General features: G+C 32.3%; 2 protein-coding genes, 1 long non-coding RNA gene and 1 pseudogene across 4 annotated transcripts; 3 read left to right on the top strand and 1 right to left on the bottom strand.

Moving 5' to 3' along the window:
* Nucleotides 1-8,887: 8,887 nt before the first annotated feature.
* Nucleotides 8,888-9,369, bottom strand: LOC114399865 (heavy metal-associated isoprenylated plant protein 21-like). Its single transcript, XM_028362080.1, has 2 exons — nt 9,253-9,369; nt 8,888-9,165 (listed from the first exon to the last, which is right to left on the bottom strand). The coding sequence occupies exons 1-2, from the start codon at nt 9,322-9,324 to the stop codon at nt 8,944-8,946; spliced, it is 294 nt and encodes a 97-aa protein (XP_028217881.1). The 5' UTR covers nt 9,325-9,369; the 3' UTR covers nt 8,888-8,943.
* Nucleotides 9,370-9,867: 498 nt separating this feature from the next.
* LOC114399864 lies at nt 9,868-14,415 on the top strand. Its single transcript, XR_003663850.1, has 9 exons — nt 9,868-9,987; nt 10,288-10,514; nt 10,607-10,797; nt 10,896-11,112; nt 11,555-11,890; nt 11,982-12,075; nt 12,760-12,902; nt 13,027-13,099; nt 14,109-14,415. It is a non-coding gene; the product is annotated as an uncharacterized LOC114399864 (long non-coding RNA).
* A 22,986-nt stretch (nt 14,416-37,401) lies between these two features.
* Nucleotides 37,402-52,970, top strand: LOC114398522 (annotated as a pseudogene).
* Nucleotides 52,971-65,050: 12,080 nt separating this feature from the next.
* LOC114398407 (probable isoprenylcysteine alpha-carbonyl methylesterase ICMEL2) lies at nt 65,051-71,790 on the top strand. Of its 2 annotated transcripts, XM_028360593.1 has the most exons (12): nt 65,051-65,281; nt 65,315-65,418; nt 67,267-67,343; nt 67,642-67,711; nt 67,800-67,880; nt 68,389-68,463; nt 68,866-68,967; nt 69,063-69,203; nt 70,180-70,245; nt 70,322-70,465; nt 70,968-71,058; nt 71,416-71,790. In XM_028360593.1, exons 1-12 carry the CDS (start codon nt 65,180-65,182, stop codon nt 71,575-71,577), a joined length of 1,215 nt encoding a protein of 404 aa, XP_028216394.1. In that variant the 5' UTR covers nt 65,051-65,179; the 3' UTR covers nt 71,578-71,790. The 2 variants fall into 2 exon arrangements, with proteins under 2 accessions (XP_028216394.1, XP_028216393.1); XM_028360592.1 differs by having other exon boundaries at nt 65,052-65,418.
* Nucleotides 71,791-72,089: the final 299 nt, after the last annotated feature.

Raw genomic sequence — 72,089 nt, 5'->3', positions numbered from 1 at the left:
TGCAAATCCACCTGCATTAAATCCTGGTCTATGCTGATTCCCCATATAATTCACTTCTTGTGTAGCTTCATCAAGAGGTATACAACAACCAGATTCATGAGCTCCTCCACATATGCTACAACCTCTAACCTACAAAACTGTTGAATGTGAAAGTTGAGTCACTTGTAATTGAGTTGACAACTTACTAAGTGTCTCAATCAATGTCTCAAGCTGCTTAGCTAGCAACTTGTTCTGTGCCAATAATGCATCTTGTGAGGAAAGCTCTAACATGCTTCTCTTTGTAGGAATATGAGTCCGACTACGCAAAATAGCATGATCACTAGCAGCCATATTTTCTATAAGCTCCATAGCTTCTTCAGGGGTCTTCAATTTGATTTTCTCTCCAACAGAAGCATCCAATAACTGCTTGGACTGTGGTCTCAAACCATCTATAAATAATGAATACTTTAGTATTATAATTTGGTATTAAATATTTAGCTTCCAATGTTTATAAGTAGTTCTTCTCATTTTTATTTATGGTTATTATTCATTTAATATTTAATTTGATTATGATTGTTAGAAAGTTATTTAATACATGGTAGGCTTAAATATGTTTTTAATTCCTAAATTTTTTATAAAAAAAACATATTTTAGTCCTCTGCCTATTTGGTTACATGCTTAACAGGTTTCAAGTAGCTTAAATGGTAATCTTTTTTTATTTTGCATTCTTATTTTCAAACACCCTACTACATGTTTGTTTTTCTTTTAAAATATTAAATCTCACAACATTAATTTGTGCAAAGGGCGTTTGGATGTAAATACTAAAACAATCATGAGGATTTTCAATTTACAATGACTAAAAAATCAATTTTAAATTTAGAGGAGCAAAGATAAAGAACAAGGGTGTGTGGAATTTTTTTTAATCTATATTTTCAATTTCGCTTTATCAAAGTGGGGTGAAAATTCATAAGGGTAAACTACTTTTTTTTTTCTTTTTTTTTTATTTGTGTGTTTTGTTTGGATTTGTCCTTAATTTATATTTTAGTCTCAAAAAATATTTATTACTACCTAGAAACTAAAATAGAGTATTGGATAGATTGAAATGCATATATAGTATATATATGAAGAATTTAAATATTTCTGTTTTTGCATATAGCAAATATTTCAGGGAGGATCTTCTTCATGTCTTTATAAATCCAAAGAGTCGAAGTATGCTTAGTCAACATAAGCTTTTTCTCTAGCTTGCCTTCTACTTATAATCAATTTTCCATCAATCTAGTTCATCTTGTGTTGTTACTTGCTCCTGAAGATCAAATTTGAGATGTAATTTATATATGTGTGATATATAACTTACTATAAACTAGTTGTAATTTATATATTGTGTATGTATTATAGTATACAGATAGAAACTTACTATATTGTGTAAGAAATTTGCCTGATGGCATTCCATTTATAAACAATTCTTATAGCTAGCTTAGTTGTTTCTTTGCGTAGCATATCATTTACTATATTTGTAGTAAATGTTCTTATTTGCTTCTTTCTGAGGGATAATTCAAATTAACATGTTAAGTTGTTGCCACCACAAAGAAAGAATAGATTTAACTGGGGTTATTTTTCATGTTACTCACAATTATAACCCCCGTTAAGTGAGTTTCCAGTCGTTGTGCTTTTGGTTGGCTAAGCGTCCATGGCAAGTGTACTCCTTACAGGTTTGACCAACCCTCGAAAGCACATGGCTTACCTGCGATTTGTAAACCTTCGTAATTTACCAACATTTTTAAACTTCTATTAATGTCATACTCAGTACTCAGCCATTTCAAATCCTTCATAATTTACCAGCATTCATAGTCAATCCTCACGGTTTAGAAACCTCCGTAATTTCAACTGAGTACAATTTTTCTAAAATAAAAGAGTCAACATCTCTAGGTGCCAAATATGGCTCTACTCTTTGTGTTAAGAATCGGTTGGAGAATGATTAGAGACATTATTGGTTGCGCACTTCCTTGGTCAAACACATTAAATATAATGTAAATCATAGTTAGAAACTCAAATTATATTTTAAAATATTTATAAAATTAACTCAAATTTAAAATATTACTGGTGAAGCTTGAAACATGGCCAAGTCAGGAAACCCTTCACCTTCATAATTCTGTGCAAAGAAACCCATCATTCTTTCAAATCTTTTATTTTGTTCCTCTATTTTCACAACATGCTTAACCATTTGTGATTTTAATTTAGTATCCTGTTTCAAAACACAAATTTAATTAAATCAATATATATATATAAACAAGGCAATTTAATAGTTTCCTTCCAAACAAAAATCCACAATAAGATCTTAATTATACAAATAGTTTGAAACAAGCAAAGAGTCACATAAAAGTCCAAGAGAATCCAAACAATCTAAAACAACCAGTAAAGAGTCTCATAATAATGATAATGGCTTAACAGGTATGAAAATGAAGTTTAAACTAATCGGAATAAGAGTTATAATGTTGAAACTAAATAAAACTACTATATATACATGTAGATAAAGCATTATTTTATCTCCCTATCTTTTTTGTCTTCACTACTAAAAAAAAGTTATTTTACGACGCGCGTTCCTCATCGTTTCCGCCAAAAACGTCGTAATAGGAGTAGCAGTTGTAACATCCCAATTTTTCGTAAATAAATTTAAAAAGCTTTTTAGTAAAATAAATAAATAAATAAATAAATATAGAGCAAATAATAGGCTGAGTACCCTAGGTATAAATAGTTATGTTAAGTCAGCTGCCTCCTTTTGGCCTCATTTTCGTTTTTCCCCTTCTCCTCTCAAAACCCTTTCTTTTTCCCGCAGCCCACCAAACCAGTCTCAGAAAAACGACGATCTCACCCCCTTCACCGTTGGATCGTCGTGAAATTTGAGTATCATGTTCGCAACAGAATTACAAGCATTCTCACCGTTGAGAATTTCGATATCATTTCTGAAATGAGAGAAACACCCTTCGCATTGTAGCCTTTTTCTTTCCCGCAGAAACCCAGAGCTGTCTTGGTAAAACTATGATCCCGGTTTCGTTAACCGTTGGATTATTGTGAAATTTGGATATGTTGTTCGAAATTCAATTCCGCACGCTTCCACCGTTGGGATTTGCGAGATAATATTCGTGGAGGGAGAAAAAGGAATCGCATGAAGACAGTATAAGTGGAGGTTTCAATCTCTTCTCCGTCTCTCTGACGTTTGGGAATTCTATCGGAGCAGTCGGAGGAATAACTAAAAGAATTTCAGGGAATCGCTAGAGATGTTACTATCCCTGGCTGAAGACACGTGAGTCCGCTCAGAGGTAAGGGATGAGTTATTCACAGTTGGGGATTAGTGAGAACATGTGTAGGGATCCTTAGAGGATTAAATTGGGGTTTTATTTTGAGATGTTTATTAAATTGCAATTTTTCCTTTATGATTATAAATAAAATATTGATGTCCTAATGAAAATTGCTTGATAAATTGTGCTCTTGATATTTGTATATTTCGACCTATGATTTTGATATAATTGTGTAATATTAGTTAAGGGGTTTTAATCCTAATGTTGTGATAGTGTTTTATATAAATTGTTATATTGAGGATATGAAATGATGATTCAAATTGTGAGTATGTGATGAATTGTAGAAGAATATGTTGCTTTGAGATTATAATATTGTTATTGAGATTGAGTATAAGTGTAAAGTTGAACATGTGTTAATTTGTGAGATACGTGTAAACATGTGATGGTGGATTGTCACACTATGAGAAATGAAATTGTGAATGAGTTCTAGTTGTGGATAAGTGTGTAGTTAACACTTGATGTGAAATTGCTTGTGTTGTAAGCTATGAATTGTACAATAACCCGACCAGTGTTATCTTGAGAAAAGCGTTGATGCGCAGTGTTAAAGAGAAAATGTAGGTTTCCTATTTAGGAGCCAGTGTTAAATCATAGTGCGATTGTGTTGAACGTGTTTAAAACACGAGTATAAGGTCGTGGGTATTGTATAATTCATGAGCAGTGTCTGCATGCAAAAATTATTTTAGGGGTTGGACCTGAATCAGGAGGGAGAGGCCCTGACGGACTCTTCGGAGTGTAAGCCTTGGGGGTCACCGGGTTTGAGTGCTCCTTTAAGCCTATGCTGATCTCATATGGTTGGAGCATTCTCGCAAAACATCGTGACCCTTACTGGTCTCCCTATGATCTTACTTAGTGAGAGTGACCTGACAAACCCATTGTGTGGTGTGTCTTGTTATGTACTCCTAAGCGCCCCAGGGTGGTTTTTCACTGACATGGTACCACATTGCATATAGGATTGAGTCTTAGCATAACTATTGCATATGCTTGCTAATTGATGTGTTATTATATCTTGATCGAAGTGTGGGATTCTTGTGTAATGTGATTGATAATTGAAAAGTGAATTTTGAATGATGAAGTGGTGAAGTTACGTGAGCTATGTTTAAGCAAGTGGTATCTCATTTATATAATATGTATATTTAATTGTCTTGTTTCTCTATTAGCTAGGAATGTGATAACTCACTCCCTGTGTGTTGTTGTGTTTGGATCCTGTGATGATCTTGAACTTGTGTTCGGGGGAGCAGATGAATAGGTGGATGACTATGAAGAACCTCATGCTAGAGGACACGGGAACACCACGCTCTGATAGGATGTGACATTAGGATATAGGTTCTATATTAATTGTATGAGACTTATATGATTTTCTTTGAGTCGAGATGACTTTATTATTTATTTGGACAAGTTTGAATATGATGTAGAAGAAAGTGAATGTGAGCCTTTTATCCATTTGAAAAGCTTGTTTTTAAAAATGTTTTAAAAATACTTTTAATTAATATTTGAATTTTTATTCCTTTATTAATATATATGTGAGGGGTAGAGGGTGTCACAGCTATGTGAGCATTTTATGTGCCACGTGCATGGCACGTGACACATTCAACGACGTTGGCCGTGGGTGCCCGTCTTAGTTGGTGGCGCGCAGGTAACTTAAGACGGTGCACTTGAAAACACCGTCGTTGAAATTTTGAATTTCGAAGACGTTGTTCTTAAGCCACCGTCGTTAAGGTTGATGTATATAATGTTGTAATTCACGCTATTTCGTGAACACTCGCGCTCGAGCTCCCGCTTCCCTGTGTGTCTGAAATTTCTGTGTACCGTGACCTCGCCGTGACCTGTGGCGTTTGCCCGCACCCCCGTCACCTCGTCCGGCGTCTCGTCTTGTGGTGGCACCGCCGAAGCCAGTGAGTACCCCTTTTTGGAGTTGTTGTAACACGACTGTGTTTTGAAGGTAAGGTTATGCGAAGATTTGATGCTCCATAGTTGTTACTTGCTCTGAGTTTTTCTTTTAGTGATGTATCTTTTACCCCTCTTTCAGTGCTTCTTCCCTCAGAATTTGATTGCCGGTATTAGAACCCCACTATTCATCAGGTCCAAACAAGCTTAAATCATGGTAAATGTACTTCTTGACAAATCCAACATTTGCAAGGTGGTTTGACATATGAGAAATAGCTTTAACCTAATGTTCTTAAATTTATTATGAAGCTCTCTAGTGATTACGAAAATCTCTCAATCTCTTCTCTCTCTGTCTCACATGTATCACTGTAAGATAGGTGTCAAAAAGAAAGGATTGAAGTTAAATTTAAACCTAATGTTCTGAAATGAAGGAAAAAGAAGAGATTAATGATGCTAGGGAACTTGAATGAAGAAAGAGAAAGGAACATAATTATTCCTTTGAACTGATTGGGGTGGGGAGTGTGGCACGGAACATAATTTCTAGTTCTATGGATTTATTCGTGACACTGTGGTAGGACCAAGCAAACTCTGCCCCCAGAGTGCACAGTGTCTTTCAGTCTGAGAGGTTCTTTTGTTGGGCTAATTTGAGGAATTCTTTACTGCAGGGTTGAGCACGGTGGCCGATGGCCAAGGAGAGAAAAGACAGTACTGTCAAAATGGTTAATGGTAAGATGAGTGAAGATGACATGTTTTTTTGTTGTCTCTTCGTGTGTTTCCTTTTGGTGGGAAAATGTGATGCATAGAGAGATCTTATGAAGTGGTTTTCTTTCTTCTGGATGGTGTTTCCTAAAGTACAACTAGTTGTGTCATGTTTTTAACTTGTTGTTGCTGCTGAGTCACTTTTGCTCTTTTTTAGTCTCTCAAGTGGATTGGTTAGTACTGGCATACTTCCCAAAGAGGATAAAAATTTAGAAACTTCAAACCCACGTTCAGGCCGCAAGTGGGTTTTTGTTGCTCACACAACTTTCTTTTTGAGAATTAGTGTGCTAAATTTAACAAAGGTGCTAATTAATTACTAGCTGTGCGAATTAGCTTAAGTAGTTTTGAATTTGAGACCTGTATGTCCAATTAGTTAAATTCTTAGATAGAGACTTTGTTGTTCATTATCCGGCTCAAGTATGATTAGCTGTAGTTTCTAACAAAAACAATTAATTACTTTGCATAAACATGTAATATATGTATGTATATAGTATACATTTGATCTGAAACTCAGAACAATCTCAGTTGACACAAACATACACCCGCTACTGTTTTTTTCTTCTGTAAATTGAGAATAAAACTACCAACATGGCATTATACTAATGTAATTATGGAATTTCTTATTGCTGTCGTATATCTTCGACTTCTCACTCGTATTCTTTAATAGGTAATTGTAAGTTTTTTATTAGTGTTCTTTTGGATTCTATACTAAACTAAGGCACCATTTCCTCTCCTTATCGTGTATAAAAAGTATATAAATCATAGACTCTGCCTATATGCTAAAAGGTAAAGAGAGTGTAACAACTAACTTCAAGGGATTACTCGCGAGTAAGGTAAGACAGGGTTTCACCTAACGTGAATCACGTTTAATAAGTCACAAGTGAGTCTACAATAAGATCCGAAAAGTGTATTGGTCAGCAAACATTTATAAAGCAAAAGAAAATGTGGTGATTTCAAGAATTATCAAGTCTATAGGAGCACAAGAAGTACAAATATGTCTTCAGTAAATTATTGTAATAAGTCATTTCCCTGTATCTAATGCAGGATTCAGGAATCAAATGATGAATGCTATTAAAGGCTTCTCAAGATCACCTCAAAATGGATTGTTCATAAATTCATGTTTTGCTCACTGCCAATCTGAGAGTCAGAATACATGGTTTGTTGACAATTCTCCTGTCATTGGGAACAAGGTGGGTGCCTTATCATGTCTCTGATGCAATTTTAGTTGAGAATATTGCATTTGGTATGCGGAGGAGTTTCAGTACTAGATTGAGCTTAATGATGATATGATTTTTTCCACAGAATATTCACCTTGAGAAAAATTCTAGGACATTTACGTAAATGTATGCTTTGTTTATTGGCCATATATGCTTACTTATGGAATGTGCTTTTTAATGGTGTTTGCTTGCCAGTATTTCATGAATACTAATATCTATCTTAATTGGTGTATATTAGCATTCAATAATTTATGCATTTTTCATCCAAGATATGTGTAGCATTTTTCATCTATATGAATGTGGTTGCTTAAATTTATGCAGTTTAAGTAGATATGAGGAGGTGGTGGGTGCTGTTGAATTGGGTTTGGGAAAGAGTGTGTGTTAGAGGATGTGGATAGAGTACGAAGGAAGTGGTCAATTAATAGGGGATTTAGAAAGAGGATGGGTAGTGACAGCTAAGAAAAGAGTACGAAGTTTCCACTTTGTGTGATTTGGTAACCATGGCGGGCACATTTTAGGACAGGATTATCTTGTTTAGCAACAGTAGTAACTTTTATTAGATTTTGAAATTTTCAAGTTTAAGTATACTCTTAAATCCTTTTTTTTTCTTTGTCCCATACCAATCCTTTTTGCTTTTCTACGTGTACTCTTAAACATTTAAACAGAATGCCTCTAGTACAGTCAAAGGCTGAAGATCAAAGTTCATTTGCCACACATGCCAATGATTGGGAATTTGCAATGTCCTTAGGCTGAACATCAAAGTCCATTTCATTCCCAATTAATTTAACCTTAATTAATTAATAAAACAAATTAAGGTGGGCAGGCGTAACTCAACACAAAGATAAACAATGATGTAAACTTGTTTGTGGATGAAATGGATGGCGTTGCATATACCAGCCTTGTTACTCTGCAGTCAAAGGCGTAATTCAGTTCTGTGAACTTGTTACTCTGCAGATTGACATAACAAACATAAAATTTAAGTGATTATAAATCCTTGGCTTAAATATGTTTTGTCCTTTAAATTAGGTCATTTTGTTTTTGGTCTCTCAAATTTAAATGATTTTTAGTCTTCAATTTTGAAAAATGCTTTTAGTCCTTTATGCAGTAAAGAACTCTAAATTCGGCTAGGTTAACCTGCTGCCAATTACCAACATTTTCAATTGATTTTTTCTTCAAAGTGGTCACCTATGCGTGATGAATTGATTTGCATCACTTTAATGTTGTATTTGGTTTAGAAGAGAAAAATAGAATAGGCAAAAATAGGAGATATAATTTGAAAAGGGCAGAATAAAGTATAAATAAAATGATATGTTTTGTTGTTTGATTTAAGAGAAATGGGTGAAAAATAGAATAGAAATAAAATAATATTATAAATTTGTTAGGTATAGATGAGATAGAGAGGAGATAATTAAATAGACACAAAATACTATTGTACCTCATCTTCATGGAGATGAGGTAGTTCAAGCTAAACTAATGGGTATTTTCAAAGGTCTTCAGCTGGTTTGGGATATGGGATTTCGGAATGTGATTCTATATTCTGATTCCACTTATGTTTTGTTCTTGATAAATAAAACCAATGCTCTCATTTTCAACTTCAAGCTGTCTTTGCATCATACTTTTAAGAGAAGGAAATTCGTCATTTAGCCAACCCTGCAGCAGTGCAAACAGGGTTGCCACCAAAGGGGAATGGCATTTATAAAAGAATAATTTATTAATTAAGAGAAGAACAAAGAGCAAAGAAAAGCACACTAGACCAGATGTTGTTCAACATATGGCCAAAACTGAGCTCTTACTTTCCCTGTGCTCCTTACCCTCTTCAGCACCTTCTTTGGATCCACATATCCTCTCATTACCACCCTGCTCTCCTTTCTGTTCACCTCCACAGATTTCACTCCTTTTATTGAACTCACTGCATTTCTCACTCTTCTTTCGCAACCATTGCAGTCCATTCTCACTTTTATCTCTGTTGTCTGCAACATAATATATATCTGAAGGAATTATACAATTAATTATAGAATTCACTATTGCCTCTCTCTCTATATATACTTCATTCTTACCTGCATTGCTTTCTGCTTGGTCCTAGTGCTGGTTACAGTGCAAAAGTTGGAGAGGTAATCTAGTGCACCCATTTTCTAGAAATCAAACCAAAGCCAGATAGTGAGAGTGTGATTCATCAATGGTGTTTATGTAGGGAAGTCTCTAAAAGATTCAGAGGACTAATTAAGGCGCAAAAGCAGGTTTCTTGATAATTATATTATAAACTGTAATTATTACAGGGGACATTTGCTTGTAAAAGATCACCAACTGTGCTATGTTTTATTGACTTTTTTTAGAATCTTTATATTTATTTTGTCTTTCAGTTTTGTACAATCATTATGCTTTACTTTTCCACAGTTCACTAACAAATTGCTCCAACAATGCCTTTTATTATATGATTATAATCACTGTGTTATATATTGAATGGTTCAATATCTTATTTTGGGTTTTCTTTGTCCTCTCTTCTCTTCTTTTTTCTTTGTTTCTTGGGTTAGTTTTTTCAACTAATGTACAATTTATTATAGATGCATGCCTTGAAGATTTTATATATATTACTAATCTTTATAAGTTCTTGATAGATTTATGAGACCTATTGTGTATATTAATCTTTATAAGACCGTGGTTAAAAATTTAGATCAACAACATAAAAGTTCAAACCTGAGACTAATGAAAGTTCAAACACATTATAATCTTCCCGTTGATATTTTACTTGGATATCCTCACTCGTAGGCCTCTTAGGTGGGACTTCTCCTCAGGTACTACACACACCTCTATTCTTAAATTGTTAATTTTGCAAGAGATATTTACAAGTAATGGTCCATTAAGCTCAACAACAATTTTTAATTACATTTTGATGTCATTTTAACATTTATGTTTAAACTTAACTGTAAAAGTTAAATGGTGAAGTAAAGATGTTGTCCACACTCATAAACAGTATTTTGACCACATTGAATGGTCAATGCCACGTTACTTTTTGTTACTTATATTTGTTTGTATGTCTCCCTTTTTTGAAGCATGTATCTGAAGTGAATCCACTTGGAATTTGGTGGGTGCAGGATACACTGGTCACGTGATGACATTTGAGGTTGGTGCAGTGCTTGAGGATGCAAATTGGCAGGCTCCAGTGAATTGTTTTGATGAGAATGACAAGGAAAAGAATATCCCTATTTTGGGATCTGCTGTTCGTGGTGGTTCTCTTGGGAGTTATGACATAGGCTCTGCCACTTGGGCAGACCTTAGGAAAGCACCCCTCCAAAGTGCAATGGAAGTCACTTACATTTGTGTAATAAGTGTCTTGTTCTTTTTTGTATTAAATTTCCCAGTGACATGTTGTTCTTTCCATTTATAAATTACATGCTTTCTTCTACTCTGCAGGTCCACTTTGTTTTAAAAGAACTTGTGCGGAAGTCAATTTCAGAAACTGAGGTCAGCAATGTTTCAGCAATGTCCCAGCAATGTTTTCAGAAATGGAAGTCAATTTTAGTGCACCGTTATTTGAGACTAAATATGGTGGATTATCTACTATCTATATTGAAAATCGTCACATGGCTTATTAATTAGAAAGGGTAATGCTCTTACCAACTGGATCCTTGAGGGTCTGTTTCTATCAAGTTGAGCTAACCGAGGCTACACTTAATTTTGAGCTACCTTTCATTATTTGCAGTGTCAGTCACAATTCCCTCGGGTGATTAATTGGAAAACTAACATATAAGGGAAGGCATGTGTTTAACCTGTACTATGTAGTTTGTTGATGATTGTAATTTGTAATAAGTGTTGCCTATTTTGAGTCTTAACATAATTTTTCAAATGTCACTCTTGTAGCTTCAGCATTGGAATCTGGAAGCTTTCATTCTCCTGTTGATGAAAAGTTGATTTTGAAGGTATATAGCACAATGCCCTTTGTCACTTTTAATTGATTTAAGCTCTTTCACTGCAAAGATGCCCCTTCAGTTATAGTACACCATGTGGACATGATAACCTGAGCTTAGTTGTTTTGGTCTTTTATTTGGAGCTGAATAGTAAAGACATGTCACAAACTCACTATAGTTGTTTGCATTTTGAGAGAGATAAATATAAATGCATTTGAAAATTCTGTTGTGTTTTGACATTTAGAGTTTCCGGCATTGTATGATTCAGCTCAATTCACATGAACATTTCCTGTGCAAAATGTAATTTGATCTCAATTTGGTAGCCTTCTGAGGTTTCTAATTTCACTTTGAAAGGTTAGATTAAGGCATGTCTGCAGTAGTTGCACTGGAATAAAAGGTTTTATTGTTCTTTTGGAGCTAATGTTATTATCTGTGTACCTTTCTTCTTGACTAGTTTGTGGTTGAAGAGATGATGATTGGTCACACAGATCACATATCGGAGTCAAGATCATTGAAGGATCAAATACTTGGCTACTCTGGGTCTGAATTAAGTGATGATGAAGAGGAAGATTGTTTGGAACAGATACTATACTCAACATCCTTTGAAGAGCTGGCAAGCAATTACGTTAAATATGACACGGTCATATGGCTTGCTATATCATTACTTCTAGTTTTAGCTTGGAGAATTGGCCTTCTTATGTTGCTTTACCTGCCCATCAGGAGATATGTGCTTCAAAAGGATTTGTCTTCTTGCATATTATATGTTACATGTATCGAAGTAGTTTACAAGGTATATATGAATTGTTCTGCATGATCGTGATGTTGCGATATGAGTTTTAATACACGAAATGATCTTTTATTCCCTTTCTCTCTTGGTCAAGGTATCAAGACCTTCATTTATACCATTTTGGGGGACTGTAACAATTGAGAGGCGTGTACCTCTTTCTCTGGTCATTGATATTATCATTGAACAAGGTACTGATGTAGGCATACCATAATGTTTTCTTGCCCTTTATTTTAATGTGTTTTGCTTAAACTAATTTCAGTTACCTAATAAGTTTTTGTTTTTTGAGACTTATATATATATATGCAAAGAGTTATGAAGTGTTCTTCTAGCACACGGTTTATATTTTATAGTTGTTATAGACTGACAGTCTAACACATCAATTTTTCCTTATAAATTGTGAGTTTTATATCATTCAAAAGTATGAAAGAAATGGTAGGGTTTTGAACGACTACAAATTACTGGCTAAATATGCATAACAAAGCACAGCTTGTGCTTAAAACCTACCTACATGATGTTTGTTACATCTTATACTTTTTCTTTGATTAGATTTTCTCAATTCTTTGTCCAAGTTGCCTGCAGTCTATATATGGTATCCATACTTTTCGAGTTGAAAGTATTGCACATGGAAAAGCTGCTCTGTAGATGAACTACAAGTTTAGGGAGTTTCTGATCCTTTTGTTTTGAGGAAGGTGAAACAAAATATGTTTCTTAATATGATTCATTATATTTTTTGGAGACAAATTTAAATGTTGAATTTCATTCCTTACATTTTATATTGTAGGGGTTCCTTTAATGTTATACCCTTTAATGTTATACTGCTAAGTACTAACAAAGGGTATGTCATCATCTTAAAAGCTACAATTGGTTTGCAGATGATTGTAACAGAGGCTTCAAAGATCACACAAGATGTGAGTACAAGTGGGAAGCATGCTGATCCAAGCACAGATGAGGAAAACATATGCCAGGAGCAACTGAGGGATCAGTTGTTTTGAGATCATCGTCAAAAAGTTTGAAGGTAATGCTATAGTGGACGCTGTATATATCTTGTTGGTCAGACTCAGGGCAGAAGTACTTGTGCATACATACATTGCAAGTATAATTACTTAGGGTATTCAAAATATTTTGAATCTGAAATGCAGGAATGATGGCATCTGGGAAGACAACTGTGGGACGGATATTGTCAGAGACGCTTTCTTACTCGTTTTATGATAGGTTAGTGTGGTAATTGCCCCACCTGTCTTCTTTTCAAATTGAGGAATAGAGTTATGAGTGAAAGTGGAGCATGCAACATTTGAAAAACCAACAAATAGGCTAGCACAATAGAGAAAGAATTTCAACTGATGATTATATTCGATTGATATCATTCTTTTAAAAGTTTAGGAACAAAAAAATATTCAATGGTGAGTTCAAGTACTAAAATTAAGAATCATACATAATTTTACAAAATAGCATAAATATATTTCCACTTTTTTTATATCTAGCCTTATTATTTATATTGAACGCAATAACTAAAAAAGTATGTTTAATTTTTTATTTCTTAAAGTAATCATGAGTTTGGGTCCAAAGTACTCCGTGCTCATATATGTAGGCACTAATAAAAAGGTTCTATAAGAACAAGCTAGCATTCAAAGTGAGCAAATAAATATATTTAATTTTTAAATTTAAATAAATCAAAGTAAATTAAGATTACAATACACTTTCTAAATGAAATTGAAAATAAGTATACGCTTACTTTAAAACAAACGTATTTTTTAAATGCTCGGAAAGTAAATTTTATTATCTATATTAATCCTACATAATTCGACCAAAATTATTTCATGTTAAAAATAGTCGTGATCATTGAAAAAGCGTAAATTTTTTAAAAGCATTATTCATAAATGATTGATCACACTTTGCCAGTTGTACATTTTCATGTTTAAATAAGTATTTTTAAAAGCACCCATGCTTTTCACATTTTCTTTGTTAATGTTTGAATTAACTAGACTCTTTTAATTAAGCTAGCTAGCACCAAATATAGTATATATAGAGATTTGTGCAACTGTTTGTTTGGTTGGTTCTGTCAACTTGCATTACATGCAAACTTGATGACTTTCAACAAAAATGAATTCTACTAGTATAGGCAACTACTCTATGAGGCAAATGATCATAGGAAGCACTAATTAAGATGCTTTTATTATAAATGTCATTCCAAAGGCGTGATGTTTGATTTTATCTGAAACAGAATGGATCATCAAGGGCATAGCCAGAACCCATCTATGGTAGTGGAGCTCAATTAGCATATGGTTCTAACACCAGCTTCAGCAACAACTCCAACAATTTTGGTCAAACCAGTAGCAAGAAATTGAGAAGGTTACTGATTTCAAGAACCACAGTCTTCCCCTGGCAACTAATATATTATGTTTATTATTAATAAATTTAACAATTACCTGTTAAATCTAATTATATATATTGTTAATTGTTAATATGATTAAGTTACAATATTTTAACAATTGTTAAATGGCTATTTGTATTCATATTCATTATTTAGGTTATTGTTGCTTAAGATTAATATAAATTTAAATTAAGTAAAATGATAATATATACTACACAAATTTATATACTTTCAGCTTAATTATTAGTACATTTTACTTTTTATTATTATTATATTATATCATGTTTAATTATTATGGTTATTAATATATACTACACAAATCTAGGTTAATTACATTTCAAATACTGGTTGATATATATTTTACTTTATATAATATCATGCATTATCTTGCTTATTTATATAATATTAAATTAATTAAAACCAAAAATTTTAGCACAAACATTATATATACTTATCATAATAATTATTAGTTGACAATAATAATTTAAAAATTTCGAGTTCATATTATTTACGTTTATACAAATAACGTTTATAATTTAAAAATTTAAAATAGAAAAAAAAACATAATCTACGTCGTTGCTTACGACAGCAACGACGTAGCTTCCCATGCAGTCCACGACGTTCCTCCCGCAGACACGACGTGAAGGCCATGGATTCAACGACATTCCTCTTCAAGCACCGATGTAACTTGGTTCCTTTCGACGTCGTTGCTTTCGGCAGCAACGATGTAGTTGGCCAACCATTGAACGGCGGTGGTTGCCGGTGCAACGATGTGGTAGCCCTTACACACAACGTCGGTGCCGCCATACCTGACCTTAAAAGCTTACCTTTCAACGTCGTTCGTCGTGCCGACAACGTCTTCGAAGGCGAACCTGCAACTACGGGCCTCCAGTCATCCCCGTCGCAGGACTCGTGTGCTTCTAAAATGGTGGACGGAGACCGTCGTAGACTGGCCGGAGGCCTACGACGACGTCTCATTCAAAGTCGGCCTTGCACCGTCGTTGAACTCCGATAAGCACCGACGTTGAACGCGTTTTTTATAGCAGTGCTTCTTAATTATTTTTCTCTTCTTTACATCCAATCCAAGAGAATCCAAAGAAGCTAAACAACCAGACATGGAAGCTAGATCCTAACATGAAAATTGTGACGTCCTCTACCTCTCACATATATATACTAATAATAAAAGAAGTAAGAAATCAAAATTAATTAAAATTTTTAAAACACATTTAAATATAAGTCTTTGAAAAAGATAAAAGGCTCACATTCACTTTTCTAACATTATAATAAAATTTGTCCAAATAAATAATAAATCATCTCGGCTCAAAACAAGGTCGTCCAAGACTTCATGCAATTAATATAGAAACATATACCCTAATGTCACATTCTATTAGAGCATTGTGTTTCCGTGTCCTCTAGCATGAGGCTCTTCATAGTCATCCACCTAATCATCTGCTCCCACGAACATAAAGTTTGGGATCATTACAGGATCCAAACACAAATAGCACATGAGGAGTGAGTTATCACATTCCTAACTAATAGAGAAAAACTAGATAACATATAGGTATAAATATCATATAAACAAAATACAACTTACTTAAGCATAGCTCACGTTATTTTACCACTTTGTCGCACAACATCACATCAAAACACCACACACGTCTCATTCTTTTTCACGACATGCATGTACTCAATGATCAAAACACAATATCAATAAATCAATCCATATCGATCAATACACAGACGTTATGCAACAGATACACTAAGGCTCAATCCTATATGCAATGTGGTACCATGTCAGTGAAAAACCTCGGCGAGCGCCTAGGAGTACATGACAAGACAAACTACACACTAGCAAGTCAGGTCACTCTCACTAGGTAAAATCATAGGGAGACCAGTCAGGGTCACACTGTTTTGCGAGAATGTTCCAACCATATGGGATCAATATAGGCTTAAAGGAGACACACACACACACACACACACACACACACACACACACACACACACACACACACACACACACACACACACACACACACACACACACACACACATACATATATATATATATATATATATATATATATATATATATATATATTACAAGTTAATATATACTCAACTTATCACATATATTCGGTCTCAATCATAATGGAATGGTATAATCTCAAAGTAGCATGTTATCACACCTCATGAATCATACACACTATACCTATGAACTATGCAATACACACAACTACTCAATTGTTTTCAAAGTCATTTTAACTCGTCACGCTTGTGATTAAACTTGTCGGGTTCCCACAGTGGATCTCATCAGAATACTCATCTCCCTTAAAGGGTCTTACAATTGTGTGATTGCACAGTTCATAGCTCACAACTCGATACACACATCTCATCTCAATACACATGTATTTCACCATTCATCACAGGTTCAATTTATCACATACTCACAATTTGAATCACCATTTCATAATCTCAACATAAAAATTTATACAAAAGGTTTATCACAACATGGGGAGTAAAACCCCTCAAATAATTTTACACAATTATATCAAAATCAATTAATCAAAATCATGGGTCAAAACACAAAAACATCAAGAGCATTCAAATTTATCAATCAATTCTTATCAGAACATCAATTGGTACATAAAACACAACAATATTGTATTTATAATCGTAAAGGAAAAATTATAATTCAATAAACATCCAAAAATAAACCTCAATTTAATCCTCTAAGGATCGCTACACATGTTCATTCTAACCCCAATTGCGATAAACTCATCCCTTACCTCTAAGCGGGCTCACGTGTGTATTGTGACAGCAATAGTGGCATCTATAGTGATTTCCTGAGATTTCTCAATTTTTTCCTCTGACTACTCTGATAGGGTTCCTAAACGTTAGAGAGAAGGAGAAGAGATTGAAGCCTCCATTTGTACTGTCTTCGTGCGACTCAGTTTTCTCTCTCCATGAATATTATTTCGCAAATCCCAATGGTTAAGATGTGAGGCATTGGATCTTGAACCACATATCAAAATTTCACTACAATCCAACGGTTAATGAGTCCAAGATCGTAGTTTTACTGAGACGGTTTTGGGTTCCTGCAGCAAAAGAAAAAGCTATGATGCAAAGGATATTTCTCTCAGCTTCAACATGTTTTCGTAATTCCCAATAGTGAGAATGTTTGGAATTGAGTTCCAAACCTGGTGCTCAAATTTCACGATGATCTAATGGTGAATGTGTCCTAGATCGTCGTTTTTCTGAGATAGGTTTGGTGGTATGCGGGAAAAAGAGAGGGTTTTGGGAGGAGGAGAGGGAAAAATGAAATTGAGAGGAAGATGAGGCATCGTTAGTGTCAAAACTAACCTAACACGTCTCTATTTATAGCTAGGGTACTCAAAGTCTATTATTTACTCTAACTTAACACGTCTCTATTTATAGCTAGGGTACTTAAAGTCTATTATTTACTCTATTTATTTATTTTTATTATTTTATAAAAAGGAATTCTACTTTATTTCCTATCAAATGAATAAATCAAATATATTTTTTTTTCTTCAAACCATTATTTTAATATAATTATTTCTCTTTATTTATTTAATTATAAAAATCTCACCATTTTCTAAAACTTTATTTTTTTATTAAAAAGTCTTTTTAATTTATTTACGAAAAATGGGATGTTACAAAAATTCTAAGGGAAAATGCAACAAACTACTAACCTCATTTTGCAACTCTCTATAAGATGGGGAAGACAAGGATATCCCTCTATACAAACATAGTGGGTCCAAACAACCGAGATGGGCAAGGTCCCAATCCTAACCCTCGAACATGTTCATAGTGTTGTTGACTTCCTAGAGCTTGAGCTAAGGAATCTTGACTTCATATGTCTTTTGAAATACTTCCAATTGATTCATCATTAATAGAATTGAACATACTATAGTTTCTCTAGCCTTGTCATTCACAAATTCTCCATTAACATGTTTGTGTGATGCTATTCATATTTCTCCCTTACTAACTTTGCAACCACACTCAAATTCCTACAAAATCCAACAAAATTATGAATTATAATGGCTAAAGAGCAAAATAATATTTTCATTCTTAAAGAGTATGAACCATAGGCTACCATCTTTTGATTCTTGCGTGCAATGCTCATGGATCCACCTGCGTAGGGAATTGTTTGCTTCTTTCTATTATATTTATTTTTATGGGCTTTTTCCTAATCATTGACATAGAAGAAATTTGTAAATCTAAGTAGATGCAAAACAAAGTTGAATATAAATTTAAGTTTACCATAGTGTTTGGATCTAGACAATAGTCAACAAAAGATGCCCATTGATCCTTATTTAATCCTCATGGGAGCTTCTCAATCAATAAAACTCAATTATTGGTGTCATCATCCCTTTGGTCCCATAATTCTTGTCGATGCTCTCTCGATTTTGTGTTAAGTGATTTGAAACAAAAATTGTGGGAAGAGGATGCTCAACTTCAAACTTAGCCTTCAAATTATTCAACAATTAAAGTTAACAACAATTTGCAATACAATTGAAATTATAATATAAGTAAACACATACATCACTTACTTGAATAATTTTGTTAAGTACATCTTATTTGTAGTCTTTAGGAATCTTCTTCCAATTGGTATAACTGATAGAAAATACATCATAGTCTTTTGCAAGGTGACCCAAGAATCTATTTAACAATGCTCCACAATCTCTAGTGGCTTAGTCACCATCATTCCATTCCACAACAATCCTTTTAGTAGGAGATAAAGACCAAACATCATTCACCATAAGTGCATTTGTATTCTTTGTGCCTTGTTAATCTATCAAATTATCAAATATATTAGAAAACATAGGTGTGCAAAGTTCATGCTTATAATGTAAGAAATTAAGAACTACCAACAAATGAATTTAAAACTTCCATTAGTTTTGTACTAAGATGAGAGTAATGATTGGAGGTTGCAAAGCAGTTGATAAGAACTACCTAAGAGTTATTGCAAGTCTAGAATTAAAACTTCCAGCACAATCCGGAATTTGCAAATCATATTTTTTCCATATTATTGTTTTACAACAATCAAAATAGTTCGCAAACAGGTGAATTAAACTTTTCTCTTTCATTTCTATACAAAATGAACATACAAATTCATTTTTTTTTACTAAAGTGGATTAGTTTTATACAATTATGTTCAATTCAACTTCTCAATTATTTTAGTTCAATTTTTTTAATAGCCATAACACACCCGCAATCCAAAACCATACAATAATCTTGTATTATGCTTTCTTACCAATGACATCAACAATCCAAGCTCTCTTAAGAGCTGTAGATTGTAATTGTTGCAGTTCAATTTCTTCATCTTCTTCCTCTACTCTATCAAAATCAAACTATTGTTCAACAACAGATGTAGGTTGAGAATGGGATTTTTCTCAAAACCTTTTACCAAAGAGTTTTTACTCTCTGGTAATCGATTACCAGATTATTGTAATCGATTACCAGTAGCAAAATGAATTTGAAAAAGTTTTCAAATGAATTTACAACGTTCCAATTGATTTCAAAAAAGCTGTAATCGATTACAATGTTTTGGTAATCGATTACCAGTGCCTTTGAACGTTGAAATTCAAATTCAAATGTGAAGAGTCACATCCTTTCACATAAAAGCTTTGTGCAATCGATTACACTGATTTGGTAATCGATTACCAGTGATTGTTTCTGAGTAAATCAAAATATGTAACTCTTCAAATGTTTTTTGACTTTTTCAAATTGGTTTTAAGTTTTTCTAAAAGTTATAACTCTTCTAAATGGTCCTCTTGACCAGACATGAAGAGTCTATAAAAGCAAGGTTTTGTTTTGCATTTTCAATGAATCTTTCTATCAATCCAATCAATCTTATACAATCCTTTATAAGCCTTGAATCTCTTTGAACTTCTTCTTCTTCTTTGTGCCAAAAGCTTTCCAAAGTTTTCTGGTTTTCTAAACCTTGAAAACTTGTGCTATTCATTCTTTTCATCTCTTCTCCCTTTGCCAAAAAGAATTCGCCAAGGACTAACCGCCTGAATTCTTTTTTTGTGTCTCTCTTCTCCCTTTTCCAAAAGAACAAAGGACTAACCGCCTAAATTATTTTGTGTCTACCTTCTCCCTTGTCAAAGAATTCAAAACGACACAGTATGAGAATTCTTTTGATTCTTCCCTTTCCCTTATACAAAAGTGTTCAAAGGACTAACCGCGTGAGAATTCTTTTGTATCCCCATTCACAAAGTATCAAAGGTTTAGCCGCCTGAGATCTTTGTCTTAACACATTGGAGGGTACATCCTTTGTGGTACAAGTAGAGGGTACATCTACTTGGGTTGTTGACTGAGAACAAGAGAGGGTACATCTCTTGTGGATCAGTTCTAGTAGAGGGTACATCCACTAGGTTCAAAGAGAACAAGGGAGGGTACATCCCTTGTGGATCTTTGCTTGTAAAAGGATTTTTATAAGGTTGAAAGAAATCTCAAGGACCGTAGGTCACTTAGGGACTGGATGTAGGCATGGGTTGTTGCCGAACCAGTATAAAAACTCTTGTGTGTTTGTCTCCTTCTTCCCTACTCTTTTACTTTTCGCTATGCATTTTAATTTTCGCTTTTACTTTTGGTTAAGTTTCTCTTCTACTCCTTATTCTTTTAACAACATAAGTAAAAGCCTTAGAAGAGTAATTTTTTAATTAGTAAAGGTTTAGGATTAATTAATTCAACCCCCCTTCTTAATTATTCTAAGGCCACTTGATCCAACAGGTAGTTTAACTCAATTATGTGTACTGATTATCCATAATAAGGAACACCACCAAACCGTATTTGATTGTCATTACTACTTGCATAACTCCTTGTCCCAAATGTACCAAATAGTCCGTTACTTTGTGTTTTAAGCCCTTGGTCTCTCTCCAACGTACAAACCTTATGTCCATTAATATTGTACACAGTATAGAGCTTTGCACAACTAATTGGACCTATAGCTAAAAACTTTAAATCATCTGAATAGGATTTAGTTAAGTCACTTTTTATCTAAAAGAAAAAATAGCAATAAAAAACATTCATAAAAACAAAGGGTTCAAAGTTCAGAGATATAATATATGTACACACTAAAAACCATTCAACAAATTCCCTATGAACCCTTTTGTCTATCTCAAAGGCTGACTGTGTGCTTCTCCTCAATTGTCTCTGTAGAATATCTCGAAATTCCCTATGTGAAACATATAAAGTATATTTCTCAATTTTTCAAGTGAAGACAAATTATAATAAATAATAAATTATAGTTAGAATACTTACTGAATAAATGTTTCAACTTGGGTACAATTAGTCAATACATGACGATGAACTTGTAACTTTTCCCTTGTAGGTAAAGTGAAGTAAGTAAAACCTCCAACTGATTTTCCGACTGGTGGAAACAAAGTGCTTACATTAGGTGGCACAATGTGAGGTTCATCATCAACACGACCCAATCAGTTGAATTCAATCTCAATTCCATCTAAATATCTAGAGCAGTTATCTTCTTCAAAGTTCTAAGAAAAACTACCATATTTGCATTTGTTAATGTATATACAATGGGAAGATATCTTCCTTTTTCATCAAGCCAAAGATCATGTCTAAGACCCCATTTTTGTAAGTCATATCTTCTCTTTAAATTATCTTTTGATTTTGTAGGATCAATCAATAATGTAAAAATCACATTATCACATACATTTTTTCAATGTGCATGAAATTAAGATTATGGGCAATAAATTGTCCACTCAATAAGGTTGTTCAAAAATATACTCTTATTTCTCCATTGTAGAGGTCTACTTTATGACTTTTGCCTTTTTTTTTTCTTTTTTGCTCTTCCATCTCTAGTTCTTTCCCAAATACAACATTATGATTTTCAACTTGTTCTAAGATAGTTTCACCTGTTACAACCAAAGGTGGATTTTTGTTTTCCACATTTCCATCAAATTGTCTTCGTACTAATCTAAATCTATATCTTGTATTCAAAAAGCAACGATGATGTATGAAATTCCATTTTCCCCCATTATGAAGCTAAGTAGGAGAAGCATCAAAGTTGCATCTTGGACAAGCTAGCCTAGTGTGCATGTTCCATCCAAATAAGATTCCAATATTTGGAAAATCACTAATAATCCACAATAGAATTGCATGCATATTAAACCTTTCACTACTATAAGAATCAAAAGTTCTAAAACCAATATTTCATAACTCTTTCAAATCTTCAAATAATGGTTGCAAATATACAACAATATTGTCATACCCTAATTTCGTCTGGGGACTATCGTTCATTGATCTTTTGATCCTTGCTAGTCGACTTATGGTGTTGAATGCTAGTTACAGTGTGAAACAGATGATCATTTAGTGTTTTGATCAAGAATGCGGAAAATACCCAAAAAAAGGGGCAAAAGGTCTTTTCCTTGGTTTTCCTGGACCCTAGCTTGCCCAGGCAAGCCTGGGCCACCAAATAGCTTCATGGTGAAGAAACCAGCTCGCCTGGGTGAGCTCTAGCTTTCCTAGGCGAGCTCACTGCTGCAGGGTTAACTTTCAGCTCGCCTGGGCGAGCTGCAACTGCCCCAAAGTGACCTTTTGCCTATAAATAGGGTCCTAGGGGTGTTTTAAGGGGTTCCAAGGTTCAGAAGTGGAGAGAATTGAGAGAAGAGAGAAAGAAGAAGAGGAAATGAAGCCAAGGCGCTAGCGAATCACGACTATGATCGTCCTTACGTCATTTCTTGTCCGATGTCCTTCGCACCAGTCGGTTAGTTTTTATTTTTTTGAGGATTGAATGTGATCTATGTACCCTTAGGGGTCCCCCCTTGTTGTTTTGTGCATATTCATCCTCTCCATCTATCATCGACAATCTCTTCTTCTTTGTAAATTCAATCTTAATTGATCACTAGTGTTGTAAAATTGTCTTTAAAAGAGATTGAAAGTTAATAAACAAAACCATGATAAAACCAACTCATAACTAACTTCTTTTTATCAAATATCACTTGAGATCATTTCAAGGTCCAAAGCCTTAACAATTCTCTCCGCTTTTCAAAATTTAAAAGATCGTTTCAAGGTCCAACGCCTTAATGATTCTCTCCGCTTTTCAAAATTTAAAACATCGTTTCAAGGTCCAACGCCTTAAACGAATTTTTGTTCGCAATTAAAATAAATCTTTCAAAAACATAAAATCAATTTAACACACAAACATTTAGACTTAAAGAACTACATAGGTCTGAATTCCTCATTGCACCTGAGGATACTTAAGAGTAAGGGCAACACCCTTGTCGACCCCAAAAAAATAAAAAATCTAAAAAGGGAAAAGTAAATAATTTTGAAGTCATGTTGTGCACACTCGATTAAAGGCTATCGTCCTTTGTGACAGGCACATGGGGTGCTAATACATTCCCCATGCGTAAACAACTCCCAAACCCTTATTTTCAAAATTTGCAGACCTCTTTTTAACTTTTCTAACATTTTCCTCGAATAAATGTTGGTGGTGACTCCGCTTGTTTTCTCCCTTGGAGATGAACGCTTTGGCTTGTCCATTTTGCCTTCGCCATCCCGTCGTAGGGTAGGTGGCAAAAAATATCATTTCCTGGCACTCTCTTACTAGGAATGATCATGGAAAGAATGAATAAAGTTTGCTTCATGCACATCCAAGGAGGAAGATTGTAGGGTATGAGTACAACTGGCCAAATATTATGACCATTGTTGAAGTTGACAAATGGATTGAACCCATCTACAACCAAACCAAGTCGTACATTTCAAGGCTTCAAAGCAAATTAAGGATGCATTAAGTCAAACCTCTTCCTAGCTTCAGAATGTCTCAAATTCCTTAGTAAGCCATCATTTGTACTATCTGGCGCATGCCACTGCATATGCTGATAAGTGTCATATTTCAGTTATTTTTTGGATTAAAATGTTAGCACTTATCTTTTGATTGTAATAGTTTTTTTTTATAAACTACCCTTAAATCTAGTTATTTATATATATTGTACATTTACTAATGTTCTTGTTTAAATATGAAAAATTCATCCATGATTTTGTAGGTTTTGATGGTTGTTTGTTAGATCCAAAAACAAAGTCAAAAGGAATGGCAAAATGGTTATTTTTCCAAGATTTCATACATTCACTCGCCTAGGCTAGCATCCAGCTCGCCTGGGCTAATAAGATATCTTCAGCCATAAGCAACCAACTTGTCTGGGCGAATTAGTGCCTTCAGCACTAAGTCACAAATTTGCCTGGGCGAATTTCTCAGCACCTCTTGGCTCTTTTCTATAAATAGCCATGTTTAGGAAGTTAAAAGGATCCAGCAGCCTTCAAATACCAAAGAAAACACAGAAGAAGAAGGAGAAGAGGAAAAGCCGAGACGAGGCACTGTAGAGTTGCGACTGTGGATCACTTTCTTCTCATTTCTCTTGTTAGTCTTACGCTCTACGCAATGATCAATTAGTTTTTCTTAAGGATTGGATGTAATCTTTGTACCCTTATTTATCACTTTTGATATTATATATGTATGAATTTTTTCTACTCATTATTGGTAATTTCATTCTACTCATAATGCTTGATTCTATTTGATCACTAGTGTCATGAAATTGGATTTTAAGTGAGACTGGAAAGTAATCTTAGAATTTGAACCGAATGATTTTACTCTTTATGCTACGTTGTCAGGAATAGAGCATAACGTTTTTATTGCAAAAAGCACGAGAATATAATTGTAATGCTAGGATATTTACTGCACATGCGAGGGATCGATATTTAGTAAATATTCTTAGGTTCCAAGTGTAAGGAATCGACTTGGGATAACAATGTGTGCATCAGTAATGTTAAAAAATGATTTATATATGTAATCTTATTAGGATACTAAGGGTATGAACGATGAAATTCAATCCTATGTTTTCTTAAATTAATTTAAGTTGTTATTATTATTTCCATAATTTAAGTATTTCTGACACACTAAATTTCGTTATTTTTGTATTTTCCGTATTTCCATAATTTTCGTAAATCTATTATTTTCACTATTCTTTTACTTTCAGTTATCTTTAGTTAGTTAAACCAAAACCAATGACATTCGATTAAATTTGTACATAACTATTAAACTGATATCCTTTATCCGAATGAATTAAGTAAACTCAAGTTCATGTGGAGACGAACTCTTTTATAAATGTGAAACCTACAACGACAACTAGCACGCTTGCCAAAAGTCCCAACAAGTTTCTTAGCTATTTTAGAAGGCATAAACATCCTTTGTAAACACGAGTTCAAAGGAAAATACCATAAAACTTTTGTAGGCACCTTTTTTCATCCATTAGGTGCTCCATTTTTTTTTCTAGCTTCCATCTGGATGTATTGCATTTCTTACAAATGTCTATGTCTTTGTCTTCCCTAAAGTATAACATGCAATCATACGACAAAGCATCAATGTTGGTGTAACGAAGGCCAAGCTTAGTAATGATTTTCCTGGCTTCATAAAATGAACGTGGAATTTTAGCATGCTTAAAGGTATTTGGTAACAACTTTAGTTTCATTAACATTGTTTTTTCACTCATTCTGCATAGACATTTGATGTGATACAAATTGAATAAGAAGGAAAGTTTTGAATGTTTATCCTACCATTCATACAAACTTTGTTCTCCATCCTTCATTAACTCCAAAAGCTCTGTAATATCATCTAGCATTGTTTGGCTTGCTTTTGGAGACATATCTTTGTCTTCCTCCATATCATTGTTATCAGGATAAGGCCTAAATGCATCATTAACCATGTCACATATGGAATCATTACTATGAACTCTATCTTCATTTGGTTGTGGCATTGTAGGTGTTTCAACCATAGTATGTAGAGTACTTCTCTCCCAATGTCTAAGCCAAATTGTATACCCTTTCGGAAAAGGTCAAAACATCAAGTGGTTGTATGCCGCTTCTTGAGTTTTTCATCTATTGAAATTACACTACTAGAAAAAAGTGTTTCTAAGTTGGTTCTGTAGCGCATTCCAAGATGGTTCAAAAACTGTTTTTGAAGCCAATGTCGTGGAAAGTCAACATTTTTCATGACGGTCTTTAAACCATCTTATAAATCCATTTTCTAAGACGGTTGTATGGAAAAACCATCTTAATAAATCTACTTTCTCTTACAGTTTTTTCAAACAACTATCTAAAAAAGTAGAGACTTTTTAAGACAATTTTTAACACAACAGTCTTAGAAAGGATGTTTTTTTTTTTTTTCATTCAATGCACTCAAATCATAACCAACCAAAAATGCCTACTACCATTTCATTTGGGTTATTAACTCAAATAATTATTATAAGTTGATAATATTAAATAAAATACTTATATAGTAACTATAAAAATATCTAGACAGTTAATGAAAGAAATAACAATAAGTATATAGGGACCATAATACATACCTTGGCGTTGAAATGGAACATGTCCATGCCATACCAGAAAAATGTTAGTTTTTACTCTAGTTTTAGTATCCATACATGGATCAAATGTCATACACATTGCCAAGAATGAGCACTAATTTACATCAGTATATAGACTCATTTTCATATATATATAAATACTAAATAGTATTCCACTCCTGAGTTAATCTTTTATGTAAAAAAAAACTGAGACTAACAGAAAGAAAAGAGAGATGAATATGTGATGAAAAGATGTAGAAAAAATAAAGTTATAGTAAAATATATTATAAAAATATTATATTAACAAGATATCTCATACTAAAATAAAAGAATCATCCTTTTAGTAAGTTTGAGGCCCCAGTTTAAATACATTGAGATTGTATTTAATGCATTTAACTTTTTTTGCATTGTAATTTGCAAATAGCAGCATAGCTTTTGCGTGATGCTTTGTGTTTGTACAAGGAAACTTCTCTAATTATCTTCATTAACCAATTTATTTCTAATCAAAGAAAAAAAGTGGCGTTTACAAAACTAAAGCAAACAAAAGAACAAAAAAGTTAAAGAGCTTTATGCAGCGCAAGATTAACTCTGGATAGGATATATTAGCTCCCCTATGCACCTTTATTCCACAATGAATCTATTTATGTCACGAGTGGAATACTATTTAGTATTTATAATTAAATTAGCAATTCAAAATCCTAAATGAAGGCGAAAACAAAATTTAGGTCCACTCAATTATTTTCTATAACTCACTTTTAACTGGCACATATTGGTAAGCAAATAGTGGCCAATCAAATCAAAGTCAAGTGAAACATGGAAGATTTTTTTGCACATATTACCCAGAAAATCATTTCAATTTCATTATACATTGAAGTCAAACCTGTAATTATAGACTAACAAAATTGCTCAAATGTTGAAATTTAAATCCAATATAGAAATAATTTATAGAACTAGTACAAACTAGTCAAAAAGGTAATTTCTTTTTTAGAAAAGTAGAAACAAAAATTATACAAACCCAAACCATCCACATCTTAGAACTATAGGGACTAAGAAAGCATTATAAATAGTTTGGAACATCTTAGAATGTGGGTTAGTTAGGCCCAAACCCATATTCTAAGAGATCAAATATGCCACATATTCATCAAAAAGATATGTCGAATTCTTTTTGTCGAATTCTTTAGGTTAGTCCTTGTCGAATTCTTTTTGGCAAAGGGAGAAGAGAATGAAAAAGATGAATAGCACACTTTTGTTTTCTGTGAAAGAACAAGGTTTGGAAACCAGAAAACTTAAAAAGCTTTTGGCAAAAGAAGAAGAAGAAGAAGTTCAAGAAGATGTTCAAAAAGTTGTGTAAAAAGTTATATTAAGTTACATAAAATGCAAGTCAAGGTCTTGCTTTTATAGACTCTTCATGTCTGGTCAAGAAAACCATTGGAAGAGTTATAACCTTGAGAAAATCTTGAGAAAACCATTGGAAGAGTTACATCTCTTGATTTTTATTCAAAACTTGTCATTGGTAATCGATTACCAAAACCATGTAATCGATGACACAAAGCATTTTATGAAAAGATGTGACTCTTCACAATTGAATTTGAATTTCAACATTCAGATACACTGGTAATCGATTACCAATATATTATAATCAATTACATTATTTAAAAAACAATTGGAACATTGCAAATTCAGTTAAAAGCTTTTGAAATCAAACTTTGTCACTGGTAATCGATTATAGGAAACTGGTAATCGATTACAGGAAACTGGTAATCGATTACCAGAGAGTAAAAACTCTTGTAACTTAGAAAATTTTGAGAAAAACTCTTTTGAAAAACAAAACTGTGCTATGTTTGTTTTTTGAAAAATCTTTTCAATACTTCCCTTGTGAAGTCTTCTTTATTTCTTCTCTTGAATCTTGAATTCATCTTCTCTTGAATCTTGAAATCAAACTTCTCTTGATTCTTGAATCTTCTTGATTTCCTCTCATGAAACTTGAAATTAATCTTGATCTTGAACTTGTTGACTCAATCTTGAAATCATTCTTTGGGCTTTTTGTCATCATCTTTGTCATCATCAAAACTACTTGAATCAACTTGATTCATCATCATGAAGCTTGCTTCTACAAAGAACACCAATAACAAGCCTCGGATGAAGATATTTGAAGTCAGTAAAAAATACCTCATCAAAACTAGTCAAAATGCTTCTTGTTCACCATTCATTCCTATCTAAAATTATATCCTCAAAATGAATTTTCAATGTGATTGGGAAATAAGAATTAAAAGAGAAAATAAAAAGGGAAAAATTACTCACTAGAATAAACTAACTGCATGTATGGATCCTCTGATTCATCTACTTGATCTAACAAGTAGAAGTACTCCATAAACTATTTCAAGCAATTTCAATTTTTAAATTCAATCAATTGACACTACAAACTAAGGTATCATTAACAATGGAAAAACTAAGAGTTAGTAGCCCTCGACAATTTTTTGAATCATACTAACTGGTTCAAATATAATAATAAGTAGTGTCATCATTGATGTTACATCCGAGCCAATACTCTTATGCATTGTCTTCCAGTAACCATCTTTTTCCTTTATATACAAGATCCAAACGGAGAACAAAGGGATAATAATGTTCAAAATTAGAATATGAGCATGTATAAATGAGGCATGCGCCAAGGAAGAGAAAAAGGAAATCAAATAAAATAAAACCAAAAATATGTCAGCATCCTTATCATTAACCGTTAATAAAACTGGAAAAACAACACAAACAATTTAACTTGAGGGGGTGATAACTTCCAAGAACATTGGGAAACTTCATTACCAAACAAGTGGCATCATAATCCTACAGTTTTTGAATTTCTTTTCACCTATGCAATATTAATATCTGTTAAGTAAGGCGAACATGTAGTTTCCCCATTTAATTTACCTCCCACTCAGACTTATTGTCACCAAGATAATTTGTGAGTTGTCAAGCACCTACTATTCACACTGCCTAATAGTCTATACAATCTAAAGCAACTATAGAAGCATATATGATATGCAGTTTTGATGATGCCAAAGATAAGTGCTTCTCAAGTTTGATCCAAGAATCATAACTCTTCAGAAAATAACTCTTTCAGAAAATAACTCCCAAGAGTCACAACTCTTCATAAAATAACTCCCAAGAGTCACATTTGTTCAAGAGATTTTTGAATGGCCATCAAAGGCCAATAAATAGGTGACTTGGGTTACGAAATTCCTTAGAGAGTTTTTCTAAACTGAAATGTCTTATCCTCTCAAAAAGATTCCTCGGTCAAACACTTGCATATTCAATAAGGAATCTTGATTGATCTTCAATTGTAATATCCTTCTCTTAAAGAGATAAACTTCTTCTTCTTCTTGTTCAAAGAGATTGATTAAGAGACCGAGGGTCTCTTAAGTTGTAAGGATTTCTGAACACAAGGAAAGGGTTGTCCCTGTGTGGTTCAGACTTTGTAAAAGGCATTTTACAAGATAGTGAAAATCTCAAGTGGGTTGCTTGAGGATTGGAAGTAGGCACGAGAAGTGGTCGAACCAGTATAAATCGAGTTTGGATTTCTCTCTTCCCTTATCTTATTTATGTTATTGCAATCAATTTTGTCTTGCATGTTTAAAGAACATTATTAAATTGATTGTTGATTCTTCTTCTGCATTCTGAGCTTATCATTTAGAAGAGAGTTAAAAGTTTGTTAGTGAGACTTAATTTACTCTCCCCTCTTAAGTTATTGAGTCCACTTGTCCAACAACAACAATAAATAAAGCAAGGAAATACCTCTCTAAAACACTCAAAGAGATATGCATATTCTGATTCATTTTCACTGCATCATGTTTCTTCACTCGTCCTTCAAATCAACCTGGAAAAAAATAATTTCATTAGAATCAAAAGCATGAGTTCAAAACAAAAATAAATATCAGTAACTTTTTAGAAACTTACTTCAGTTCTCTCATCAAATATATCTTTGTGAGAATCTAGGATTAACTTCCAATTTTGCTTGCCAAACCTATACACATAAAACAAACTTTAACAAGAAAAGGAAATGTAGCGAGAAGCATATTCACAAAGTGAAATGGGCACTGAGAGCACTCCTAGTCTAGGGAACAGAACTGCTGCATGAAAGGGGTTTAAGGAACAGATCTGGCATCATTTCAGTAGTGGCACGTGGTTGCGATAGTGTTTCGATGGTTGTGGTGTCAATGGTGGTAGCATGCAGATGCGATGTGTTTGGATGGTGATGATCGTGCAAAATTTGATGGTGTGTGATGGTTGGGAGGTCGAAGATGAATGGAGGCATCAACTGTTGATTATAGGGGATGTGGTTCAAAGAAAAAGGAGATGAATACAAACAAGAGGCGAATACCATCTTGGGCGCCGTGATCTGAGAGTTGTGAACATTTTTGTTATGGAGTTTTCTCGATCTGGTTTTTCCCTTGATGAGTTTGGAAGTTTTGGTTGATTTGGGGTGTGATGCTTCTTCTCACCATTCTTGGAGTTTTTGGGAAAAAGGCACAAGAAGCAATAAAGGGCATGAGAATCACAATGGGCGGAGGTTAGAAGCAATAGAAGACAGAGAAGCGAAATTGAAGGCACGAGAACTAAAAATTTAATTTATTATTTAACTTAAAATTAAATAGGGTCAGTAGTAAAAATTGTCTTAGTAACCTACAAACCAAAGAAGGTTTTATAAAAAGTGACTTTACACCTTTTATCAAAGACAGTTTTTATAAAATCATCTTAAAGTTGGACTTAATTTCAAAAATGTCACCACTTATTTTTCTACATCGGTTTTTAGAAAACTGACTTAGATTTGACGATGTTAAAACATATTTTTTTACTAGTGTTGCATTAAGACATGAGTATCTTATCTTACCATTAACACTCTGATTAACAAATGCAAAGTCCAAGAATTTATTTAATCCTTCAGCATATTGAGGAGTATTTCGAGGCTTGTCATTGAAGACAATGTTTGTTTAGGAGACGAGGACTGAACCAATTATGTTAATTGAATCTATTGTCAGTTAAAAAATAAAAGTAAATAACAGAAAAAGCATTTCACTCATAAGAGACAAGTTCTCCACGAGTTAGTGTAACTGATGCAAACAAGTTACACATACGCAGTTAGAATCACTAGAATTATAAATAAGCATTATATTAAGGCAGTCCCTAAAATTATAACTATTGATTCCAAGTATCATAATATTCAAATAAACAACCAATAGCTACTTTCTGTAACTTGATAGTGTAATTTAGTTGCTGAGGATCAAGGCCTAAACTATTGAACCAATCATCATATTGATTAATCAAAGAGTGTAGAAATGTTATTTTTATTCAATTCAAAGTGTTTTAATTAAATAACAACAAAAAGTTCAAAGTAGCAATGTGACAAATATGTGAAAGGGGTGGAAAAGGTACTTACCACTTTGATCTAGATTGTTGGGATGTTCTTAGTCTTGTAGTATGGACGACTTGGTGAATTCTCCTCTCTCTTAATAAAAAAATATGATTTTACTGGTCTTTAACATCACATAACAAAAATAGTAAAATAATGCAGAAAAATCACTTATTGCTTCATGCTTTCAACTTAGTTTTAAGTTAGTTTACTGACATTGCACCTTTTGAAACTTAAAATAATCATGAAAAGCAAGTTAATTTCATTATATAACATGCCAATTAGAACCAAAACCAGCAGCCACGTTTTTATATATATTCAAGGTTTTTCAAGTGCCAAAACATGCTAAAATGACCTCCTTTGCTCACAAAAAAATAGAGCGGTGTGTAAACTAACACTGAATTAAAGAAATCAAATGAGAATCTAAAAAAGAAGATCCAGACTCTAGAAGAGAGTCTGAGCCTGGCTAGTAAGACTGATGAAACTTCCATTGTTGAAAAACTAAGGGCAGCAGTAACATGTCTTACCAATGACTTTGGGAAGTTCTTGGAAAGTTCAAAGACTCTCATCACTCTTTTAAAATTCCATCAACATTCCCATGACAAGTCTGGATTGGGTTTTGAAAATGGAACAACATTCTCCAAGTCACAATTTGTTCCACAAAAATGTGACTTCTGTGGTAAGTATGGACACTCCAAATTCATATGCATCCATAAGAAGAATTAGATGTCTAAGGATACTGACAATGCTAGACTAAAAAAGATATGTGTACCAAAATATCAAATAATGTCTATTGCAAATATCCTTGGTAGGAAAAGGTTAGGGTGCTGGTACTTGGACAGTGGATGCTCACAACACATGATAGGAGAAAGGTCTTTCCTAAACCTAAAGCCACATGAAGAATGAGCAGTTTTCTTTGGAGGCATAGGTAAGGGAAAAATCTTTGGTATAGGTAAAATTGGTATTCCCTCTCTAGCCTCCATAGACAATGTCTTATATGTTGAAGGTCTAAAGTATAACCCACTTAACATAATTCAATTTTGTGAAAGTGGTTATATTGTTTTCTTCAACAAAGACAAGTGTATAGTCAAGACACAAGATGGCAAGTCTTTCTTTACTTCCAGATGTCACAAAAATCTATATGAGATTGATCTAATATATCTTAGTCAATAGAATTAACATGTCTACCATCCGGAGAAGATGGAAGGTGACTTTAGCATAAAAGACTTAGGCATGTCAACTGAAAACATATTTCAAAATTATCCAAAAATGATTTAGTTAAAGGACTACCCAAGATTTGTTGGAAAACTCATCTTCTCTGTGAAGCATGTCAACCAGGGAAACAAATCAAGACTTCTTTTAAATCTAAATATATTATTTCCACTTCCAGTTGCACATGGATCTATTTGGATCAACCAAAACGTTGAGTCTGAGAGCAAAAAAGTATGACTTTGTCGTAGTTTATGACTATTCAAGATATACTTGGGTATAGTTCCTTACTCAAAAGCATGAGTTTTTCAAGGTCTTTGAAATATTCTATGAAAGAGTTCAAAATGAAAAAGGTTTTTGTATCTCTTCTATCAAAAGTGATCATGGAACAAGTTTGAAAATGCTAAGTTCAGGTCATTTTGTGAAAAAAATAGTATTTTCTACAACTTTTATTCAACGAGAACACCTCAAAAAAATGGGGTATTTGAAAGGAAAAATAGAACTCTACAAGAGATGGCTAGAACCATGCTCTATGAGAACTCACTTCCTAAGCACTTCTAAGCATAAGCGGTAAATACAACATGCTTTGTTCATAACAGAATATTGATCAGATCATTGATAAAAAAAGACTGCCTATGAATTACGGAGAAGAAGGCCCAACATTTCACACTTTTATTCATTTTGATGTGAGTATTTTATCCTGAACACTAAAGATCAACTTGCTAAGTTTGATTCTAAAGTGGATAAAAGAATTTTTCTTGGCTTTTATGATACATCTAAAGCATTCAAAGTTTTTAATAGTAGAACTTTAGTCGTAGAAAAATTTATCCATGTTAAATTCAATGATGGTTTAACGTTTAAAAGGAAATTATCATATCTTAAGGATAATTTTGCAAATATGTAAATAGGATCGTTTGTATCTCCTAAAGAAAGAGAGATTAAATAGTCTAAAGAAATCCTTTCTCAAATTAAAGAATCCTCTTATCATAAACCACATACAAAGGATTGGAAGTTTTTCCACCATCATCCATAAGATCATATCATTGAACATCAAGTTAAAGGAGTCAAGACCATATCATCATTCAGAGATCTTGCTTCATGTGGTTTTATGTCTAAAATAGAACCCAAGACCATAGAAAAAGCTCTTACAGATGATGATTGGATTATTTCCATGGAAGAAGAGCTTTGCCAGTTTACCATAAACAACGTCTAGACTCTTGTTCCTAAACCTAAAAACAAGAGCATCATTGGAAAAGGATAGGTATTCAGAAATAAACTAGATTAACAAGGAAAGGTGGTAAGAAACAAATCTAGGGTAGTAGCTCAAGGCTATAACCAACAATAAGGTATATATTTCACTGAAACCTTTGCTCATGCTACTAGACTTAAAGTTATAAGAATCATGCTTGCATTTACTACTCATAAAAACATAAAGCTTTTTCAAATGGATGTTAAAAGTTCTTTTTTAAATGGCTTTATTAAAGAGGAAGTGTATGTCAGACAACCTCCTGGCTTTGAAGATCATACACTTCCAGACCATGTTTTCAAACCCTGTATGGTCTAAAACATGCACATTATGCTTGGTATGAAAAACTAAACTCTTTTCTTTTAGGAAATAATGTTATGAGAGACAAAGTAGATACAACTCTCTTCAAAAGAGAAGTTGGCAAGGATTTCATTATAGTTCAGATATATGTTGATGATATTATCTTTGGAGCTACTAATGAATCTTTATGCAAGGACTTCTCTAATGTTATGAAGAGTAAGTTTGAAATGAGCATGATGGGAGAACATAAGTTCTTTCTAGGGCTTCAGATCAAGCAAGACAACAAAGGAATCTACACCTACCAATAGAAATACACTAAGGAACTTCTGAAGAAATTTGAAATGGAAGATGCTAGGCCTATGAAAACTTCAATGCATGCTTTCAATCCTCTGAGTAAAGACAAATCAGGTAAACCAGTAGATCAGACGATCTACATATGTATGATAGGATCCCTTCTGTATCTGACCTAAAGTAGACTTGATATTATGCGTAGTGTATGTCTATGTACTAGATTTTAGTCTAATCCTTGAGAATCACATCTAAAGAGTATAAATAGGATCTTACGTTATCTAGTAGTTACCATTAGCCAATGTTTGTTTTATAAGAAAAATCAAGATTTCAAGTTAGTAGGATATTGTGATGCTAACTATGCATGAGACAGAGTAGAAATAAATAACACAAGTAAAGGATGTCACTATATTTGACCTTGTCTGATATCTTGGGTAAGCGAGAAATAGAACTCCATTGCTCTAACTACAGCTGAAGTTGAATATGTGTAATCTAATAGAACATTCAAATGCTAAGCATATTCAAATAAGATATCATTTCATTCATGATTATGTACAAAAAGGTTTTTTTTATATATAAAGTATATAGACATGGATCATCAATGGACTGATATCTTCACTGAGTCCTGGTTTGAAGAATGCTTCGTTTGTATAAGCGAACATTTAAATATGACTAGTTTATTAGATTAATCAAATATTTATTTTTACATGATCACATCATCTTACTCTCTAATCATTAATCTGTTGGGACTAATGTTTTGTTGAAGTGTACGAATTGAAGAGGAAACATGTTCACAATGACAAAAATGTTTCAATTTTTATTGAGAAACGTGTTTCATAATTCTTGCCAGGATTGAAAACAATTTTCAAAATATATTTAAGGATATTTGAGTCATTACATCAATCTCTATCTCCTTTTCTTTTTGAAAAACTATAAAAGGCAATGTAGGCACTTGGAGAAGTTCCTAAAATTTTTTGAACTCTTAGAAGTATTTATGCTTGTGCGAAATCACTGTCTGAGAACTTCAAAACTTCTATTTTTTCTCTTCTTTCAAAAACTTTTTGTGAACAATGGCCCTTCTAAGGAAGAACAAGTTTATTGGCATCCTCACCATCAATAATGTTGGAGATGCTACTTAAGCTTTCCCTGAGGAATTGTTTATCCCTAGAAAGTGGATAAACTTTCAAAGCTTAAGGAGGAAGGCTTTGCATGAAGGGACTTTTTGATAGGGTTGGTTGGACATCTTTTCTAGAGAAGTTTAGTACCTGCCATTATGGCTGATATGCCCTTTTTGGGGAATTGCAAAGCAAGATATGATGGAGTTAGCATCAAGGAGATTGTTACTGGGACTCAGGTGGTTATCTCTCCAATGACCAATGTTGTTGTGTCTGGATGTGCTATGGAAGGTTTGACCATAAGCAAAGACTAGGAGAAGGAGATAACCCAGCAAACTATGGACAAGTTGCTCTATGGAAAGCCTCACCCAGACGGAGGTGACAAGAAGGCTTTCAACACCTTCTTAACAATAGCCAACTTGACTTACATGTGTAGGATGATACATAATGTGATATTCAACATAGTAATGCCTAGGGTAAGCTCAAGGGATTATGTCAATGACAAAGACCATTTCTGCATTTATAAGATCATGGTAAGTGGGAAGGTGAATTTGCCTAAGATCATCTTCTACTAGATACAGGCCTTCGAGGAAAAGTTTAACCTCAAGGTGAAGAAGAACCTTATTCCTTATGGAATGCTCTTCACCTAGATTTTGAGGCTAGTTGGAGTGGAGGTTTCCTTGATGGAGCCATCATCTGGAGCTACTCAACTAAAGGGGCTACCTTTATAAATATGAGAATTGCAGAAAAATTACCAGACTATGTGGAAAGGCACATAACGAAGAAAGTGAAGAAAGAGGTGATTGAGACTCCCCTGTCTAATGCTGATCAAACCATAGGAACTCAAGCTAATCCTTTGGATCTTGAATCTAGAGCATCGTCTCAAATGAAGTAGGGGAAGCAAGCTAAGCCTAGCCAACCTATACATAAGCTACCCACCAAAAGAAAAGACCACCCTCCCTCTTCTGACCGCCAACCTCCATCCTCAACCCAAAAGCCAAGAACCTAACCTTCATCTGGCTCCGAAAAGAGATAGGGTTCAAACTCTGACTCAGACCATGCACCCAAACCCAAGAAACCTACCATCATAATCAAACCTATCAAGACCCAACCACCAACTAAACCTTTACCATCATCTCCTTAACCTATTAAGAACCCTAAACCTTCCTAACCTACAACAACCATACCATCATCTGAGATGGAAATCTTAGAAACACCTACCCTTGTACCCTCATCTTCCTTAGCCCTTCCTTCCCGACCAACACCTAAGCCTGTTTCACCCCTTCCCAGCAAATCCAAAGTTGTTGCCATTGCCAAGGCCAAGCAATGCTTTCTTAGAGATGCTAAGAGAAAGGCAAAAGCAGAGAAGGCCATGAAAAAGAAGGCAGAGGCAGAAGCAACAAAAAAAGGTTGCTACCTTTGAAGGACAAACTTCAAAAGAGAAGCTTGAGGTGTCAAAGCTGCGTATGAAGAGAAGTTGCAGAAGGTAGAGTTTAATGTCAGATTTCAATCAGCCTTGGAAACAAGTGTTGAAATATTTTATGTCGTGTCTGTTGAGAGAGACATAGAGCTCCAACCAATTATGGTGAAGAAGCAATAGCTAAAGAAGAAAGAAAGGCCCTGGATGTTGCAATTCTTTTAGTCCATTATTGAAGTTTCATTGCAAAGCTCTAATGTTAATGCTAACTTAGACACTATCGAAACAGACCCCAGGGTTGCACCCATGCACCCTCATCTAGTCGCAGCTAAAGATGAAGTTGTTGTTAATACTTTGCTTGCTTAACCTATGTGCAAAGTAGACATCTTAAGACTATAAAACATCTATGGAACTACTTTGTCTATTCCTTTTAATGCTATGAAAGTTAGATTGGAAATCAGTAAATGGTTGACACTGTGTTGCACCTCAACTCTTAACTAATATTTTCAACAAACTGCATCAATGTCTGAGTGGACCAGATGGAGACTCAACTGATTGGCTACTTCCCTCAATATCTCAACCTTAAACTAAACCTGAGCCATTGCCTATTTCAAATGGAAATGTCAAAATTTACCATGGTTTCAGGGGATACAAATTGTCTGAAGGGCAAACCAGCAACCAAGCATGGAGAGAGAAGAGGGATATTGGCACCCAATGCTTGGATTGAAAGATGCACAAGATTAAGTTTCAGAAGTTAAATCTCATGTAGCTATGGAAATAAGGTGTACCTAGGTTTATTCCTTATCTTATTCATCTTCTAAGGCCCTAAAGGAAGAAGAGGTCATGCTCTATCCAATTACTTTGGCAAACCAAGGCATATAAGGGAATTTCCCTCAAGGAATCCCACACCTCCAAACCTCAACAACATCATCTTCGAACAATGACCATCTGACAGGAAGGTCTACCCTTTAGGAGTTATAGTCTAGAGAAGTAGAAAGGTTACCTCTAATGAAATGTCTTTATATACCTACATCAACTTCTTGGTTTGATCGCTACCTTCAATGTAGTGCTTCCCTAGAATCATGCTATGTTTGGGGAATCCTTTGACACAAAAGACATCTAGCTTGAAGATCCTGAGATGAGTCCAACCTTTTCAAAATGGGAGTTCTCAAATTATGGCTTACAGTTGTGTATGTGCCTCAATCATTCTAAAGAAGAAATCAGGGCAAGGCAAGCTTCCTCCAAACAACTGCAATGACAGAACATGCAATTTTCTTTTTTATGTTAGGCTCTTAGTTTATGTGTCTTGCACACTCTAGAACCAAGTTCCAATCAGCAGTGGACAAGCCAATTATGATTCCTAAGGCATAGAATATGCTTGAAGATGCATCCCCCGGGTGCTATATCAAAGCAAGACCAAGCAAACTCTTCAAACATGAAGTAGTTGCACTGCATCAAAAGAAGGAACTAATAAGCAATGATTAACAAGCTCTAAAAAGGTATTACAAACTGGGTGCTTACTGCTTTGGTCCAGAACCTGAGGTGAGGCCACCATCAGATAGAGCTCATCACAAGATAGGTCAATCCTATCAGACTATCAATCACAATGGAAGAGAAACTTTGCTGATACACCATCAAACCACGTCTGTCAATGGAAGAGAAACTTTGTTGAGCTTCCAAACTCCACTTTCACCTTCATTCATCATGTATAACCCGTCACTGAAAAGGTGAACTTGATGATGAAGCCCCTGTTGGTGTTGCTGATATGGCCATGGAAATCTACAATGGCCCTCCTCCATACCAAGAGTATGTCAAATTTCTTGAGACAACTCAACTCAGAACAAGGGAGGCACTTACTGAAGTTCTTCAGGATATGGCTCATGTTAAAAGAGAAGCCAAAACATGCAAAATCCTTGGAGAGCACCTCTTTAGGAAGTATGTTGATGCTTTCTTTGGTAGCTCATTTGATGATGAATCTAGAGATGAGTTCTTTCGCAAGCTTGAAGAGGAAGAAGAAGTTATCAAAAAAAGGGGGAGAAAAAGTAAAAAGATGAAGAATGCAACCATAGCAAAAGATGCACAAGCTAAGGGGGAGCACATCATCTGAAGGGGAGATTTCTTATAAATCTTTAAACTCTTATGCCTTTCATATTCTTCTATTATCTATGCAATATGATTCTGATGAATAAATGAGAGTTTTCTGATGAAAGGACTTTATCTCAAAGTCTTATGATGCATGATGTTCTATATATTTCCTATATTGCATCTGATAAGAATGACATTGCACTTAAACTTTCATTGTATGTGTGTGTGTGTGTCTTTGACTTTTACATATGCGTTTGTTTGACATCATCAAAAAGGGGGAGGTTGTTTAGTCAAAAGACTTATATGTCTTAAAGATGAATTAGGACTCCTAATTATTTTGATTAGATGTAAATAAATACAAATGATAAAAGTTGTGTCTGATATGCTATTAGATCATGATTTGTCTCTATGTGTCTGAAGATTCAGATAATACACTTATAAGACGATCTGATATAGCACTTAAGTAATGCATTTAAGACATTCATTTAATACTCTTTGTATGCGATTTTTTCATGCAAAAACATTCTCCTAGGATCTATCAAAGTCCTACAAAGAATAAATGAAGTCATCAGTTTAGAAGATATTCATCCTCATCAAAAGGCATGCTCTGTTGTTGTAGACCTGCTATGATAAAAGAAATGACTTTCATGCTGAAGTAAAAGGCACATTATCCTATTAGCATGGACTTTGCATGAAGAATGGACATGTATTCAATGCAAGCATTAAATGCTCTAATGGACTCAATACTTCAAACGAAAAAAAAAAGTGAAGAATCCAACCATTGTGAGATAACAGATACTTGGAGATGAAGATTATATATAAAAGAAGCTTTGAAGAAACAAGACATAAATCATCTACGCAAATCATTCTTCCTTTCTTTCTTATAAAGCTTTCTATAAATTATTGTAAAGATACTAAGCTCTCAAAACACCTTGGATACCTTGAGAGAAAAGACTAAAAGTGTTTAGTGATATATCCTTATGTAAGACGATCATATATTTTAGTCAGCGTACAATCTTCCAACAAATCTTGTTGATCTGTTTAGAATTAGCAGTGACTTGGTAGGATAAAGAATACTAGGTTTAAGTTAAGCTTGGGTAAAGCTTGCAAGTGTAAGAGCTAGAAGTGGCCATGAACAATACTTGTAACATTGATAAGTTAGTGAAAACTTGGTGGTTGCCAAAAATTGGATGTAATCTCGGGTTTGAGACGAACTAGAATAAATTCTGTGTTTTCTTGTTGCTTGAGCTAACAAAGGATTTAAATTTATTTTTAGATCTTATGTCTCATTTGGTTTTTTAAAGAAAATTGTTATTTTCATCATATGATAAAGTCTGAATCAAAACTTCTCCAAGTGATTTTAGATTTATAAGCATCAGATGATAAAATATGATTTCAGTCTTTAGAAAAGTTTTAAATTTCTAAAATTACAATTCAACCCTTTATTTGTTTCTACAAGTATAACCAACCATACATAAGAAAAAGAAAGAAAATATTTGAACGGATTAAATAAGATATCCATTAGCAAAACTAGAAGTTATACTTAAAAACATATTTAAGGAATTTGTGGATTTTTTTAAATCCAATTGTCTCCCTATGTAGATAAACATCAAGGAGATTAAATTACATTGAGAACAACTAAATAATATAGTTAGCATTAATTAGCTCTCTAATAAAAACCATGTGCCCATATGAAAAAAAAATTGTATAGCCCATTACCATAACAAGAGAACAATAATAATTTGGAAAAATATAAAGAAAAATACCCGGTGGTCATTAGTAAAACAAACTTACATTCAAAGTACTGAACTCGACTAACCCTTCAATAACAAAAATCCAATATATCAATTAGTAGATAAAAGAACACCGGGATGAATTACTTGCCATGGCCTTCACAATTTTTTTGACAACTCAGTAAAAAAATAAAAACACCAATAAAGTTTAAACACAATAGAGGAATGTTATATAATAGTTGTTTGTCATTCCCTTTATTACCCGCTGTGGTAAGACTGGAAGTTGATATTAAGTTCTTGATGGGTGGAAAAAACTTAACAAGGCAAGCAATGCTTTTTACATTTCGTCCTTTGATCTTAACCGTTGTCATTAATTGTGGTGATTGCTTGATAAATCTTTAATTTGCTTATTTTCTTATACTTTTGTTTCCAGATATTCTTGCTCCAAAATCATTATGGTGGTTGTAACTTGCGCATTTAAGTTAATATATCTTTAAAATTGTTTGAATTTATCTTAATGGTTAAGAAAATTCATACATGTTTATTCATATAATTTTTATTTGATTATTGTATTTAGGAAATTATTTAATGCAAGACATTTATAATTTTTTAGAATATCAGGAAAAGGGATTTATTTCTGTGTTGCCAATAAAAATACTTTCAATCAAAAATCACGATAGCTAGATTAAATTATGCAATTTTTTAATTTAATCTCAGTGGCTAAGAAAATTCAAACATTCTTATATAGTTAACTTTTATATTTAATAATTTTTTTTAGTAAATTATTCAATACCTTGTATATATAATATTTTAGAATTTTTTTAACAGACATTAATTTCTATAAATTGTGAATATAAAACTTTATATAAAAAAAGTCATCATAGGTTTGATTTTAGTGCAAAATTCAATAAATTTTTCATAATGTCATTTTTAGGATAATTTTTCTTCCTTATTTTGTATTTGACTTATTAAAGTAGGAAAAAATATAATGGTAAATATCTTTTTGGACAAAAAATTAGGCTTTTAAATATTTATACTCTACATATCCATAGTAACGATTATCTAAACGGGAGCTCATAAAATTGTGTGCATCATAAAAGTATATGCATCTCTTGATTTAAAAATATTTTGGTTTATACATATTGCTACTATTTTGACTCAAAAATAGAATGTTATATTGTATTTATTATTATATTATTAATTTAACATATTAGTAGGTAGGTTCTTGAAGTGCTTGAGAATTCTAAATTAGGTCCCTATACTAAAAGATTAGTGATTAGATCCTTGATCTTCTACAACTTTTATAATTGGGTCTTTGGATTTGGTTTATAACATATTTGAAACCGGTGCAAAAATAATAATTTGTGGCAGTTTTACTAACTCCAAGGACAAAATTATAAAAGTTGTAGAAGATGAAAGATTGAATTATATATTTTTTAATTTATGAAATAAATTAAAAGTTCTCAAATAATTTAAGAACCTAATGATATATTAAACATATATTATTATATAAATTTAAATATTTACTCACTATTATTTTTTTAAAATTTTGTTAGGAATGTTAATGGAGAAATTCAAACCGCAACGTCTTCCCTAGTCCCCTTCACTCTTACTTAAGCCCATTTTTTAAACATCAAGTCAACCTTTATATCTCCTATTTACTTATTATTATTAAAATTTCTAAATAATGAATGCATTAGTATTGTTTGACATCAAATTATTATTTTTATCTTTTATAGTTTTGTTTCTTTTTATAGTTTTTAACATTTGAGGAAAGACATCATTAAGCGTGACCAATCAAGTTCCCAAGTGGAGAATAGTCATTTACAAAAGTAATAGATTATTTCACACTTATAACATTCTAACTCAATATTGTTCATCATTATTCTCTAATTTTTATTTGCTACTACCATCCTTTAATTGTATTACTCTCCATTTTTTTAAAAAGAAAAATCTTACTCAATATTCTTTTTATATTTAATACATTTTTTCTTAATAAATATTATATTTAATATAAGTTTTAGCACCATAAATGTGTTAATATAATTTTTTATCATCATAAATATTATATTTCATACAAATTTTAGCACCATAAATGTTTTATTTAATACATATTTTAGCATAATAAATTTCATATTCATTATCAATTTTATTATCATTTACTTTATATTTAATATAAATCTTAACATCATAAATTTTATATATAATATTATATTTTGGAGGCCGAGGGAAAAATTGGATCAAGCGTTCAAAGCCTACATCCAACTCCTTACCAACATATCATATGTTCAAGTAGAACTGGACTTAAATATCTCTTAAGCAAGATTTCAGGATTGAGTCTTGTGGATGCAAAATAAATGGTTAGGAAGGGAGACCACACTAAATATGATTGATGATGTTTTTTGGTCATGGAAATTAGTTATCGGCATAGTCGATTAACACTTTACACCAATAACATGATAATCCAAAAAATATTTAAATTTTCACTTTTCTATATCAATTTTTGTCTAAATAATGAATGAATCTAAATATTTAAGTTGATTAAATGGTAACCTATTTTGATTTTGCTGTCTTATTTTCAAATGCCCTACTACATGTGTGTTTTTCTTTCAAAATATTAACTCCCACGACATTAATTTGGGCAAAGGGCATTTGGATATAAAGGCACAAATAGTCAGGAAGGTTTTCAATTTACAATGACTAAAAAGATCTATTTTAAATTTAAGGATCAAAGACAAATTTAAAACAAATTTGTGTGTGTTTGTGTGTGTGTGTGTGTGTCCGTGTGCGTGTGCATGTGCATGTGTGTGTGTGGGTGGGTGTGCATGTCCATGTGCGTGTGTGTGTGTGTGTGTGTGTAACTTTATTCAAACTAGTGACATTTTTGTCATCACAATTGTTCTCTCAATGTTATGAGAACAAAGTGGGGGAAAATTCATAAGGGTAAATCACTTTTCTTTTTTATTTTAGGGGAATGAGGGTTTAAAATATTTGACACATTAATTGTTCATCAACATTTCGTTGTTTCTGTGTTTCTGTGATTAATGGCATCTTTCCAGAACATTAATTGTTCATCAACACTTCGTTTCATCAACTAATGGCATATTTCCAAAGGGTTGTAATCCATCTTTCATCACTTTGATCCCTAAGCTAGGTGGACAATCCATAAGACCTAGGTGAGTTTAGGCCTATATCATTGGTGGGAAGCACATATAAAATTGTGGCTAAGGTGTTTGCTAATAGAATAAAGAAGGTACTCCCAAAGGTCATTAACAAGAGACAAAGTGTTTTCCTAGAAAATAGGAATCTCCTACATAGTGTAGTGATGGCGAATAAGGTTGTTGATGAGGCGAGGAGGAAGAATAAAAGTTGGTTGATCTTCAAACTGTATTATGAAAATGCATAGGACTCAGTATCTTGGGAGTTCTTATTGTATATGCTCAAAATGTTGGGATTTGAAAGCAAGTGAATTTGATGGATAAAACAATGTTGTGTCCGTGTTCTATTTCCATTTTGGTGAAAGGTAGCTCAACTAGCAAATTCAATTTACAAAGGATGCTTCAACAAGGTCATCCACTAGCATTGTTTCTTTTCATGGTGGTGGCAGAGGGTTTGAACGGAATTATGAGGATGAACACTTCCAAATGTCTATTCTCGGGATATAAGGTTGGTGATGGGAGTGTGGATCGGAAGTCAATCTTCTTCAATATGTGGACAATACAATCTTTATTGAAGAAGCTTCCTCTCGAATGTGATGTCATCAAGAGTATTATGAGATGGTTTGTGTTGGCTTCAAGGTTAAAGGTAAATTTTGCTAAAATTAGTTTTGGGGTTATTGATATGGAGCCTGAAGTTGGGGAAGCTCTCGCGAGGATGTTAAATTGCAAGGTGTTATAGTTCCCTTTTGATTATCTTGGGATCCCTATATATTGGCACCAAACCTAGCTAGGAGAAGCACACATGGAAGCCAATTTTTGATAAATACTTAAAGAAGCTATGTCGTTGTTGGAAGCATAAAATATAGCATAAGATCGGTACTTTCCTCTTTAACTTTGTTCTTTCTTTAGGATTCCTTGTGGGGTAGTGAAGAGGTTCTAGAGTAATATGAGGGAGTTTTGTGGGAGTAAGAAGGGTGAGCAAAATAAAATAGCTTGGGTGAGGTGGAAAGATGTGTGTTGTCCTAGAAGTCATGGAGGTTTGGGTATAAAGCATTTAAAACTGTTTAATGAAACTCTAATAGCCAAGTGGAGGTGGCATTTGTTTCATCAAAGAATCACTTTGTGGGTGGATGTCTTGGAGGCAAAGTATGAAGGGTGGAGAGGTTTATTGAAGGAAGGGGAGTGTGGGAGGTTTTTATGGTGGAGGGACCTAAGGAAAGTGTGTTTGGGGGGTGGGGGGAGAACAATATAAAGTGGTTTGATAACTTGGGGGAGTGAAAGTTGGGTAAGGGTGAAACTTGTAGGTTTTGGAAGGACAATTGAAGAGAGGAATGTCTAACAACCTCACATGTTAGACTTTTTCTAAACTTGGGCAAAGGGAGGAAGTCATAAATAATTTAGGTTCTTGGGAGGGAGATAGATGGAGATAAAGATAGAACTTAAAGTGGAGAAGAAGGTGGTTTGAATGGAAGAGTAAAATGGTGGTCGAATTGGAATGTATGTTGGAAAGTGTGAATATTCGTAAAGGGGTGAGGGATGTGTGGTGGTGGAGACTTGAATAAAATGGAATGTATAGTGTGCAATCGGCATATAGAGCATTGCATGATTTACATAGACAACATATTAAATGTGTACCTATTGATGGACTCTTGAAACATAAAAATTTTCTTCAATAATGTGAAGATTCCATGTGTATCCACACCGAAACTAATTTATACTCATCAATAACTTTGACAAGTGAAACAATAATTGGTGCTATGAGAGAATGAGAAGAGAAGTGATAACCAATCACATCAACGTGCAGCCTAGGGCTGTATGTATAGTACGCCGAATATAACAAATTTGTGATAAAATAGAAACAACTATCTTATCTTTTAAGTCATTTTAAAATATTGTTTCTTGTTATTTTTTGTTGCTAACCATTTAGCAATTTGAAATTAGAAATAATAATTGACTAAGTCCAACTTGTATGTAACTTTTCAAACCAATTCCAAACATGAAATCCTTCCGTTTGTTTCTTTTCTTTCACCAAATATTTATATTATATTATATATTTCCCGTGCTAGTAAAAAATATAATAATATTCCACTTAGGAAATTAATTAATAATTTGATCATATTAAATTCTCTAATTTAATTGATCATTAAATATTAAAAAAACAGATATTAGAACACTAATTTGTATGTGATCTCGTAGGTTCAATAGCAAGCTGCTAATATATTAATCAAAGTAATATAGTATCTTTACAGCTCTTAGTTAACTCTAAAGTATGGTATTACTATCAAACTCTTTTTTGAGTTAACTTATAATGACTTAAGAAACTCATTTCTTCTTTCATTTAATTTTCCTGGACAGGATATAATTTTATTCATAGAGTTCAAACTCATCATTACCAAGAGTTGATGAATTTCTTCTTGATTAATTATTTCAAAACATAACAAATAATATGTTAATTACTATGACAGTCTCCAGCCAAAAAAAAGTATTAAACCTCTTCTTGAGAATTTTCTATTGAATAAATTTAACCATTAGAAAATCTCAATTGAGTCAATTCAATGATGACATCCACATAAATATCATTCATATATGCAATTTAATAAATAAAATTTATTAATCTTTATCCAATAAAGATCATTACATATATATTAATCTATTCGGATTATTGATTACCTATTCACAATAATCTTACGATCAAGAACAATTTAGATTAAAATTATAAAGGACTTATTTCTTATCATCATAATCTTTATCATGATAACAAACCTCTAATTTTAATCAAAGACTTGTCAAATTAACAATTTAATGAAACAATATATATGATAATAAAATAAAAAATAATTTTTTACTAAAATTGATAATATGATGGATTGGATTTTGGATATACATATTTATTCCCAACAAGTACTCCTTTATTTGGGAGTTGAATGTCCCCTCCAAGGTTATACTTTTTGTTTGAAGGATCCTTAAAAATAGGCTTCCAACTAAGGATAATCTCCATAAGAAAGATGTCATTGAAGGGGGACAAGCTTTGAAGTGCTCTTTGTGTCTTGAAGTTAGTCTTCCTCACTTTTTTTTTTTGCTTGCCCTAGAGATGACTTGGTGTGAAAAAAGTGTTATTCGTGGATAAATTTTCATATGGCTTGTCCAAGGGAAGAGGAGATGCATTTGTGGCAACACATTGCTTTTTTTTTATTAAAAGTGGTGTTGGAAAAGAAAGATGGTATGTGGTTTGGTGTACGGTTTTATGGTGCATATGGAAGAAAAGGAATGGTTGTATTTTCAATAATACAACTTTTTGAAGAGAAACGAGTGATTGTAGATATAAAATTTGTGGCCTGGACCTGGTTGAGGAGTAAGTGCGTTGAGGAGTAAGTGCAGGTGGTTTGATTACTCATTTCCTTCCTGGTCTCTAAACCATGGTGCGTGCATTGATGAGGAGATGCAAAAAAATTTGTGTATGTATGTCTATTGGGTGGCCTCTGGTAAAGTTATTTGCCCCGAGAACCTTCCTCGTATAAGGATCTGCATTTTTTGCAGTTGAGGTTTGATTGTGAAGAATGCATAGTAGCCAGCTTTGTGTAGAATCTCTATTGGTTGACATGACTTTCGTGAGATTTATCAGACTTTTTCCTTATTCATATACCGCGTGTCATGAGTAGAAGTTATGGTTGGTTACTTAATATTTTCAAGTTATTGTTAAATATGATGTACCTAACGTGATATATCTTGCCAATTATCTCCTTTAAACTTGTTCTTTGTATTTGTTTGTTGGGTATATCTTGTACCTAACATTATATATATATGTTGAACATTAAACATAAATTAATCGATTAAATTGAGATGGGAAAGAACCTGCATATCCTTCATGATGACCTTGTAAGCCATATTACAAGTTGATGGGGACAAAAGTCCTTCGAATGAACCAGATGATTTACTTTAGGTAAGAGAACCAATAAATCATGAGCGGTTACATGACAAAATATATCTTTTACTAAATGTTTATCTATACCACTAATTAGAAAAATCTCTTTTTGGTGCCCACAAATTTTAGACATTTTTACATTTTATCAGTTTTTAAACTTCTATCACTCTCTCTTAATAACTACTCACTACTTTTATGTTATTAGTACTTTGATTTTAGCAAAAAAAGATTAAAAACAATTAATTCAAAATATAATAGCAAAAAGAAATTAGCAAATTAAATCTTGTTTTATCTTTTTGTTGAAGTATGAATACAAAAAATAAAAGGCAAAAATGATTAAGACTAATGGACCAAGACAGGTTTCAAAAATATATAATCTATGATGTATATTTTTACATAAAATAAGCAAGATTTTATCGCAATGGATCATATTGGAGACATGACTTTGGGACCAAAATTGGATTTCAAAAATTATGTTGCATCTTCACCTCCATGCCCACCAAGTCAATGTGAGGGGTTGAAAGCTTCATGTGAAGAGATAAAGGATATTAGCCATAAGGGACACTTAGGTCAAAAATGAGATCTTTGACATGCATCTTTTAATTAACTTCTTATTATTTTTAATTTATATTAATTTAAAATAAATTTATGCATGATATTTAAGGCTTAAATATTTATTTGTGTCTATAAGTATGTATTTCTTTTTCTTTTAGTCCATATATTTTATTTTTATTTTTCATCCCTTTAAGTTATACGCTTTTCATTTTAAGTCCTTGTAATATTTTTTTCATTTATAGTCCCTATGATGTTAACAAAACATCAACATTAACGTGTTTATAACGGTGATTAATGACACGAACTAAAATTGAAAAAAAAAAACTTACCAAGACCTAAGTGAAAAAACTTTAAATTACATGAACTAATTTCTTATTTAATCCTATTTTTTAACTTGGGATTTTAAGGTTAATGATTTAAATACATTCCTTTAAAGTATAACCAGATGACAAAAGCTTCTAACTTAACTTAATCATGATTTTAGTAACTTAATGAATATTCATGAGAATTCCTTGCTTTGTGTTTATTTGTGAATTGTTTTCGGGGGGGATTTATGTATAGTCTATTCTAGTAGTTGTTGTTGGGTCTATTATTTTACTCATTATCGGGCTTATCGAATCACCCGATATGTCTAAGGGGGTGTTGGAGATCTCATATTTACTAATAATGTAATCAAAATAGTATATATAAGTCGAATGCAACCCTCACTCCCATGAGCTAGTTTATATATACAAGATTTCATGTTTTGATGTTGCATAGTATGTAGTTGTATCAAGACAATTTGTGTTATCTTCATTGACTTAGTGAATTAGTTGTATCTGTTGGATTCTGAGCAGGAACATGATCTTGTGGTGAAGCCAATGTATGTTGGTGGCAGTTCATCCCAATCGACGTTCATCAACTACGTTATCATCATCATCGCCCCCAACAAATAATCAACCTCGTGCAAGAAGTTCTAGTGAATATATCATTTCTGTGAATGTTGTCGATTTTTTAAAGAATTAGAATAAGAAATTCATAGTGAAGTATGTCTTGGTAATTATATGCTTTTTCATTATTGTGTCTGCCTAAGTCTTACTGTGCGTGTTGGGTTTTTCTGCAGGATCAACTAATAGAACTTCAGGGACATCCACAACTGCAGGTCCAAGTCCTAGTCCATTGGGATCGGCAAACAGTTCTATTTTTTGTCTATGCTTGGGTATGCTCTCTTCACCATTTATCAATGCTCTGGTTGTATTTTACAGTTGACCGTTTTGATACCACATTTGACTGGTAGTTTTACTTAGTTCTCTTTCTTACTGATGTATCTCAACACTTTATGCATTAGTTATCTTCTAATGGAGCTTTCTTCTTAAGAATTACACACAATTGTGTATTATATGCTAGTGTACAGTACATTACTGCTGATCAGAATTGCTTTTATCACTATTTTAAATTTACTTCTTGAGCATTTGTGTAGAAAAGACAAGGATATTAGAATTAGGAAGAGATGCATTGAAATTTTAAACCTGCCAATTTATACTATAAATAATAACTCTTTTATGCCCTGAACTTGTTTACTTGCGGGTTTGAATCACTTTTGTTGCCGATCCTTTAAGTTAAATATTTTCTGTAGGTGTTTGTTGTGGCTTTCCTTGCAGTCATTCCACTGGTACCGAAGCATCTTTCTCATAGGACTTATCGCCTTTGTTTTTTAGGCACTCTTTGCTCTTCTTGTACTCATTGTACTCACAATATGGGATAAAATTTTGTTGTGATTTTATGGTAAACATTATCTTCTGAATGTTCTAATTCTTCAATCTCTAATACACTGTTACTGTCTTGTGCTATTGCAAAAGCCAAAAGCTTGGAATTTGCAGGCCTTGCAAGTTTACTTTCAGTCAATAATTGCTTCAAAGGATTTTATATACTTCATCTACTATCTTACATTTGTTACACATTACTACAAAAAAGGCTTTCTACGTCAGTTAAAATACGCATTCTATGTCGGTTATTAACCGTCGTTATAGGAAACATCGTAGAAAGTTTGTATTTTTTATGACGGTTCAATAGACAACCGTCTTGAAAAATATATCATTCTAAGACGATTCTTAGCTAAAAACTGTCTTAGAAAAATACACTTTCTAAGACAATTTTTTAGAGAACCTTCTTAGAATATATTTTTTTAAAAAAAAATAAAAATATATAAAAGATTCTAAGACGGTTTTTCGGAAAACCGCCTTAGAATGTGTTTTTTTTAAAAAAAATTAAAACAATTTTGAATTATTGTAACTATCCGCATCATTCGCAGTATAATTATTCATTCATACTTTACAAACAAAAATAAAAGTAAAATTTGAAGACTCATAAATGTACCGTGTGTACGAAAGTATTCATTAAACTAGAGAGTTAATTTTAACAATTAAAATATGCACCCCCAAGGCAACCTTGCCTAAGGATGAAGATCTCATATATGTCTTCATGAGCTTAAATATTAAAATATCAAGTGGAACTTTTACATTATTGCAATTTCGTATCCAAGGATGACATGCAAGCACAAGATTATGGCTGACAACTTGAAAAATGTCTTACTAGATGTTATTGGAATTGATGATAGAGGCAAGAAAAATAAATCACTTAGAGCATGAGCAGCAGATATTCGCTTCCGTGGATCCTTATTCAATATGCGTTTGACAAAATCTTTAGCTTCTAAAGACAAAGATGGCCACGTTGTACATCTCATCTTTGCCTTAAATGTGTGTATTTCTTTGTTAGTTAATCCCATATATTCTTGTTTGCCTTAAATGTTGCAGTTGCTTTGATCCCCATCTTGTGTTGGTCGTTTGAACATGTTGCCAAGTTCCATAGACTAATTTTAGTCGCTCTACCTTGTACAGGTGAATGATCTTTGAAACGTTTGTTAGATTTTCAGTAACATACAAAGAAAATAGTGTTCTTAGAAGAAACAACATTGCTCTCATTAGGTTACTGTTAGACACTAGAACTTAAATACTTCACCTTCCCTAGTGTGCATTGGGACTTCTATTTTTTTCCTCTGCATTCTCTTTTACTTTCTTTATATTTTTCATTCTTGAATACATAGTTTCCTGGATATACCATATAGTTTAAAAGAACAGCTTGGACAGTTGCATGATTATCCATAATGTTACTCTTGATTACTACAAAGTCAAGTTGAAATTTCTTATATAATTTCAATATATTGTGTTTTTTGTGTTGAGTTGTCTGGATCATTTTTATAGAATTAGATTTGATCTCTGGAAGGCATATGCAAGTAATTTTCTTTACCAAATAGTGTGAATAATTATCTTAACATCTGTAGGCATAATTGTTTATTGTTGATAATTGTGACCAAATTCCCCCTAGCTCAACTCCATATAATGAATCACAAAACTTTAATTTAAGAACTCTTTTTTTTAATGTGCATTGACGTCTAAGTTATATCATTTTATTGCTTTTTACTTGAATAGGAAGTACTTGGAAGAGCCTTGTGTTTGGGTGGAGTCAAACAATTCTACCATCAATATACTGACATCACATGATGAGATTGGACTTGGATTCCTACTGATCATCTCATTCTTCTCATAAGTTTCTCAAGCATTTTCTCCCACCCACCCACCCTCTGCCAGTAATGTTTCTGTCTTTGTTAAATGGTGACAGAATGGCATGGCAGATTTTTTGCCAACCGCTATAGGCGATTTGTGAAGGGAGGCCCACTATGGTGGCGCCATAGGACACAATGGTGTGTTTATATGGAAGAATTTTGGCCTTCTGCCATTGATAACACTGGGTTCTATGCTACATATCCCATTCCTATGGTATTGTTGACTCATTCCACCTTTATTTTTTACCCACACATGCAGGTGGCAATGGAACATAATTCAAACATTCATGTACTGACAGGTCTATTTCCTTGTCATAGAACTGGTTCAGATTAAATGGGAAAAATAAAATAGAAAGTATCTTTAATTATTAGACATTTGAGAGACCTGGACTCATGCTACTACAATTTCCAGTCAAAATTTGAACTACTTCACCCTCACCTTCCTATCCTCCACTGTCTTCAGAACAGTTACAATCTGCCCTATCCTTCCCCCCACCATCTTAATTCATTATCCACCAAGTAATCAATTTTTATTTGCTGCTATAAATTTCTTTAAGGGGGATTTACTAATACATTGCTACAATGCCATCTGAATATATACACATTGTCTTTTTGTTTTTGAAAAAAATATTTCTTGAAGCTATTAATTTGCCTTTGTGCTCATGCATCCATATGCACTCACAAACAAGGGGGATAACTATATATCACTAAATAGTCTTCAATTATTTCTAGTGCTTAACCTTATTTAATGTGTTTATTATTTATCTGAGGCAAAAGATGTATGTGATCTGTTTAGTGCCTAATTTACTAAAAAAGAAAATATACATTGTGGAGAGAAAAAAAGGGGGGGAGGGGTAGAAATTCTACTCCCAATAGAAAAGGATTGAGAAAAAAATGAACAAATGAGGTTGTGGTACTTTTGAAATCCTCGTCTTTTCCAATTTTAAATAGGAAACTAGGTTATCAAATTTAGATTCAATTTGTGAATTGCCAAGCTACTTTTAGACTATGAAAACAAGTTCAAATATATCATATAGATAAGGATTGCCAACTGTAAGAAGTTATTTTTCTGGTGTCATGTTCCTGTTACTGCCCCTTACCGTCAGAGTGTTTGGGTGCAAATTGGGAGGATGGTTAATCCACTCATCCAACGCCATGCCCCATTCTTAGAGACTCCTAAATCTACAATTCAAAGATGGTGACTACGGTAGAAGCTGGGCTAAAATGTTTCAATATGACCACAAAGTAAACAATTTTTGTTCCTTTATCATAAAATACAAATTGATTTCACATCATGTGGCCAGTTGCTCATATTACGAAGAACTGAAGGTAGATTTTGGGTTGAATAATGTTATAACACCATGAATCTTAGTTAGTTTGAGTAATGTGTTTATTTTATTTCCACTTAAGCATTCATTATTCAGACTGATCCATGCTTAAACATGTAGTTGGTAATTTGATTATTTACGAGAATTTGTTATTTTATTCCCAATTTTTTTCCCAAGAAACATCGTGAAGGGTTACCAATTGTAAAAATTTATTTTTGTAAAATAAGTTAATCCGAATATACATAAGTGACTGCATGTGCACAATTGTCTTCCGTGGAAGTAATGGTTCATTTTTAGGATGGATAATAATTGGTTACTCTGTGAGCCGGTGCGAGTTTTCATGAACTTAAATTGACTCAAAATAAATTAAATAAGTTGGGTTGGATGATTTTTATATTTGGGTCGGACTCGAATTGATCAAATCAAATTTGTTGAGTTTTGGAATTGGGTTAAGTGACAGGTTTTAATATCTGAATTTGTTAACCTATTAATTTTATTAAATTATTATTATTAATATATGTAATATAATATATATATATATATATATATATATATATATATTAAAAATTAAAAAATTAAATATTCTTGATTATTGATTATATAGATTTATCAACTTGAATTGAGTAAGCATTAATGTATCCTTAACCTTTAGGATCAAAGCGAGAAGGATTTTATTGATTAAAGTTATTTCAAATGGACTTTTAAAAATATTTTGTCTGATTCATTTAATAATAATTTTAGCTTATAAAAAATATTGCATTTTAAACCCAAATTAAATATTTTGTAAATGGATTGATTTGGGTTGGATTTCATTTTTTCTTAGAAAATTGATCAAAATCAACCCGTTCAAATTGGATTGAATTGGATCATGGGTTTGACCAAACTCAATGTTAACCAACCCGCTTACACCCTTATTGGTTAACCATGTTTTCAATCTTTTTTGTTAATGGCAAGGATGATTTTAGATCTCTTAAAGGAATTATTGTTAGTGGTTTGGTTTAATAGAAAATGAAATTACAACAATTTAAGATAAATATTTTGCCATCTATTAAAAGGTGATGTATTGCGGGTTTTGTTAGTCTTATTCTTCTCCTTTTACCTCCTCCTCCATGAAACCCACTTTGGTGTTCCCGTAAATCCTTTCATTGTTCATAGCATTGTGTGGCGATTCAAATGCTCTGCCACCATTGCTTCGATATCAAATCCTTCACGATGTCGATTTGAGACTCAGAGTCACTCCATTGGCACTACGACATGGAACTCGAAGACAAACCCTTGAGGTTGTTGTCGGGGTAGAACCACATGATGGAGGAGACATAGTGTTGCATTTGTCTCGATGCGTTCGTTGATGGCGTGAAGTTGAAGGTTCTGCTCAAGTGTGACCATAACTTCCATTGTAAGTGCATTGTCGACATATAGAAAAGAAGGTTGTGGCAACAATGAAAACGACGAGAAAGGCGAAGGAGCCTCTGGCCTAAGACTTTGTGAGAGAAAATGACAATTTAGGGAAAACAAAAAGAAAATGAAAAAATATTAATAATTTCAGTCATTTATATTTTAACGAATTGATCTAACGGTGGAAAGAAAAACTTTTCCATGGTGGGAAACATGACTCCCCACCCTAGACTTTGTCTTAATGAGAATTGGACCAAATCAAATTTTTGAAACATCTATATTTTCTACAATTTTTTTTCTCTCCCTCTACTTCTACCTCTAATAATCCTCTTTTTTATATTACCTACCCAACTAATAACTAACTTGTTGTAGTTAGTTAATAATTATTTCAATATAATCATACAATGGTTTCAGCTCCCTATCAATGTTATTTTATCACACTAATTTGATCAAATTGAATGTATGTGACAAACTATGAGACATTGCATGTCAGATAGACGTTTATCACGTCAATCAAATTTAATATTATTAGTGCAAAAAAAATTGATGTGGAGATCATTTTGATCTAAGAGATACTTTAAAAGATCAAAAGTAAACAAAATTAAACTTAAAGAAGTAAATTAAAATCAAGAATTCAATTGAAGGATAGACTAAAGATTACATTAAAAATCAATACAAGAAAGTAAGATCTATATCTAAGATATTTTTTTTCTTTAATGTGATAATTTACTTTTTCAATACAAGCAATAATAAGATCTCCATCTATGATTTATTTTCTGATGTGATATTTTACTTTTTTTATTGTTAGTAAATAGATTATAAGATTGACTTGGTGATAAAGAGGGGAAGAGAGAAAGAGGTCACAAGTTTGAATTTTTTACTAACAAAAATTAAAAAACTAATATTAGTTGTCTTTCAAAAAATTAGCTGACATTAACCTATAAAAAATATTGTTAGTAGAAGTTCCTTTGATAATATTGTTAGATTGTTGTTTTATACTTCCTTACAAGAAAAATGACCAGAGACTATGAGTAGTTAAACTTCAATAGTATGGAATTTTAAATATAAAAATAAGACTTAAATATGTTTTTTTTATCTCTAACAAGTATTCGATTTTTGTATTTATTCTTTAATAAATTTTTGTTTTGTTTTGAGTCTCTAATAAAACAAAAAATTATCCTTGATATTTTTTTTATTCTTTGGTAAATTAGTGTATCTCATGTTTGCTTCATGATAAAAAAAATATATAGGAAAAATTAAACATTTATTAAGAATAAAAAAATATATTTAAATCTAAAAATAATTGTAATCCAAGAGTATATTAAGAAATGTGAAAACCTATTAGCATTTGTTGTCTGTCTTGAGAGTTGTACGATTGGAATAGAAATTCTGAGAGTTTTTTAATATCAGGTGGCATCGTGGGAACCGCATTATGAACTCTGAATTTAATTTATAGTTGGAGATGTTCCAAGTTACTTAAATGGATCCTAAAACTTAATTTTAGAAAATATTTCATATAGAAGAGAGACTCAAAAATTGAAGAGCGTGATTGTTTAATAGAGCAACCCATTACTTTTTAAGATTCTCTCCAATGGTGTATAAATTGCTATATAAATTGTTGATTTAAAGTAATAAAGTGAGAAAGCAATTCCTATTGGAGTTGTTCAAATCATAAATCAAAGTAAGAAATTAAAAGAAAATCTTATTCCATTAATATTTGTGTGTTTGTTAATCAAGACACTTGTTAGTGTTACTCTTTCTAAAGCATGGAATTTTCTAGCACCAACACTCATTGCCTTTATTAGTTCTCTTTAGCTTCATGAAACACTTGAGAGAATGAATGTGAGCTCTCCTATTGATATATTTTTATGAAAAAATATTCTCTGATATAGATTTTTCTAGAAGTTGGTTAATTTAGTTAATTAAATCAGTTTTTATTTGATTTTTTCTTTAAAAAATTGTCATAATTTTGTAAGAAAATATATTTTATTTTTTCCTCAAATATAAAAACTACGATCAAAACAAACCCCCCAATCATTTTCGAGCCGTAGCAATAGCAAAAGACAATATCTGTGAGTATCATGATACTTCCCGAAGAGCCATTCATTCGGTACTTCTTCAACAGTTGTTTGGCTTTAGAACATGTGCAAAGGAAAATGGGAGCAGGAGAATAAAAAGAAAACGTATTTAAGTGGTTAGTGTTATTTTGAAATATTAATAAGAATATTTTAAAAGACCAAACAAATTATTTTTTTATCAGAAAAAATAAATTAAACAAATTGTTTATTTCACTCTCCTTCTTTCTATAGAACTCTTTAATAAGGTCTCTTATATTAATCGCAATCCAAACTTGTCTGTCATATACTCATATCTAAACATATCAAAATTGTGTTTAGTCTATTTTCTTTTTCTTTTTACTTAAAGTTATTTTTATATTTTAAGTTAAAGTTAAAGTTCATAACAAGAGTCTAAATATAAACTAAAATATTTTTATTAGTTTTACTTTTTTAATTTCAAATACCTTTTAAGATAAAATTTATTTGGTGAAAATTTTAAATACTTTAATTTTATTAAAAACAACTATCTCATCAATAACAATAAATTTATAAAATAAAAAAATAGTTAATTTAAATTATTTAATGATAATAAAAAATAAAATATTCAAATCATATTTTTATTTTTTTTTATTTTTAGAGAAGTAAAATATATTTTAATAGTAATTTTTTAGTGATGACTTACAAAGCATATATAAAATATTAATAAAAAAATTAAATGTTGACTTGCAAATGTTTTTAAATACTCAAAGGTAGAGTTTTGTTGCTTATAATTATATTATCTTATTTGAATAATATTGCCTTCAGTAAAAAAAAATATATTTGATTTATACAAAAACAATTAAAATATTTACCATCAAACATGTAGATCAACATGAGCCAAGTTAATTCAAGATGTAGGGTGAGAATTTTATCATCTATATTTATTTTACCTGACTCAAACAAAATTAATCTTTTTTAAAATATGTATATTGTTCCCAGGAGAATATCACAAATGTTTAACTTATTTTATATTATTGTTTAATAATATTTTTTAAAAATTTCATTAAACATATATATATATATATATATATATATATATGAGAAAAGATTCATACTCCAGGAGTAACTCTTTTACTCCTCATCTTCACCATCTAGTGTATTAAGAATAATTCATTTAAAATTATATGATTATTTTTTTAAGGCAAAAACAGGGAATGTTGCGGTTTGAAGTTCTTGAGATCCTAACTATGTTGGCATATCAATAACCCCAACTCAAGCCAAACCAGCCATCCCTTGGAATATATAAAATCAAAAAGATGAAAGTAGAAAAAATCATCCATGGGAGGACCAAACCGGACCCATGGGCAGAGCAAAGGAAAAACTACCTGACTCAAAAGTTAGGCCTAGCATTCCTATCATTTACAAAAACTCTCGGAATGAAAGACATAGATCTCGCTAAATACAAAGAGTTTTTCCAATGGTTTCTAATCTCCGGGCACTAATCTTGTGTTATTCATCGCATTCAATCCATAACTTTCTCCACCCATTATAAGACGCAATCTCGATGGCTGTGATGACCCCCATAATTTCAGCAAAAAGAGAAGCCGCAAATCAATCAAGAAAATCCGCCATGTGGTTTCTAAAAATCCCACCGCAACTTGCTCTTTCTGAGCATCCTTTGACAGCTATGTGGTATTATATAGATTTAAAAAATTTACATAAAAATTATTAAACTGTGTTAAAAATAATTCAAATCTCACGTAGACTAAAAATAATATAACATTAGACTATATAAATAAGAGACAATCTTCAATTAACTTATAGAGTTAAATTAAGTCTCTAAAATGATATCAAAATTAATTTTAAATTGTTCATAATTTATTTCGATAAATTTAATTCAAAATATCAACATTCATTCAAAAGTTTAAATTCTTGAATGCGCGGATGCAGAGAATCTATATCCGAGTAATTGAGATCTAGATTTCCTGCAGTTGGAAATTTTTCCATATACATGCATTTAATTGATTACAGTTGTTAAATATAAATTGGACCACCATAATTTTTCTTGGTAAATTTAATTTAAAATATTAATATTTATTTATAGGTTCAAATTTACAAATGGTTGAACATGTGAATGTAGAGAATCCATGTTCGAGTGATCAAAGTTTGTTAAAAAAACACGGGAGTTTATTTAAATTGAAAGAAAAATATTTTATGACTTTTTGATAGGTTTTTATATTTTTAACGTATTAATTAATTTTTACTGGAAAATGCGGGACAAACAGTTTGTTGGAAAAAAATAAAATATGAAAGAAAATAAATACGAAGAAGATGCATAATCTTGAATTAAATAACAAAATAATAGTAGTAAAATAAATTTAATTGACAACACATGAATAATGCATTATAACATACAATAAGCACAAGAAAAAAAAAATAGGGGAAGAAAGATATAGTCTGGTTGAAGCGCGTAAACGCTATCCTTAGAGAGAAAACGCCTCCACTGCACGGGTAAGAAATTTTGATTGCGCTTCTCTCCCAAGATACGACAACCCGTTGGTTCCGATCGTGTGCAGCGAAAGGATCCCCGAACCTTATGAACACCAATGCTCTTACTCTCAATAAATAAATTATTTTATAAGAGAAGATATAGAAAATTTTGGGAGAAAAAGATGAGACTGTAGTTCTGTCATCTTTTTAGGAATGAGGAAAGAGAATATATAGGCACAGGTCACCTTAAGCAACGAACAAAATATGACCGTTGGAAATATGATCGTTGGAAATTAACCTACAGTTGTCAAAATAAATCTAACAAACTAGTTGACTCATTAAAACAAAATCTTAAGAAAATCTAAAATAAATATTTTATTTTATAAAATAGAATTAATATATATTTATAAATTTTAAATTAAAACACAAATATTTACCAACATTCCCCCACATAATTTAAAATTTTAAGATATATTTTCTAAAAGATAATTTGTATAGAAACATGAGAGAAAGAGCATGTGATATTGTATTTCGGTATAAGGAACCTTCCGGGTTTGAGCCTTATACCTAGTGTTTATGAACTTCCATCCGAGAAAAATGTAGTGACTTGATTGTCTTGAACTACATATTCTTTAACCGGACTTTAGTACACAACCCCTACAATATTGGCGTTCAACTAGGTTCTAATCAGTGGTAGCGCGTTACACGCCCTTGCACTTGTATCTTGTTTCGTGAGTGTCCCTTAGAGATTAGCCCATATCTCACAATGGCGGCCCCACCACCACACTCACTAGGTGATTCCTTAAAGAGTGAGTTGTAACCCTCACCCCTACAATAATTGTCATCGGACTCATTAAGAGGTATTTTTTTAACCAAAAATACACATATATAAATACCTCAACCTTAATATTGCCACAATTTATAATACACCTCGTCATAGGAATAAGAAACGGAACAACTCCGCCAAATTTTTATTTTTTTTGTACTTTAGTTAACAAACAATTTCGTTGTTACCCGTTGAACTCCATTCATGGGATCACCAATCACACGGAGACGGGTGTCCATTGTTGTAACTAAATAATGGGCTTTAATCTCACCCCCCTCGACGACTCAAATACTTGTTGACATGTCAACCTTTTTGTAAGCGGATCCGCAATATTATTTTTTGACCTGACAAAGTCAAGGGAAATGACATCATGAGAAATCAAATTTCTTATAGACTTATGTCTCACTCTTAAGTGTCTTCTTTTTTTCATTAAAATTTTGCTTGTCACTTTGGATATAACAATTTGACTATCACAATGCATTGGAATTGGAGGTATACGCTTATTTAACAATGACAAATTGCATAATACATTTTTAAGAAATTTAGCCTCACTAAATAACAGTATTTAAAACAATAATTTTTGCTTTCATGTGAAATAATAATTTGTCTAATATTGCACAACCAGCTAAAGTAAAGACATGACCACTTGTCAATTTTATTTCATCAAAATCAGAACTTCAATTTTGTATCACTAAATTCCTCAATTACTTTCCAATCTACCAACTCCATGTGCAATGTCAAGCCTAGAGAAGTTTGTCAAATGCAACATAGAACCAATAATTTGAGAATATTTATGTGAAAAAATGAATTTACTCAAACTTTTCTTTAACTCAATAGATGAGTCATTAGGAGCAAAAACATGTTTCACATCAAAATGATTAAACTTCTTTAATATATAGCTTTTCAACATAATAAGATTGGATAAAAAATCATACCATCATTTTTCTCTATAAGCTTAATACCCAAAATCACATCTACACAACCAAGGTCTTTCATATCAAAATTTCTAGACAAGAAAAACTTCACATCATTTATGAAATTCATTTACTACCAAATATCAATATGTTATCCAGATACAAACATAAAATGACAGGTTCATTATTATTAAATTGTTTCACATACACACATTTATCACTATCATTAATTTGAAAATCATACAAAAGAATAACTTAATCAAACTTGTGTGTCAATGCTTTGGAGCTTGTTTCAAATCATACAAAGATTTAACAATTTATTTTTCAAGAAAAAATATTTTCAAAGAAAGTCACATCTCTAGACTCCATAATAGTACCATTAGAAATTTCAGATATTTCTGAATTAATAACTAAGAATCTATAAGTAGTATTATGTAAAAAATATCCAACAAAATATATTTAATATATTTTTTTCAATTTTCCTTTTCTTATTAATAGGGATATTAACTTTTACTAGACACCTCCACACTTTAAGATATTTCATATTTGGTTCTCTTTTTCTCCATAGCTCATAAAGATTTTTTTTTTTATAAGGTACTCTTTTAAGAATACGACATGCAAAATATAAAGTTTCACCAAAGTGTTTATTTTATTATTTTTGTGTGTTATATTTTCACAGGCTTATCTTTTATCAATGAGTTATAAATAAAGAGACAATCGGTCAACATGTAGCAACAAAATACTTGCAGTAGTAATAATAACGTTAAACAATAAAAATTAAAAACCAAACAACAAATGTCCTGATTTTAAAGACTTGTGTTCACATGATCATTTGACCAAATAAAAGATAGTTTTCTAATCATATAGGAATGAAATTAGAAGTATGCTTTTAGTTTTTCACATAAACTAATTCTAAAAGCATTTTATCTTCAAAACCATCATTAATAAAGAAAATATATTTTAAATTTCAAATTATAAGAAAATATTTTTCAACAATCTCTCACTAATGTAAAATTTAAGAAAATGAAATAATATAATAAAACATTTTTAATAAAGCATAATACATTGTGTCTTCATCCATTAATTTTTCAGACTTACTAAAAGGGGAGTCAATCATATTCATGACAGATATTTTGGTAAAATAAAATGCTACTACAGAAAAGACTATGCAAGAAGAAAGTGATAACTAATTTTTCTCTCTAAGACTGTTAAAAAAATAAAATAAAAATGAAGGAAAATAATATACGAAGAAGATGCACAGTCTTGAATTAAATAACAAAATAACAGTAGCAAAATAAATTTAATTGACAACACATAAATAATGCATTATAACATACAATAAGCACAAGAAAAAAAAAATAGGGGAAGAAGGATAAAGCCTAGGTCGAAGCGCGTAAATGCTATCCTCAGAGAGAAAATGCCTCCACTGCACGGGTAAGAAATTTTGATTGCGCTCCTCTCCCAAGATACGACAACTCGTTGGTTCCGATCGTGTGCAGTGAAAGGATCCCCGAACCTTATGAACACCAATGCTCTTACTCTCAAGTAAATATTTTATAAGAGAAGATATAGAAAATTTTGGGAGAAAAAGATGAGACTGTAGTTCTGTCATCTTTTTAGGAACGAGGAAAGAGAATATATAGGCACAGGTCACCTTAAGTAACGAACAAAATATGACCGTTGGAAGTATGACCGTTGAAAATTAACCTATTATTGTCAAAACAAATCTAACAAACTAGTTGACTCATTAAAACAAAATATTATGAAAATCTAAAATAAATATTTTATTTTATAAAATAGAATTAATATATTTATAAATTATAAATTAAAACACAAATATTTACCAACACAGTTTGTCACCTTGTCTTCTCGGAAGTGGCTTACCTAACTTGGCAAGTCAGTTTGCAAATATCGCTATCTCTAGCTACTAACCCAGCATAGCATACGTTGTAAATTAAATTAATCAGTAGTATATTTACCTACAAGTAATTGGTTGGATTAGATTTGATTCTCTTAAATAAATTTTAAATTTTGTGAATCGAAAAAAGTTAAAAGAAGGGTTAAAAATAAAATCAGTGGTATATTTTCCATGAAGTATAAAATAAATTTTTGTGGTCATTGTAAATTTGTAATAAGGGAGGTGTTACTTTTCTGAATTGGGTCACTTGATACTTAATAGGCTTTTTTACCAGTTTTTTTTTTTAAAAAAAACTATTTATCTAACTAGGTTGGTCAAATAACTATATATCATTCTGGATCATTTTCATCATGTAATACATCCTCTCTTTTAAGTTTTCTTTTTTATTTTAAGTCCAAAGGTCTTCTCCTTAAATGACTCTGGAAAAAGGGCAAAGTCATGAAATATATATAGAAAAAAGTTTTAATATGAATTCTCTACCATCAATTTCTATATTTCTATAGGGTAAAATATCAAATTTTTAAGGAAAGTTTTTATATATATTTAATTTGTTTTTGAAATGGTTGAAATAAAATAAGTGTGTTATGCCTTTGGTCGATTGAGACCCCACTAGTACCTTTCGTGTTATCCATGCCTTATCCAAATTTTCACTTCACCTCACCCACAAAACACTGTATAAAAATATATCACATGACTATACCATATGATTTATTGTTCTCTCTCCTTAACTTGAGGATTAAGCTAGTTGTTCCCAGTTTCTTTTATCTGGTTTACTTCTGAAACGAAGAATAGAAAGAGCTTACATGTTTAAATTATATATTCCTTATCGGTTTCGTTCTACACTCTGTGATTGTCACAATGGTCACTTAGGTGGTATTTGCCCAACTTATTTTTAGTATTTCATCTTCGTAAAAGGAAAAGATGGTCAAACATTAGGAAATTTACATAGAGCTCTTTTAAATCTGACCTTCAAATGTTATATATATATATATATATATATATATATATATATATATATATATATATATGAGTAACTATGAATAACGGAATCTCTCCTCTATATGCTGTTCCCCAATTGATTTTTAAATTTATATAATAGATTTTTCTCTTCTTTTTATAAATTAAAACATGTATTTAAAATCTGATTCATGCAATCTTTTTTTGTTTTTAAATGTGATTCATCCAATCTTTAGCGGACACTGTATGGTCCCCATATATAAACTTTTTTTTTGTAAGTTTTTAACCGAGAAAAAAATAAAATAAATATTCTTATAAATTAAAATTAAATTATAAATAAATTAAAAACTATGTTTATGAATTAAGTTATCTATAAATTAATTTTAATTTAAAAAAATTAGAATTTCTTTCCTTCTTTCTTTTTTTTTTGTTTATTTGGATATATGTGAAATAACTTGTCCAAATTTGATTGGATTACGATTTATGAGAACATTTATATCTCCGCGCCCCGCTATATACATGTACGCAATGAAAATCAACATTGGCGCTACATTACACGAACCAAATCATGCAATAATTTCATTTATTCTCTTCCGATCCAATACAACACAATCCCTCTGATTCCGTATCCGCCGCCGGCGATGGCCACCCTCTCCGATCATCGCCGCCGCATGCTCCCGCCGGAGAACGTTGACGCGCAGCCAATAACTTCGGACTCCGTCTCTAACAACCACCGCACCACTCATCGGCGCGATGCCGGAAATAACGGCCTCCGGCATCGCCTCGTTCGGCAAGAATCTTTGCGCAGAAATATCGAACACGTCGCCGCGGAAACCTACTTGGTTTCTCGTCTCGCCTTCACGCTTCTTCGCTATCTCGGGTAACTGCGTCAAATTTCAATAATATCTTTATTTTATTTATTTTTTTATTGCCTGCTATTTTTTCTTTGAATTATATGTATGCAGCTTTATTTCTTTCTTGTTATTTTAATTTTGCTGCTAGTTACGGTTCTGTTTTATATAATAATAATTACAAATTGTTCCTCACAACCACGAACGTACACTTTTGATTTAGTTCCTAAAATTGAGAGAGTAGTTTGCATATACGCTTATTATAAAGAAATTTATACTGTGAATCACTTAGAAATCATTTTACCAACATGAGTTTGTTAAGAAAGATGCTGAAAAAGATGCCTGTATTTAGAGGACGTTTGGTGAGATAGAAGTTTTTAGTATCCTGACAATCATAAGTTAGTTTCCAATTGTTGGTATGCATTAAAAAAAATAACATTACTAAAAAAGGATGATTTGTGAGAATGTTTTTTAATTAGTTTTTCATGAAAAATTTTGCATGGAAGGATTTGGGAATGTTATTTTCTGAGTTTATTTTTATTTTACTATAATAAAAATATGATGTTATTCTTAATGTAATAAATAATTAAAACAATAATAAAAAATATGTGTGCCTAATAGATTCCTAGAATATTTATCTCAATATTCCTAATGGTCAATCAAATAAATTTTATTCATTCCCCATAAATATGATTCATAGAATTCATGATTCCTGGGAATGAAAAAACTTTTTCCCTATCAAATGCATCCAAAGAAATATGTGGAAGAAAAGAAAATCAAAATCATTTTAGGCATGACTTTTAGAAGCTATAAGGTTGACTTGGTGGTTGAAGGGAGGAAGGAGGAGAAAGAGGTGGTATGTTCGAATCTCATATTAAAAAAATTAACAACTGACCGATGAAAATAAATAAATAAACAAATAAATTTAGGCTTGACTATTTATGTTGTTATTATAAAGGGAAAAAAAAGGAATGTACACTTTCAGTTTGTGAGTTCAGCGTAAATTTGAATATTTAAGAATTGTGGAGTTGTTGCAAATGACATTGTTATTTTCAAGTTGCATGACTTGGTTACGTTGTATTGTGAGGCTTGTGACGCGATCTACCAAAAACTATATTGAATTTTGAAGTGTTTGCTTTCGTTTTATAGTGTTATTTCGAGTAAGTAGTCAGTAGTTATTGTCATAATAAATGCTTTCATGGATAGTTGGGATTGTTTATTGGAGGAGAATAGCCGTTAGTTTTTGTTTATTCAGAACTCTCGCAAGAGGTGTAATAAAAGGCTTTTTTTTTTCTATAAAAGAAAAAGGTTTACTTGAACAGATTCAGCTTATTTTGAGCTAAAAAAAATTCTAGAAATTTTCTTAATTATTTTCAGACTTATGCTAAAATAAGTTGCTTAAAAATACTTGTGTTTGTGCAAAAATGAAATTTTAATAGTTTATTATAATTAATTTAGTAAAAAATGATTATAAAATCAGATACCGCCTAAGCTGTTTTTATTGTTTCTAAAACATGATTTTCATAAGCTTCAGTTTCTATCTTAACAAAATAATGGAAAAATAACTCAGGTTTCTGAAATTGCGTTTTTAAGTGCTTATTCCAGTAGACAAGCTCATATACATAATTGCTGAGTTCTCAACCTGCTTCTGAAAAGTCATGTGATAATAATATAAAAGGTGGCAAAACTGAGAACTTATATGAACTGTGTTATATACCCGTATAGCATTCTTCGTAATTATTAGGCTAAATAATGTAAATATAAGCTCACTTAAATGTAGTTTGAGTACTTGGTTCAGATTATTTTATAGGAATAATTGCTTATATTGTGGATTGTGCCTTGTGGCATGTCTGATTTTCTGTTGATACATTGTTCAGGATTGGTTACCGTTGGATTACACAATTACTTGCCCTAGGATGTTATGCCATGCTACTTATGCCCGGGTTTTTACAAGGTTTGTTTGATATAATTGTGTTTTTCTCCTTTCTTATTTCTAGTAATGACAAATGTCAAGCTTTATGAATTTTCCTTGAAAGCTTCGGATTTATGGATATAGCGCTTCATACATTTTCTTACGTGTTCTGTTTATCCAATACTCAATGATACTTAGCTCTTCAATATTGCATGTTGCTGTCTCTCCTTCCACTTGGGAAGGTGTAGAAATCTTCACACAAATTTGTATACAGCAACATTAATAGAAAATGGATCTTTTGTTTATTTGTTTTCTCTCTCTTACTGTTGACTTTCTGCAGTTGCATATTACTATTTCTTCACAAGCAAAGTAAAGCGAAGCATTGTTTATGGAGATCAGCCTAGAAACAGGTAAATTAAAAAACTGGTAAATCTATCTAGTGATGTTGGTCATTTGATGTATTGTGTCTAATAATCTTGTAAAATTGTGGTTTTGCAGGTTGGATCTGTATCTACCTGCCAATATTGGTGAACCTAAGCCAGTTTTGATATTTGTAACTGGGGGAGCATGGATTATTGGGTGAGTGGTTTGAAATGTCTTCGAGTCTACACAGTTTTGCTTGAATTCATGTGTTAATTTACTGTGTATAATGTTGATTCTTATACATCACACTGCAGATGAATATATAAGAATGAACTCTGGCTCAACTGACTTATGTTGCTATTTCAAATTTGGAAAATAACCTTTTCAAGTGCCAAGTAGTTTTGTAATCCGTGTCTCTAGTCTTCAACTAAAAATAACTGCATGTTGTAGATATTATGTTGAAACCTACAACAGAGTTCTTGGGTGTATGGGGGATAACAAAATATACAAGTGGATTAAGGAGTATACCATACCAGGCGAGGTGTTTGAAATTGAATTTTAAAAATTCAGACTGACTTGTAGAAATTGACTTTGTGGTGCCAAAAATAATTAGTCTCCAGCACCATGACTTGGCTGCAATTTAGTTGTGTGTGTGTGTATTTCCTGAATTCATTGAACTTTTATCTTTTAAAAATGAAATGATTTTGGTTGGATTTTGATTTAGGTATAAAGCATGGGGCTCCCTTTTAGGACTACAGTTGGCAGAAAGAGGCATTATGGTGGCATGCATTGATTACAGGTACCTGGTCTCAGTTCAAGCAGTGCAAGATTGAGTCTACAATTTACCTTTGGTCTGACTTGCTCTATGTTTGAGGTATTCTGATAGGCAAACTTGGTGCTTTTTATAATAGTCTATTTCCAGAACATCGAGTCTTGGAAATTCATAAATCATAACTACAAGATGCTTGCATCACACTATGTCCTAAACTTAATGGTGTCCAGTGGTGTATATCTTAATTGAATTATTTGTTATTTTTGAAAAAGTTAAAAATATAGAACATCACATTTAGTATAAGCATTTTTGTAATTGATATCTTAATCTTAAAGTTGTTCCCAATGTAATGGTGCTTTCTTTTATGTGCATAGAAACAAACATATTATGTTTAGCACTTAATAGGTCTTGATTTATTTGTGATTGTAGAAATTTTCCTCAAGGGACCATCAGCGACATGGTAAATGATACTTCGCGGGGAATTTCCTTCATCATCAACAACATAGCTAATTATGGAGGTGACCCTAATAGGTGGCGTGCTACTATGATACAAGATTCCTTTTCATCATATATTTAGACATTCAACTGAGATTTATCTTTTCCTTTTTTTTGTTACTATGTAATAGGATTTATCTAATGGGGCAATCTGCTGGTGCTCATATTTCTTCTTGTGCTTTACTGGAGCAAGCAGCCAGAGAATCGGAAAAAGAAGATAGTGTTTCTTGGAGCATTTCCCAGTTAAAAGCTTATCTTGGTTTATCTGGAGGGTAAGACACTGGCTAGAGTTTCATGCTTATCTTAAATTATGTATAAATGGTCAATTTCAATAATATAAGTATAACCTTGTTCATTCAGGATTGTCTAGAAAACATCGATGCAGTTCCTTCATACAATTTTGTGTCATATATTTTGATGTTATTTGTTATACAAAGATCCCTCTTAAGCTTAATGGAAAATTTAACTGTGCAATCATATGATCAATGTTGCTTTAATTATGGTGCTGAATGTTGGACAATTAAGGGCTAACAAGAGCATAAGATGTGTTGCGCAGATGAAATGTTGCATTGGATGAGGGGTCACACTAGAAAAGATAAGAGAAAGAATTTATTAAGAGAGAAATTGTGAGTTGCTTTTATACAGGAAATCAGGCCTATAATAGCTTGGACACAAGAAAAGAATACCAATAGAAGCCCCAATTATAAGAGTTGATCAAATTGAGGATAGCCCAATAAAAGGTAGATTAGACTAAGAAAAACTCCCAAGTGAAAACAGTAGAAAAGGATTTAAAAATAAATGGACTGTCTGAAGAATTAGTCTTTTGCAAAAGACAATGACATTGTTTGATCCATAAGCCAACCTTGCCCAGTAGGAAAAGGCTTTGATCTTTGTTGTTAAGAGGGTAACTTTTGATGGATGTTAATGATGATGGTGATTTCCATCAAGCCTAGTTTCGCAAAATGCACCCATTTAGAGCAGCAAAATATTATTCCATATGCTTATAGTGATGAGAAATTGGTGGTCCCTTGGTGTAATGTGTAATCTCTTGCATGTTTCCATATGTTTTTTTTTTCATTTTACTTTTGCTTTTTCCAAGTCAAAGAGATTAAAATTGAGAGAGAGAAAGGTTTCAGGCTTGTTTTGTGTGAAGAGATCACTTATGATTGCTTCTGAATCATGCTCCCTGATCAATTGGTTTAGAGTTTTTAAGGATAATCTATTAACCCCTTCAACACATGTCTGCAGATACAACTTACTGGATTTAGTGGATCACTTCCACAATCGTGGCTTGGATCGTTCGATTTTCTTAAGGTGTGTCCTGAATAACCGAGTTTTGTTACAACTATGAGCTATTTTTTCCCCTCCTTATAACTGATTATCATTGCAGCATAATGGAAGGTGAAAATTCTTTGAAGGAATTTTCTCCTGAAATCAAAATTCAAGATCCATGCCTCAAATCTTCCATTCCTCACTTTCCCCCTGTATATCTGGTCCATGGAACTGCAGATTATTCCATACCATCAGTTGCCAGGTTAGTGTATAGACTTGAAATTCATTGGTGGTTATATTATTTTTTACTTGATTGAAGGAAACTACTTAAGGTTTCAATTATATACATATAAGATGTTTTTTCATGCTATAAGTATAGATAAAACCCGATGACTGTTATGCCGTAAAGATTGAACAAAGTGTTAGGTTGACTGTCATCTGCCTAACTCAACCCTCTTTCAATTTAGGCTTGAGAGTTGGGACTGACTATGTAATGATTGGCAACTAAGCACATCATAGGAAGAGTTTGATGATCACTAGTTATCATAAAATTAAATAACTTTTATAACATTGTGGGACGTGCTTTCTTTTTCTACAGTACTTGTGTTATTTGTATGGATTAGTAAACTAAACTATGGAATGCTATAATTTACTCTTATAAATGAAAAATCCACTGATAAATTTCTTTGCTAGACTTGAAAATATTTATGTCAAAAAGTCTGGCATTCATTACACTTTTAGATATTAATAAGTGATTTTTGTAGTGAGCGGTTTGCGGAAGCTCTTAAGAAGGCAGGGGTAAGAGCTGAGTTGATTTTATACGAGGGGAAGACTCATACAGATTTGTTTCTCCAAGTAAGTTAAAAGTGGTGTAATTTCAAATTTTTGTACACTTAATAATACAGACTCAAATACTTTTTGTATTATGCATTATGCAATATTTTTTAATTTGGCATTTCAATTATCCCTGTAAGCATAGCTGAAAAAGAAACCCATGTAGCATATATGTAGAACTAGAAAGAAAAGAAAAAAAATTGGCCGGTAACAGAGATTCATGGAGGATCCTTGTGGAAGTGTTTCAACTGGAAATATGCTCTATGACTTTGCTTTCCTCATCATTTTCTAATTTACAGTATTTCTTGTCAGAGTTCAACTATGTGCTATCCTTTTGTTTTGCCTATTGAAGTTCTAATTCTCAACCATGCTGCACAGGATCCGCTCCGAGGTGGTAAAGATGACCTATTTGATCTTGCAGTTGCCATTATGCATTCCAATGATAGTGATGCTCTTGCAAACGATGCCATTGCACCCCCAAGAAGACGGTTTGTTCCTGAGATTTTATTAAAGTTGGCTAGAAAGATCAGTCCTTTCTAAGCTTGTAACTGTCAGGGAAAATGTCATCTCTATAAGCTTGTAAGCATAGTGATTAGAATTTTATGATTCCTGATTCGAATCCTACATTCCGATAAAATTCAGCTACTTATTGATTCATATTATTAATATTAGACGAATCTCAATTTTTGTATCTTATGGTACATGAATGAATCTGCACAATTTCATATCATCAATACAAATCACATGATTCAATAGTTTGATTTTCTTTTATTTTTCTTTCACCAATTCTCATGAAAAGAATTGAAAAGTCATTTAAGTGAAATTGATAAATGAAAAGGAATTAGAGGAATATATTTTTAAAATTGTCCTATTTGATTATTTCACAACATTATTTGTCATTCATTTATTCAGTGCATGCACTTTATTTGTCTATTTCACTGCTTCATTTTTTTTCTAAAATAAAAGCTTCACAAATTGAGATAAAGCTAATAATTTTGTTTTATCTATTTCTAGTTTAAAATTATTACATTGAACATTATATTATTTGAAGT

The sequence above is a fragment of the Glycine soja genome, chromosome 19 (genome assembly GCF_004193775.1).
Source record: "Glycine soja cultivar W05 chromosome 19, ASM419377v2, whole genome shotgun sequence".
In the NCBI taxonomy this organism is placed as follows: Eukaryota; Viridiplantae; Streptophyta; class Magnoliopsida; order Fabales; family Fabaceae; genus Glycine; species Glycine soja.
The sequence above is the reverse complement of the archived record's forward strand: the minus strand, read 5'-3'. Positions and strand labels throughout refer to the sequence as shown.

Excerpts from the sequence above, each read along its gene's own strand:
- LOC114399865 (XM_028362080.1), bottom strand. The coding sequence starts at position 9,324 with ATGGGTGCACTAGATTACCTCTCCAACTTTTGCACTGTAACCAGCACT. Across the intron at positions 9,166-9,252 it reads CCAAGCAGAAAGCAATGCAG|ACAACAGAGATAAAAGTGAG; the intron begins GTAAGAATGAAG and ends ATTATGTTGCAG.
- LOC114398407 (XM_028360592.1), top strand. The coding sequence starts at position 65,180 with ATGGCCACCCTCTCCGATCATCGCCGCCGCATGCTCCCGCCGGAGAAC. Across the intron at positions 68,968-69,062 it reads TATGGAGGTGACCCTAATAG|GATTTATCTAATGGGGCAAT; the intron begins GTGGCGTGCTAC and ends ACTATGTAATAG. Across the intron at positions 71,059-71,415 it reads ATACAGATTTGTTTCTCCAA|GATCCGCTCCGAGGTGGTAA; the intron begins GTAAGTTAAAAG and ends CATGCTGCACAG.